Genomic DNA, 72,089 nt, shown 5'->3' with positions numbered 1-72,089 from the left:
TGGCAAATCTGTGGAATTAAGCACAAGGAAACCACTGCCTATCATCCTGAAAGTAATGGGTTAACTGAGAAGTTCAATGGGACTCTAATGCGCATGATTAGGGCTTACTTGGCAGAGAATCCAAACAATTGGGACCAGAAGCTGCAATCCCTTTTGTTTGCTTATCGATCAGTGCCACAAGCCAGTACCGGGTTCAGTCCATTTGAACTTTTATTTGGGAGAAGGGTGAAAGGGCCCCTTGATTTGATCAAGCAGGATTGGGAGCAGATCACCCAGGATGACCCACAAGATGTTGTAACATATATAGACTCTTTAAGGCATGACCTAAAGAGAAACCTAGAGCTAGCAGCAGAGACCCTGCAAGCTCAAAAGGTCAGAAAGAAAGCTTGGGATGACCAGGAAGGCAGGGAGAGGCACTTAAACCCAGGGGAGGAAGTGCTTTGGCCTAGGCCTTGCAGAGGGAACAAACTGCAGCTGGGTAGCCCAGAAGTAAAGTGCTTGGGTCACATGGTAGGGGGAGGAGTGATAAAACCCCTGGAGGCCAAAATAGAAGCAGTTCGTGATTGGCCCAGACCCAACACCAAGAAAAAAGTCAAATCATTTCTTGGGTTGGTGGGCTACTACAGAAAGTTCATCCCGAGGTTTAGCGAGATTGCGGCTCCGCTGACCGATCTGATGAGGAAGAAGGCTGATGACCGCATCCCGTGGACCAGCGACTGTGAGGAGGCGTTCCAGAGGTTGAAGCAGGCGCTAATCAACTATCCAGTGCTGCATGCTCCAGACTTCGACCGGGAGTTCATCATCTACACCGATGCGTCTAACAGCGGGGTAGGAGCAGTTCTGTGCCAGGAGGATGAGAATGGTGACCAGCATCCAGTGTCCTACCTGAGTAGGAAACTTCAAAAAGGTGAGAGACATTTGACAACCGTGGAGAAGGAGTGTTTGGCCATAGTCTACGCGATCCTGAAGGCCAAGCCTTACATCTGGGGAAGACATTTTGTTCTGTGCACTGACCATTCACCACTGCAATGGTTAAAGACAATGAAAACCCACAATAGCAAACTTATGAGGTGGGCTTTAAACCTACAGGACTATGACTTTGAAGTGAAGGTGGTCAGAGGGTCAGTGAACTGTGTTGCTGACGCCTTGTCAAGAAGACCTGAAGAATGAAGACGGCGAAAGAAACATGGACTATGTATATATGTTGGTGACCAAAAGTTAAATGTACCTATTTTTTGAACTTGGTTTGTATGAATAAAGGTAAATGGATGTAATGTATATGGTAAATGTTTAAATGCCTAATTGCTATGGTTAACTTAGAATGTAAGTATAAGTAAGTATGATATGGTATGTATAACTGTTGTTGTGTGTTTTATCCAGGTTGTTTTTTGGGAAAAAGCACCTTAGCTTTCCCCCTACAAAACAACTTATAAAGAGGGGAGGTGTTACATACAGCACTGATGTTACCTGTCTGTCATGGGTTTGGAGGGAAAGTTCCATCCTATGGGGAGTGGAAGGCGGGACATCAGGAGGAGGGGCTGTACTGTATATATATGTGATGCGTGTGTGTAGACGCTGAGGGGATGTGAAGAAGCAGCAGCTGGGAAGAAGAAGCTGGTGTGGGAGTCTGTGTGTCAGACAGGGTACTACTGTGTGTCAGAGTACCAACCTGATAGGTTCAGGTGTCTGTTGGTTAGCCAGAACTGATAGGTTCAGGGTCTGTGCTTCAAGTTAAGGGTTCTGTGTGAACCAAACTGTATGCATGTATGAATGAGACTAAGCCACGTTACTATATCTTATTCACCTGATCATTTTATTGTCCCTGTGTGTTGTATTTAAATAAACCTTATTCTTTTATTGGTTAAAAATCCATCCCTGGTCTGTGTGACTTCTTACAGGGAATGGTTGGTGGCAGCTTAGTTAACGTGTGGCAGGTCCCAGTAGGTCTGGGTTTGTCACAGTAGTGACCTTCCTTGGTGAGGTAGAAGGAGGCAGTTACATTCCATTCTTAAAACCACTTGGGCTCATGTTTTCGGCTGAAAGGCAAGCCTATTAAAAGTAAGGGCATTTTAAATGTCATTAGCTTGGATGAAGGGTGGTCACATGGATGAAACACACTTCAGTGATCCCCATAGTCACTGGGGCTTTGGGAACAATATCAAGAAATTTCACACAGGATGAGAAGCAGTTGCAGAGCTCAGAAATAGCACCATCAGAGCTACAAAAAACAACAATATTAGGAACAGCATACATACCGCACCGATATTTAACAGATACTTAGGTTTTTGGTTAAAATTTGTATCTATTATATAATATCAGTCAATGTTTTTATAATTTTGATTGACTGTGTCTGGTACAGTATTTGGGTGGGTTTGAACTTATTTATAAGTAATTTGGTGAGAAAGGCCAGATTACTCATAAACAGGTTTGAAGTTGCTAATGGGTTCAAATGTAGGTTGCAGAGAAAATGCAAAATTTCATAGAAATCCTTCCCCTAATAATAATACCATTCATGTCCCATCAAATCAATTCTGATATATAGTGACCTGTTCCAGGGTTTTCTAGATGGAGAATACTCAGAAGTGGTTTACCCTTCCCATCTTCTGGGAGTGTCGTGGGGCTGTGCAACCACACAAGCTGGCTCTCTTGCGATGCACAGTGAGGAATTTACACAATTAGACTTGTGTTGCCATATGTAAGTGTAACAGTATTCTAGCCACTGTGTTTAAATTCCCAAAACAGAGTGCTGGTGGTGATGCTCAAAGGCCTAATCAGTTTCAGCCATAATATTCAAAAATATTCTGATGCCATGTGAAATTGTCATTTATAGCAGGGCAGGTGCCTTACCTTTACCAGAGGATAGGTTAGAGCCTCTCAAACCCAAGAGGAGTGGAGAATTGCCAGATCCAGCCGGCCCAATCCTCAGATGAAGGTGGACCCTTGAAGTCCAGGAGTCTGAGCTCCAGTTAAAGGCAGGTGTAGGACCAAGTCTGAGGAGCTGCCCCCCCACGAACAGTACAGATTAAAGACATGAGCCCAGAGAGAGATTGTTGAGAGAGTTTCCTGGGGGGGAGTGGCTGCCTCAAGAAGGGTGGTGTGCATGTAAATGTGCATGTGAAATAAATCCTGGCACACTCCAGTAGATACAATTTTATTTGCAAGTTCCTAATGCTCATACAAAGCCTCTGTGTAGTTTTCTTCTTTATTCACCTACAAGGAGTTGCAAACAGCAAAAGAGGATGTAATTGTTCATCAGACGGTATGGAGATGAAACAACTACAGTATCTGGATGGAAAGCACTTGTTTGTGATGAATTCTGAGCAAAATTTTAAGAAAAGCAGGGCACAGAGATTTACAGGACAGAAATAAAATTATGTCAGATCAGCCTTGTGAAACAAACCCAATTTCCTGTTTTTGCTTTGATTGTTGAACAATTAACTGAAAAAATGTGAGAACTTCTATCTACTACTTAACAAATTAGAAATAAATAAGACACACAGTAGATTCAAAACTAGCTACAATGAGGAAAGGCAACTGGTTCTGCCCTGGTGCCAACAACCATTGAGCCAAGATATAGAGGTGTAATGAATTTTGGAAACCAAGTTGTTCGGGGGTTTCTGGTCATAATTATACTACTCCCTGTGCTCTAACAGACATTGTCTCTTTTAGTGCTGAAAGCCATTCTCAAGGATGGGGCCGATGGCTTCACTGGCCAGAATCCTGAAAGCTGCCTTGATAACCCGAAGCACCTAGGTCATGTTCTCTATGCTTAAGATTCTATTGTTTTCTATTAATTTCCACAATACAGTATACTGCCTACAAAGAGAGCAAGCACTGAGACTTCCCCTTAGCAGCTAAATGCCCCCTGAGTTGGTGAGACTAAGAAGTGCTTTTCCTGAAGATCTTAACACTTACACAAGTTTATGTAGGACAAGACAATCTTCAAAATAACTGTCCTCGTTCCATTCTGGGCATGAGACCAGGTTATTTTCAATTTAAGTATTTGGTAAGTTTCAGTTGTTCCTGAATATGGACTGGCAGCAGATGAAAGAGTAAATGGCGAATCACATGTTGCCTAAACAGTGATCCTGCCTTGTATTTCCAAATGTACAGGGTCAGTGCTAGGCCTATCATATTGCCTGCTTGGTAGAATTTCACAGGGATTTTAAGTATGCACCAGATTCTAACCTTTCTTTCATTCTTTCTTTAAATCTCTAGCCATTAGATATAAGGCAGAACATGTGGACATTGTTTTAGCTATTGTTTTGCAAGAATGAAAACTGTCCTTGTGGTTAGCCAATGAACAAAGCCATCTGGACTTTGCCAGGTCACAAATGTATAAACCAAAGATTGTGGGTTAATGTTAAAGTTGTGGGGGTGCTTGGTTCTTGCAGGCCTGTCGGCAAACAGTGCACATAAAGTAGTTAACTCTTGGCAGTGAATACTGGCTAGGGGATTATGTGAGCCACAATCCCCCCCCCCCCCAAAAGAAAAGAAAAGAAAAGAAAGAAAGAAAAGAAAAAAGAAAGGAAGAACTTTTCCAAGATCTTACTGAATTCCCTATTGGACCCAATGACTCTTGGACTCTAAAATTCTCTGATTCTATAAATCTGTGGTTCTATGGCCTTCAAGAAACATCAATTCTATTTTATCTTCCATAGGCGTCTGGAAGTTTAGCCAGGAGCTTAAGTAAGTGCTCCTGTGAGGACTGGAAGAATTGGCAAAATGTAGAGGGGGGGGAGTATAAATTATTAGACATTTTGTTGTTGACATTGATCTTATGGTTGTAGTGACAATAAAATTTCTAGCAAAGAGATTTCAAATGAATAAGTAAATGATAATGTCCTTTCCAAGTAACCAATTCTGATTGCATTGTAGATTTTTAAACAGCTAATTCTGTCAAAGAATTGATGCCTTTGAATTGTGCTGCTGGAGGAGGCTCTTGAGAATCCCCTGGACTGCAAGGAGAACAAACCATCAGTTCTAAAGGAAATCAACCCTGAGTGCTCACTGGAAGGACAGATCCTGAAGCTGAGGCTCCAGTACTTTGGCCATCTCATGAGAAGAAAAGAGTCCTTGGAAAAAACCTTGATGTTAGGAAGGTGTGACGGCAAGAGGAGAAGGGGACGACCGAGGATGGACAGTGTCTGCGAAGCAACCAACACGAATTTGACACAACTCCAGGAGGCAGTGGAAGATAGGAGGGCCTGGCGTGCTCTGGTCCATGGGGTCACGAAGAGTCGGACACGACTAAACGACTAAACACACACACACAATTCTGTCATATATTCTACAGAATTAAATAGATCCTACAACTCAGTAAATGTGTGTAGGAAATGGATCTATCTGAATTTATTAGCAGATTGGTAAAGTTACTTTCTTGGATTACAGTTTCAAGAATCCCCTAAACACTAACTACGTGGTTAGTGACTTATTCTGGCTGGGGAGTCTAGATGGTGCAGTCAAGCATGTAATTTTTCAGCTGGACTATTAATCTTTTCCCCCAGTACAATATAGTCCGTAGCAGTGAAACAAAATGGAAGCTAAGGGCAATGGGAAGGGGCACCACACTAGACTGGCACGTGCTTTGATGTGTGTGTCTGGCTGGGTAACTTGGTGAGATAGGTACAGTGGAGTCTCAACTTAGGGACGGCTCCATTTACGTACTTTTCAACCTAAGGACTTCTCCGGCCGCAAAGTTTCATTTCGACTTGCAGCCGGAGAATCGACCTACGGACCAGAAGGGGTAGGTGGGGAAAGCGCCAAATTCAAATGTGGTGCTTTCCCCACCTCCCCCTTCCAGTCCGTAGGCCGCAGGTCGTGCCTCCGGATGCCTTCCAGGGCTTCTCCACCGCCATGGGAGGCATCTCGGAGGTCCCCCACTGTCAATAGCGCTTCAGAGGCACTATCGGCGGCGGCAGGGGATCTCCAAGATGCATCCCATGGCGGCAGGGAAGGCCTCCGGAGGTTCCCCCCCACCGACGCAGGCTTTCCCAGGGAGCAGACCAGGGGGGAACATCCAGGAGGCCTCCAGCGGCAGAAATTGCGGCAGCGAGGGACCTCTGAGAGGCCTCCGACAGTGGCAGAGAAGCCCTCAGAGGCCTTGGCAATGGCGATGGCGGTGATGGATGACCTCTGGGAGGCTTCAGAAAGGTAAGTTTAATTTTTATTAAATTTTTTTGTGTGTGGGGGGGTGTTTCTTGGGCCGGGTATGGATTAAATGGTTTTCAATGCCTTTCTATGGGAAAGGCATTTTCAACCTGAGGACTTTTGACCTACAGACCCCATTCAAATACAGATTAATTCCATAGGTCGAGACCCCACTGTATCTGACTGCAGAGCCACAGGTTGGGAGTTCTTTAAAAATCATTCTCTATTGCATGCCAAATCATGTGACTGGTGTGTGATGGCTGAAATCCCATTGCACTGCTAAGCATGCAAAAGGTGTAGCATTTGGAGACAAATGGCTGTATGAAATCTATGGTGACATTACCTGCTGCACACCCAGTCACATGACTCAGTATGCAATTGAAAATGTCTGTGGCGATTTTGTAACAAGGCAATCCGCCTTCAAAAGTTACACCTTTTGAATAACAGTGCAACAAGATTTTAGCTATTTTTAATTAGTAAAAATTCACAGCTGCAATTCATGTTGTATTGAGTTATGCTGCCATATGTAAGTAACATGAATCTGGCCACTGGGAACCAATAAGAGCAACTTACATCCTCTGAATGTGCATACTGATGATCCAGAAATAGGATGACCAGGTGAAAAAGAGAACAGAGTTTGTAACGATCCTGTCTCCCTAAAGAAACAAAGATCGCGGTCAGGGAGTCCCTCTGAGCGCAAAACTACCACCTTTATATACTGAGTTAGTCATTTAGGCCTCAGAAGTGCGTAGTAAGCCCCATAAACAAGCCTGAACCTTAAAAGTAACCTTGATTGCTTCCAAAGCAATAAAACATAGACTATGTGTTTCCTTAGAATATACACCAGCCTTGTAAACTAGGACAGTAGGACCTCTATTTACAGTAACCACTATTAACCTTCTTTTGTCCACACTGGATTTAATTATAGCCTTGCTGTATCAAGAGACTAGTCCTCTGATGAAGAATTATATTTGTTTTATTAAGAAAATAAAGTAGATTCATTAGATTACAGTTGTTGCTTTAAATCTTAAGAATTAGGCATTTTCAGATAGTTACACTGATTAAATAAACTTACAATTTCTAATTAAAATAATAAACAGCAGGCTAGGTAATCATCTTGGAAGATGGGCTATTCCCTCTCCTTCTTCTTGAAAAGAAAAACAAACCTCTGTGTCTCACATTCCACAGCATTCACCGAACTCTCCTTTCACATACACAAACCCTCTCATTTTACATATCTTTAGGACCTCCTTCTTCATTACATTTTCAGGCTGTCAACCAATTAAGTCCAAGTGGGTGCAATTCAGAACACTCTGAGCACTGCCCAAAGGTCTCATGTTCCAGGTTCCAGGTGTCTTATCTTCTCCAAGTTAGTGGTTTTTGTTGCGTCTCTTCTCTCTGGACTGTTCAACCTTATGACTTAGACAAACAACTCTGCATAACAAGCTCCTGAAAAACATCTCTCTTAAAATCCATCTTACACAGAACCTAACAGACTCCATTTTAGTATGACTACAATTCCCAGTTTCCTTCCAATTCCTTACAAAGTTCTTACAACTTTAATGATTGCTTTAAAAGGAAATTTCAACAGGAGCAGTTCCTAATGCAAGCTACAACTGCTGAAATTTCTTCTTCAAAATAACTATTAAAGGTCTAAGAGGAACTCTTGTCCTCATCTGGTCCACCTGAAGAATGAAATTCAGTTAGGACTACTTTGGCTGGCCTAATTGACTCGTAACCTCAAATCCTGTACAAAAGAAATCACACTACAACGGCCTATATGATTTGACTTCCAGGAGTAATAATAAATACCTAACATGCATGTTGTCTCTCTTGTTTCACCTTCTATATAAAAAGAACTGTGAACTCTTCCATGTCTTCATTCCAGAAATGAATCTAATAGAATTCATCACAAAAAGGAACAGAGATGAGTAAAGACCCTCTAATTATCTAGACTTCAAATTACTCCATTGTATTCATTAAAAAATCAAGGTACTGGATATGTTAAGGTAGATTGTTATTTCGGGATATTATAAGATTTGTGGCAAATCTTATAACCTGAAACAATAATCCACCCTAACATATCCCACTGTCTTGACCTGTTAATGAACACAAGGGAATTGGAAATAAAAGAGGCAACTACTAACGGTGCCATTTTTTGTTTTTATTTTTTGGTCTGATGGAGCTTCCTTACCTTGAAAAACAAACATTTAGAAAGTGACTCCATAATTGCATTTCTATGGCATAAAAATTTTTAGAGACTAGCTGCACACCATTATAAAGACAAAGGAAAATTACAAATACATGTGCTGATATTAGCAAACACTCTTGTTTCAGTCATGGACAAATCTGGTTTTCCCTTTGCAAAATATTTTTTCACAGCCTCTGTCACACAGAAATACAGTCAGCTTGCATTTTCTCTGGAGGATAAATGGACAGAGGAGTAACCCAGTGACATCTGGAAAAAGCCATGTGATGACCAGCTAAACTGTCCATGGTGGTAATTAAGAAAGAAAGTGCATGAGAAGATTGCTTATCTTCTGCCTCCAAAATGATATGTCCCAATTGGCTTCTTAATGCCGCTCCTGCACCCACCCCGATCAAGAAATGGGAGGTCAGCATTCCAGCCAGCTGATTCCCAGGCAGTCTTTAGGAGAAACTGCTTACTCTAGAATGAAATACTGCAGAGAAGAAGAAACTAGTAATAATGATCTTATCAAGGGAGAACAGGTGCTGCGGTCACGATTATCAAGGTTGCTGGCATTTTTCAAATCTATAAGCAGGGATTTTTTTTTTTTTTGCACCAAGAGATTAGAAGACCAGTTCTGTGTATTTGCTACAGTTTCCCTGAAAATAAGCCCTAGTATGATTTTTCAGGATGCTCGTAATATAAGCCCTACCTCAAAAATAAGCCCTAGTTAAGTGAAAGCCCGCCCTCCACCACTGTGCAGCAATGAGAAGATGATATGACTGTATTTGAATAAACATAGATTGTTGTACATGAAAAAAAAACATCCCCTGAAAATAAGACTTTTTTTGGAGCAAAAATTAATATACTGTAAGACCCTGTCTTATTTTCAGGGAAAACACTGTATTATTCTTAAATGTACCCTTCAGAGTTCCCAATATCACTCTGTCAGGGACAAACTACAATATGTTTGATATTCTCAGGTTTTTAATGTGAGGGGTGGGAGACGATGGAAAGGTTGGCCCTGAAGGCTCGATCAAAGGAAGGGTTAAACAAAAATGATGTTTTGTGTATGGTGTGGCAAATGGAACTGTCTGCAAGATTCATTTTCAGGGAAGAAACAATAATGCTTTCAAATTTCTGATCTTAAAAAATGTACAGTGGTGCCTCGCATGATGACGATAATTTGTTCCCCTGAAATCGCTGTACAGTGAAATCGTCATTAGAAAACAGTTTCCCCATTGGAATGCATTAAAAACTGGTCAATGCATTCCAATGGGGAAAATACCTCATCGTCCTGCGAAGATCCTCCATAGGGCAGCCATTTTGCGAGCGCCGATAAGCTGTTTTTAATTGCAGTCTTCTGAAGCATGGGTCCGGAAAACAGCGGGAAGCCATATTGCGAAGCCGACAATCAACTGTAAAGATCGCCGTCTTGCGAATAAAGGGTCCGCAAAGCACGGACCAAATCGCCGTGAAGCGGAATTCCTCCACTGAAATGTCTGTTTTGCGAATCGCCATAGCGATCGCAAAAAGTCATTGTCCTGCAGTTTCGTCGTTTAGCAGGGTCGTCATCATGCAGGGCACCACTGTACTGGCTGCTTCAAAAAAGGTTGAGCCCATCATTAGTGACAGGTAGGGCATGGCAAGCCTGGAGAAGAGTCCATTGTGTGTAGGGGGTGGGAGCCTCTCCTTCAAGTAGTTTTGACATTTATTCACTTTTCAGACTCTGATACAGGTTACCTATCACAATACAGATTTATAATGGACACTGGTAGCTGAAGAGCAAGATAGAACATTTAAAAAGAATAGAGCAGGCCAGACACAAGAAATACTGATATCAGACAGAGCATTTGGTAAGCTTCAGAATTCCAGCCATTTTTGCAAAAACTGATCACACGGTAGATCTTTTTGCTAGCACGTTAAGCTACAGTGCCAGCCTTTTACACCTAACAGCGTTTTGTTTTCCTCTACACAAGGCAGTTGCTGTATTTAATAACTCTTACTTTATTCCAGTTAATGCCATCCTGTAACTAGTCCAAAAACTAGTTAAGATGTCAAATATATTTTGGTTGTTGTGGGTTTTTTGGGTTCTTTAGCCATGTTCTGAAGAACACGGCCAAAGAGCCCAAAAAACACACAACAACCATTAGATTCCAGCCATGAAAGCCTTTGCGAATACAAATATATTTTGCCTTGGATCATCTGTTTTTGGGGAGCCACTTGTACCCCCCCCCCCGTTTAGCTACTCAGTATAATAAACTCAGAGCCATTGCAGCAGCAACCATAAATGCTTTTTAAAACTATGTTGAGATTGGTTGTTGTAGGGTTTTTGGGCTGTGTGGCTGTGTTCTTGAGGTTTTTCTTCCTAACGTTTTGCTAGTCTCTGAGGCTGGTATCTTCAGAGGACAGGAGTCAGAGCTCTGTACTCTGGGGCAGTTTATGGGATAGTTGAATATTTATAGCTGTGGGATCAGTTTTTGTCCTTTTCAGATTGAGTGATTATGGTGATCAGTGTGTTTTTTGTTGTGGGTGTATTGTTGTGATAAGGGGGAGAGATGTTGAGATTTTTTTAAAATGCAGCTTCCTGTAAACTTTTTAGCAACAAGTGTGGCCCCAATCCCCAGTTGGTGGATGAACTTAAGCCTTCCCTCCTTTGCACATGGCTGTTTAAAAAGGGGGTAGGACCCCTCTCTGCAAAGGCAGAAGGGATATTTTGCTGAGCTGCTGTGAGGGAAGGTTTAAAACAGGGGTCTCAAACATGCAGCCCAGGGGCCATTTGCGGCCCGCCGGATGATAGTTTGTAGCCCCCGCCTTGCCTGCCCCCCCGAAGCACCCATGTGGCCTCTGTTGTCAAGAGTAAAAAAAAAAAGCCTCGCCTCGCTTGCAGGCTCTCTCCCAAGACAGCACCTCTTGCACCCTCCATCCAGAACTGCAGCCTGCCAGCCAGCTTGGGGGAGAGCCAGCAAGTGAGGCGTGCTTCCGGCCCTTTTTGCCGAGCTCCTGAGCCGCCGCCGAGCGATGCCTGAGAGCGGAGCTCACTCCCAGCCCATCCTCAAAGAGCACCTCCAACAGCAGCTGCCACCGCCACCTCTTCCAGGGAAGCGGCTCTGTGGCTCTTTCTCTCTCGGCACCCCTAGCACCAGCCTGGCCAGTGGTTGCCTGAGCGCCCGGTGGTGCTTCCTCTTCCTGCTTCCGCCGCCTCGGCTCTGGAGGCTGCTTGGGCTCACCTCGCAAAGTTTGCTCCTCTGTCGTGGTGGGGGTAGCTGCTGCTGCTGAGTGCACCTTTTTTGAGGGGGAGCTCAGAGGAAGGTTGGTGGACCTCTCTCTCTCTCTGTATGTGTGTCTTTATGTGCATGCCTGCGTGCACCTGTGTGTGAGGCTGCCCTATTCTGTTTAATTTCACGGGTACCAATGGGGGCTTTTCTCCTTTGCCAAAGCGATTCTGTGAGGGTTTTAATAAAAATTTATGCCGTGCCCTCCTCCCCCCGGCTAGGCGGTTGCCGGCACTCCCTCCCTTCTCCGCTTCTTTGTCCTGCTGGTGGTGGTGAAGGAGCCAGAGGGGTTTGTGGCTGGTGACGAGGGCTCGCACGCTCCTCCTCGGAGCCCCAGTCGGGCTAAGGAAACTCCTGGGCAGCTTCCTCGGGCTCTTGCTCCACTTGGCGAAAAATCTGATTGTCCCTAGCCTCACCCAGACTCTGCCTCCAGCAGCCCCCAGGTAAATTGAGTTTGAGACCCTTGGTTTAAAACCTCCACATTTGCATGAAGTCCTGATCTGAATCAGGCCACCAAACCCTTACTTTCAAATAAATAAAAACAAACGGAAGATAAAACAGCAAGCTGTATGGTATATAACAAGCTAGCAAGCTGTTTGACTTTTAAGAATCCATGGAACCAAGGTGAGGATAAAAGAACGGGACTGTGCAATTAAGAGACAAAGCTGGCCATATTCAGAAGGACAGGGATAATATGCCGCCTAGAGTGGTCTATTGACTAGATAGGTGGGATATAAAATAAATAAATAAACAAACAAACAAACAAACAAATAAATAAAAAAATGTGTGCCATCAATTTGATTCTGAGTTATGACCATTTCAAAGGTTCTTGGGGACAGAGTACTCAGAAGTGGCTTACCATTTCCTTCTTCTGGAAACATCCTGGGATTGGGCAGTTTCCTCATGGCCACACAGGTTGGCTCTTCTACTAGAGGGAGAAATCAAGTTCCCAACCCCTGGCTCTGCAGCTAGGTGTTCTGAGCCCTTGAGCTATCCAGCCAGCAAGGCCAGTGATACCATAATAGAAATAATATAAAATAATATATAATAATATAATATAATATTGTATTATATTATATTATTATATAATAATATAATAGAAATAATAGAAAATGATGGTTCTGAGACAGGATTAACATGGCCAGAGATTGTATGGATGCTTCTTTAAAACACTCCACCTAGTATCTGTATCAATTAATCAATTATATGCACATATCAATTAATCTGGGTGTTGTGGCCGTTGCCTATGACTCCACCAAGTCACCATCAGCACCTGACATTCAAGGATAGCTGCTGGGACCCCAGTCCTCTAGCACAGCCTTGCAGTACCTGTTTCCTTGGATCTTCACACAGAGCAACTGAGCGTGTAAATCTTTTAACTTTCCCCAGTAACTGAGGTACATTTGAGGAAGTGCACCAGGACATAGCTCTCAATCTCCCTTGGAGTGTCGTTTTCACCACCGCTGATGTCTAGCAAGCTTGGAGATAGCCTAGCAATTTCATTTGTGGTCATGTGCTGTCAAGACACTTCCGACTTATGGCAATGCTCTGAATTAGTAACTTCCAAAAGATCTTTCCATTAATCACTCTGTCATTAGCAACACCAAAGACCCTTCAGGGAGTCAATCTTTCTCATACTTTATCTTCCTCTTTTCTTACTGCATTCAATTTTTCCTAGCATTATTGTCTTTTCTAGTGTAAGCTGTAATTGCCAATTAAAAGATCTAGTCCACAGCATTCAGATGAATAACTTAGGTACACAGAAGACTTTTTCCCACAAGGGAAAGACTTCATGGCACACATGCCAGCTTCATAATAGCTCTGGTATCACTGAGCAAATTATTTAACTTATGTATCTGTCACTGAATATCAGACTGTGCTAAATGCCTGTCACAGAAGTAGCATACAACCATACCTTTTTGTGGAAAGAAAACCAATACACTTAGCTACTTCCATCCTATTTAGTCTTTTCAACACAAGCCTTGATTCACAGCTTCGATTTCTTTCTGGCTATTCTCGTGCTGCAAGACTAACATCTAAGTCTGACAACTGTATGGAATGTTATGTTAGGCAAAACCCACTCAGAAAGACAAGAATACTGGCCATGTGGGGATGAAAACCTCTGCACCTTTATAGATTACTACAACAATAAGAAATCCAGGTCAGAGAAGCAACAGCGCCACCACCAAGGGGGTAACAATCAGACCAAATAAGTGTTGGTTTCCACTTGGAGGAAAGCAAAGCATCGTTGCATGAAAATCTGTAAAGGTTTCATCTTTTTGAAGTCTGGTAACTGGCAGGGGAGGAGGGGGGCTACTGAAGCCTGGCTGTATTAAAAATAAGAAATACATCATACAGTGACAATTATTATCTTCTGTCAGTGAAACTGCTTTCAGTGACACTCATAAAAGTGTTCCTGAAACTGAATCCCTAAGGTAGTGAATAACCTGCAACTGAAAGTTAACTTTGCTTGCAGTCTTTAACTGAAAAACCCCTTGTGTAACAGAGAAAGCAGAGCTGACTCTTTGACCACTGAATGAGTTGTTTAATTAAAAAAAATCTGTTTCAATATTACTCCTTTATTAATGCATAGGAATGAGTAAACAACAAAAAAACGGAGAAGTGGGCCTTGAAGGTTTAAAAAGAAGAACTTATATACTGTATTCTAAATTTTAAAAATAAACCACAGATAAACATTTTAAATAATGAAGGCTATGAAGCAAAATGTTGGTATTCAACAGGCCTTTGACTTCTGTATTGTGTTCTTTCCCTTTTGAGTTTGGTTTGTTGGGGCTGCCACTGTGGTCAGCACCATCCCTGACAATGTTTGTTCCACACACATTATGAAGAGCTTCTCCTTGGGAAGCCAAAGTGCACCACCACCTCCTGCACAATGTTGATCTCCAGGCGACGGCATTAAAAAAAAAAAAAACACTTTTGAATGTATGGGAATTCATTGCATCTGTTCCAATTCTTGCTAGGCATGACATTGCAGAGAAACATGTCAATTTCTTTCTAAACTGAACTTGCTCTGTCTGAAATTCTGAGAGTTAAGGTGGAGAAACTACAACCACCCAAGTTTCCCAAAAGCACTAAACTGTGTGCAGTAATAAGGTCCCTCCTCAAATCATCCTTTCTCTACTGCCAAAAAGTTTTAAAAATACTTCATTGGCACAGATGGAGACTTTTTAAAAGCCTAACTACAGGATGTATATGAGAAAGATGGATATTTACATTGGGGAGCATACAGGAGCAATGGGATGAGGCTGCTCACTTCTGGCATGTGCCCCAAAAACATCCTCACTGTTTCTCCATGGGGATTGCTTGAAGACTGCACAACCTAGCAGGACACTCCTTTGTGTAAGTCCCACTGAAATGAAAGATGTGAAACGAAATGCCCTATACTGTTGTCCCACTTGAACTTGTTTCAGTGGAGCTTATGCAGGAAAACACTGTGCAGGATTCTGTGTTGTATGTGTTGAGTAAATTGAGACAAGTACATATAAACGTTTGGCAAATGAAGGAACACTCCAGTCCAGTTCATGCAGTACTTTAGCAGTATGGTAGCCAGTGGTTTGGAAGAGATGGTACAATATGCGTGAAGCATGACAGGGCTGTGTTTAACTAGGCTAGCTAATCATTTGAAACCAAGGCAAAATGCAGAAGATTCAGGGGTTAGTTCACTATATATACAGGACTATGTTGTAAATACTATGCTATGATATTTTGGAAAGTTCTAATATACTAATGGAAGTACTATAATACTTCAACTGTGAAAGAGTTTAGAATAGATCAAAACCCCTACATGTGACTGTACTGTGAACTGTGTGTATAATGAACTGATCCGTATAAGTCATGATATAGCCAAGTTGTAGCACAGTTGTAGCACTTACTTCACAGAAGAGGTCTCACATGATACCATTTACTGATGGTGCTTCAATAATGCAAGAACTGTGTCTCGTTATTTCACACACCAACAGCATTATTTTCTTGTTTTAAGTCAAAAGGCTGTACAGTACTTTTCAACATGTCTTACCCCTTTAAAGCAGAATTATATATATCCTACATATTGTAAAGTGTATGTACTATTTCTTAAATACAGACATGAAACTTGCTTCAAATATCCCTTAATCTGAAAGTTCGCTTTGTGTACAATTAGGCAAGACTGCCTCTTCCAAATAACCAATTCAGACGAATTGACAAGACAAACACACACTTCTACTGCTCTCATTCATTTACATTTTGGTTGTTTTTATAATTAATTGCACTGCACAATATAGCCCTGAAATAAGCTTTGCACATTATGAGCTGGAAATGATTTTCCACAATCTAGTCTTTGGTTTCTTCTTCAGCATTGCTGCATTTTTCCATATCAGAGACATCTTCATGCACTGAAAGTGAATCCATCCCAATATTCTTTCCTTTCCTCAGAGCCTTCAAACACTTGTCAAGCCTTTTCAAGAACATGTCTACGTCTTCCTTCTTCATTCCTATGGCTGAAGCAGCATTGAGGTATGCACAATGGTATTTATTTGCATGGGACATGAAGCTTTTGAAAGTGTAACCGCTCACTGTTTGGGCAGTCCCAAGGGAAACCACCCTGAAAACAAAGATAAATATACAAAAATATCTGAAAAAGTGGAGAACCTGAATTATGAACAACCTCATACCAAAACCCAGCAGGAACAAATGCAGAATGTCTCATATTTGATCCCTATTTGTCCAAGGCTGGAAAAACTCCTACATGAAATCCTAAAAAGCTGCTACCAGTCAGAATTGGCAATATGGGCTAGATGGACTAACAGAGTGACACAGGGTGAAAGCCAGTTCTGGTAACTGAAAGGAAATGTAACCCATGAGGCCTGTAATTCTCCAGGTACCTGCTTGAGGATATACCACACTACAGTGGACCCTCTACTTACAGACGCCTCAGCTTACAGACTTTTCAAGTTACAGACTTCTCTGGCCGCAAAATTTACAGTAGGTTCGGCTTGCAGCCGGAGAATCGACCTACAGACCAGAAAAAAAAAAGCAAAATGGAACAAAAACAGCCGGTTACGGGATTAATCGGTTTTCAACGCATTGTAGGTCAATGGAACCTCGACCTACAGACTTTTCGACCTGCAGCCACAGTTCCAATACAGACTAATTCCGTAAGTAGAGGGTCCACTGTAAAGTCAATGGGACTTACTTTTGAGTAAAAATGCATAGGGTCAGGAAGCACAGGATCTCTGCCCTAACAGATTCTGCCCCTTTTGCAGTCATTTAGTGGCAAGAAGGCATTGTCCACAAAGATTTTGATTCACTGTATTTCTGAATTTCAGGCAATAACAAAAGCACTTACCTTGCTCCAGAAACTTGTCTGGTGAAAAGCATTGATCCAAGCTGTGTAACAGCTGCATCACTTTGTTCATCTAGCTCTTTGAGGGAAATTGCTGAAAGTATATGCACTATGTTAACCTTGAACTTCTTATATAATTATTGCTGACTACAAAACATGTTCTACCATGGCAATTTTTAAGTTTGGGAAGCATTACCTAAATTAAAAACCAGAATATATGGTTGCAGAATATATATAAAATCAAAGGCAAACAAAGCAAACACTTTTTAACTTGTGATGTTCCATATCTTAATACAGTGTCAGTGCAGATATCATATGTAAGATTTAACAAAAGCAGTTGAACAAGTTAATTAAAACAGCAGCAAAATCTGAAACGCAGAACAATAAATAAAAATGGAAAACCAAAGAAGTGTCACAGATTGAATTAATTTGTAGAAGCTTATGATAACTAGATTTCAAAAGAAAAAAAAATTTACAGAGTTCTACAAGGCAATGAGACGTTCCAAGAGAAACATACCGTATTTTTCGCTCCATAAGATGCAGTCCCCCCCCAAAAAAAAGTGGGGAAGAAAGTATGTGCGTCTTATGGAGCAAATACTATAAAAAAGGGTTCAGGCACCATCACCCAGAAGCCTCCCACCGCCATGCTGGGAAGCCTCTGAACTGGCACGAGAGGCTGCTTGCTGTGGCAGCCACATTAGACCTCACCATTCTGCCATCCTTGCTGGAATACCAGCAGGGCCAACAGGCCTATGGCAGCAAATTTAAATGGCAGAGGGCAGTGAAAACGGGCAAGGAATAAAGGGGAAAGAGTGATTCTAAAAAGACTAGGGGAAACCACAAATGCAGTCCCCCACTACCACAAATTAGGCAGTTGATTTTCCAACATTTAGGGAAATCACAGGGATTAGCACACCTAAAGTGCAATGGATGAGCCTTACCCTGGGAAAACCACTTTTATTATCATGGTATCTCCCCTGCCAGGTATGAGTTGGAGTGGCCCCTGCCCCTCCTACCCCCTTCTGTGTCCTGCCCCCCCAATGCATGGTGACCCCCGGCTGCACCTCCTGCTCAGAACAGGGCTGCACAGCCCCAGTCCTGCCAGAGGCCAAGAGAGATCCTCAGTGTTTTGGGGTGCTCCACAGGATGTTCCTCCCACAATCCTCCAGTGCACAGCTATTAGCATACCTAATGTGTGGGGAAGGCAGGGAAAGTGGGAAATTCAAACTTTCAGTTAGTGAAGAGGCTGCTTGTCTGCTTCCTTGCTAGTCCAAGCAGTTAGACAGCTGAGAGAGAGACCTGGGACTGCCTGGTATTGTCATTTTAAAATGTAAAATTTAGTTTAAAAGCTGCTTGTTTGGGGTTAAAACATATTTGGGTGAAAAGATGCTCCGTTTGAGTTGAAACCTGCTTGTGTAGAAATGTGCATACTTGCTTTAAAAGCTGCCTGGGAAGCCTTTCAGACCAACGCCGATCAGCTGTTAGGTGGGGAGAGGGAAGGAGTGGAGAAGAGCACAAAATGGCTGCTGGCTTTTAGCTGTTTGGTGCTCTTTTTCGGCTGTTAGGCACTGTGAAGAGCCGGGCTCAGTCTACAGTACCTGGTAAGTGAATTTCTTTTAATTTTTTAAAAAGTTTCTGACCTTTTTCCCCCATAAGAATGCATTAATTAATTTTCAATGCACTTCCAAGGGAAAATTTGGATTCAACTTGCAAACTTTTCAACTAGTTCTGGGCATCTAATAGAGAATGTATTTCCAAAGGGTGTTGCAGCAAGGAAACTAACTGTGCTTTATGAGCCAGAACACAAACTTGGCTGCTGATCACAAATTAACCCTGCATACACGGGAAAGCAAAATTCAGTCTTACTTTTAGTTGTTTTCAAGTCCTTATGGTTGTGGTATCTCTTTGATGTTTCTTAATCAGAACAGGGCCAGGAAGTCTCAGAGACAGTGCATAGTTATTTGGTTAGTGTTTTTGGAACAGATTTCTTGCCTGTAACACATACTACATTTGCTGATACAGTAGTTTGAAAATTAAGAAAGTCAAAATTCTTCGTGACTTCTAACTGGATTACAGTACCTGCTTCCTGATTTCAGCTACTATAGTTTGTATTCAGTTTTTTTTTTTTTTTGGCTCACCAAGAACATTGTTCCTGGCTTTGTCTTGAATAACCTGTTGTGCCTTGCATGCTATAAATGTTCAATCATGTCAGAAAACCGAAATTTGGTCTTATGCTGAGTATGTGCTACTGCTGGTGAATGGGATCAGGTTAAGCTTTGTGTTGCTGCTCTTTTGCATAACCTAAAGTAAATAAGGAAAACTAGCTGTTAAATAGTTTAATTCCACTATTTAACCTCCACACAACTAAAAGGGACCTCTCAATGCAGTGCCAAATCAGACAAACCATTTCTACCTTAGCATAGGTTTGAGCTGTAGTTGGCAGAGTTGCACAACAATCTAATCTGTCATCGAGACATTTCTATAAGCATGGGGAGGAGGTGGGTGAAAGGAAATGTAAAATATAGGGAGTGTGGTATAGGTCTTATCACTGGCTGATAATGGTCTATATGTACTTGACTTGAATTTATGGTACACAAATTTATGGTACATAAACTAGAGTACACAAACCTTTAGGTCTCTCCATTTGTTAATGACAGTGGTAATGGTTCTTAATGCCACTGTTGACTGCTGTTCACTTTACATGGTTCAAATGTTATTCTGTTATAGTTTATTAAATATTTTATTACACTATTTGGTTCAGAATATTTTTCCTGTGTTCTTCCTCTAAAAATTAGGTGCGTCTTAAGGTTAGGTGCATCATATGGAGCAAAAAATACGGTAATCCAAAACCATAGACTAATAAGGAAAAAATGTTCCAAACAATCACCTGCTTCAGCTCAGAAGGTGACAGGCTTGTACAACAGGGCCTCATATCAATGGATATGTTTGCAAAGAAGGAGGCATTTCAGAAAATATTTTGACCCCAGCTATCTAGGGCTCTAAAGATTAAAAAACAAAGCCTTGCAGCCAGCAGGCATCAAACAAAATAGTATTGAAACAAGATTGTCCATGCAATTAATTCCCATAAGGAATTTCACCACTGCATTTTGTACCATTTTCAGCTCCCTGATATTCTTCAAAATCAGCCCTACACAGACAGCACAGCAGCTGTTAATAGGAACAGTGCACACCTTGACCTTTGCTCTCCCAACAAACTTTCCTTGTATTCACAGTAATATATAGTATTAAGTACAGTGGTGCCTTGCAAGACGAGCGCTCCATTTTACGACGAAATCGCATAACGACTAAGTTTTTGCGATCACAAAAGCGATCGCAAAACAATGTTTCCTATGGGGGAATTTCACTTTGCGATGAGCGGTTCCCTGCTTTGGGAACCGATTATCACAAAACGATTTTCCTACATCTGATCGGCGGTTTCAAAATGGCTGCCGGGTAAAAAAATGGCCGCCCGCTGTTTTCTGGGATGGATTGCTCGCTGCATGGGCAGCGAAAATGGCCGCGCTATGGAGGATCTTCGCTGGACGGTGAGTTTCAAACCCAAAGGAACATATTAATTGGGGTTTAATGCGTTTCTATGGGCTTTTTAATTTCGCTTTATGATGTTTTCGTTCTACAGCGATTTCGCTGGAACGAATTAACATCGTAATGCGAGGCACCACTGTATGAGGAAGCAGTGCATGCAGGGCCACAGCACCTTTCAATGTCAAAATAGCTCAAGAGTGTTGCATAGTAATGGACAGTGATTCAATCACTACCATGCGCAGGCACTGCTCCCACATAATTACAAGCATAAAGTGGTCCAGAAACAGCCACACATTTGACCTATTTATCATATCAGAGCAAATCTGCTGCCACAGAGCAAATACAAAACAAGCTCTTCTCTTCATTATTGTAATTTCTTCTACAGAAGAACAATCATCCCATGATATTGTCATTACCTAAGGAGATAGGATTGTGAGGTGTATCCAGAAGTCTTTCATTGTAGACTTCTGCTAATTTCTTCATTTCACTTGAAAGATACGAAAACATTTCCTAGAGAAAGAATGAGAGAAGGATCAACTGCTTTTGTCTTACATGTTTTTTTACAAAATGTTTCATTCTTTCAATAATGCTAGCAAACATTTTGTATATAATAATTCAATTGGCGAGCTAAAACAAAACCAATAGCAAGCAGATCAAGGTATAAACAAGGTATAAACCTATAAACAAGTGCTCCAAGTAAGAACTGTTGACCATCCTCACAAGCAATATTCTTTTACAGCAGACCTGGGCAAAGTGCAGCCCTCCAGATGTTCCTGAATTGCAAATCCCAACATTACTCACTGTGTGGGCTAGGCCCAAATCTCCTCATTATTGACTGTGTGGGCTAGGAATTATGGGAGTTGCAGTTCAGCAATATCTGGAGGGCCGCATTTTGCCCACCCCTGTTTTACAGGCAATATTAGAGAGAGTATAATTGAAGACAGCAAACTCAAAATAGGGAAAGTGAAGAAGGAATTCCTGATAAGTAGAAAGTTCAAAACCAGCTTTCCAAACAATGCAATGACACAAAGAACTAAAGAAAGAGGCCAGGGAAAGTTTCCTCACAAAAGATCAGCACTATGACATTTGAAGAGCAGCCAATTACCCAACTCTCTTAAGGCCCTTGATCCTTCCTCAGCTCTCCTTCTCTCACAAATATCCCCCTGGATTTGGCACAGGCTTCTGCCCCTGCACTGGTCAATTTCCTCAGCAAGGCTAATCCTAGATGCAGCAACTTGCCCAGCTGGGCTATTATGGTAGTTACTTCACAGTAGTAAAATCAACTAATTTAAAGCCAGGTTATTTACAAAAACTGACTACATGTCTGTGGGTTGGCTGAAATGACACGGTGAAACAAGGAGAAATGAAACTGTAAATGCTTGTGATTTATTAGATGACCTGCATTTTATTTATTTATTTATTTATTTATTTATTTATTTATTTATTTATTTATTTATTTATTTATTTATTTTATTTTATTTTATTTTATTTTATTTTATTTTATTTTATTTTATTTTATTTTATTTTATTTATATCCTGCCTATCTGGTCAACTAAGGAATTATGTTTTCCCCATTTCAGTAAGCTTCTAGATCTTACAAACAGCCAGCTAAGCAGTTTGCTTTACAATAAATTAACAATACTTTGTACTAGGCAATACTTTGGTGGGGGTCAAATCCATAGCTAACCTCTATTTCAAAAGCCAGCTATTGTCAGAGGAATTTATGATGACTCCAAATACAAGTCTTACTTAAAAGAAATGTAAGCAATTCCATTGATTTTTCTGCATTGCTAGTACTATATTTAACTCAAATGCAAAAGACCTGTATCATACAGAAAAGTATTGAACAATGTATGCACCAAAATGTCAGCTGAATTTGCAGTGGTAGAAGAGATTAAAAAGCCAATGAAACAATACATTACGTGAGAACAACAACATGTTCAGGGGAAAAAATTAACCCCTCAAATGTGTGGATTAGCCTTTCAAAACTGACTTTTAATCAGTTCTATAATAGTATGTTCCAATACTCAGAAAACCAACTCACAAATGACAATTTTCTGTTTCACAAAAGGGAACACATTATTTCATGTTAATGTCTGGCACTTGTGCTAAACTATTTATGCAAGTGGGTTATTTGCACAAGCACTTTGCTAGCTCTCAAAACTGAAGCTATTCAGACCTCATGCAGAACCTTTGTTTGGTGTTAATGAGATTTGAGCTCTCACTTTCCTTCGCCTCATTCTTGTTCCCTTTGAGTACCAAGAGTAGAAATATTTGGTCCCATTTTGTAGCAGATGGTGAGTTTGCCGCAAACTCAGGAGTGGAGATTTCTAGTCTTGACACATGGGGGCAGAAGAGAAGGACTGAGTTCATATTCAAAATGTCAATTACATATTGCTGTCACAATCTTGTGAGACTCTCAAATCTCAGAAGAACATAGGACACTGCGTTCCTAAGAGTGGTTCAGATCCAAAGGAGACAATGTAAGGACATTTACGCTGTCATCTCAAGCAGCAACTTTTTTTTTTTTTTGCAATTTTTGCAAAGACGGCTCAAGAGTACTTTTAGTCTTGTGGTATCAGAGAAGGCTGAATATTTCAGTAGCCATTTTTGGAGGAATCACTCTCTGGCTGTTGCATATTTCAGACAGTAAAAGAAGGTATGGAATGGTGGATGAATATTACTGTTAAGGTTAGGACTTCCTAGCTAACTCATATGCCTGCTAGTTTCCCACCACATCTACCGTATTTTTCCCAATATAGACATCCCAAAGCATAAGACCCCCACTTTTCTAACCCAAAATTAGAAAATTTGCTTGCTGCTTTTTCCCTCCTTTTGCTAAGCTCCGTGGGGCTTAGGGAGTGGTGGGGAAAGAAGTGATCAAAGCATGGCAGGATCACTTTGATCTCTTCCCCCCTCCACTTGTTTTTGTTCTTTCCTCCCCTTGCTTCTGTGTATAAGATGACCCTCAATTTTTAGGCTAAAAAGTTTAGACAAAAGTACCGTATTTGCCAGCGCACAAGGCGACCGGCTGTATAAGACGACCCCCCCAACAGGAGGAGGAGGAAGAGGGGAAACGGGGGGTGGCGGGCGAGCGAGCGTGCGGCTGGCTCAGCGGTGCGGGGCAGCCCAGCGGAGGCTCAGGCATGGTAGCGAGAGGGCGAGGAAGAGCAAGAGGCTGAGGAGGAGGAAAAGGGAAACTGGCAGGGGGCGGGCGAGCGAGCGCACTGGCTAGGCAGCGAAAGGGAGAGGAAGAAGGCAAGAGGCTGAGGAAGAGGAAAAGGGAAATGGGCGGGCGAGTGAGCTGGCTAGGCAGCGAGAGGGAGAGGAAGAAGGCAAGAGGCTGAGGAGGAGGAGGAGGAAAAGGGAAACGGGCAGGGGGCGGGCGAGCGAGCGCGCTGGCTAGGCAGTGAGAGGGAGAGGAAGGCAAGAGGCTGAGGAAGAGGAGGAGGCCTGGCAGTGGGCTCTGGCCACTCAGGCATGGCAGGCTGTGCTTCCCTCCCTCCATACAGACCGACTGCCTGCCTGCCCGCCCGCCTTCCTCCCCAGCCAGCGCAGCCCCGTGTCATTCAGTGCACCCGGCGTACAAGATGACCCCCCCACTTGGAAACATGTTTTTTGGGCCCAAAAGTCATCTTGTACACCAGCAAATATGGTATAGCCTTATACAGTACATGGAAAATATGGTATCTGTCTATCTGAAAATCAGACATGGGGAAATTGTTGGAAAACCTCTACTACTTTCTCTTGTCATGCAAGAGGCACAAAAGGTGTGACCCTCTGAATGTTATTGGATTCCAATGCCCATCAGCCATCATAGTGAGAGATGGGAACTGCAGTCCAACCACAACAGGAAGGCTGTGTCTTCAGGCATAGGGCGTAAAAAGGATGAAATATTTTCCTTTACACCATGCCAAGATGGGGAAACCTAGCCTGGGTTATCTGGTTCTGCTGCAGAGATTACCCTCTACTTCGCAAGATACTGGCTGGGGTTTTTATTGATATGAACTCAAATAACCTGCAATAAGATTTGATGTGAGGATAAGGTAAGAAAAGAGGGGAAATTATTCTGCTGCTTTTTTTAATAGCCTGACTTCTTTTTTGAGTAGGTGTAGTGGAACCAATATAGAAAAGAGCACTCAATGTCAAGCTATAAATAGCTCCTGCTGAGAACATAATAGCTTTGCCTCAGCCGTCATAGAGCAAAAGGCAATAAACCAATGCTATTAAATTTTACCATTCAGGAACATGCACATTGAAAGTACACTACCTAAAAAAGGAGTGGTTCTTATTTCTATAACAAATGCAATAACAGAAACATGTTTAGAATGTTTAAAGAATCATATTGTGTTGATAGAGCAGAACTACGGTTTCAGTGGAGAACTGTTTTTTTGACTGAAATGATGAAATAGTGAACATTTTATACACTACAGAATTCATTATGGTATTATATAAAATAAGATTGCTTTTTAAAGGAAGACTTAATTCACTGAAAATACCTATCAAACAATGCAATTCAAAGCAATGCCTAATATTCCCCAATATTTATTTACTGTCATGCAAATTTATATCAAAATTTGCAAAAAATGTACACTTAAAGTGTGTATCTTTTTTAGAACAAAGATGATGCAATGAAGTTGGTTCTGTCTTTAAATGATCACGAACCCTTTCCAGAGAGCATCATCACGATCTTCCCATTTTCCAATAACCACCATACACTACTAGGACCTTTTTCAAAAAACTATGGCATAGTTTCTGCTTCTCTGTACATCAGGATGGGCAACATGTGCCTCCCATACACCCCCAGGGTCTCACACCATCTCTACATCTTACAATTTTTTAAAACAAAATTCAGGGAGAAAAAATTCCCTGAACTCCCCTTATGCCCCTAGGGGGTGTGGGAAGATATCTTTGCAATTCTGAAACCCCTCCCACACACCTACCACTCCAGATTGTACATCTAAATAATTATGCGCCTGCTAGAGGGCAAAAGGGAGCTTTTTCAGTTTTAAAAATCGTAAGAAAATGGCCAACATTAAAGATTTTATTAAAGGGCTGGGGTTTTGGAAAGAAATTTAGGGGGATAATGGACCAATTAGATGTGGAGATACCTCTGTAGTAATAGTTAATGGTGGGATGACAGAACATATAGCTCTAGGCCGAGGCACTAGACAAGGTTGCCCTCTTTCTCCAGTTGATTTGTTTGATTATTGAAATGTTAGCAAATGTAATAAGGAATGATGATTTAGCTGAAGGTATGGGGGAAATAATAAAAAAGATTAATTTATTCGCTGATGATTCCTTATTGACAGCGAAAAATCTGTTAGAAAGTATAGATAGAATTAAAATTCATTTGGAAAAATTGGAAAAATAACTGAAATAATGTTGTTTAATCATAATAAATCAGAACAAGATTTGTTGAGAAACATGATTTTAAGATATGTAAATCAGTTAAATACTTAGGTATAGATTTAGTAAAAATATTCAAAAAATGAAGGAATATAATTATAATAAATTAAAGGAATTAATTAAAAAGAAATTACAGGAATATAGTAATTTTAAACTTTCTTGGTTGATTGTATTGATAAAAATGAAAATTTTACCAAAAATTAATTTTTTATTTAGAACGTTGCCAATACAGTTAACAGAGGAGGATTTGAAATTTTGGCAAGGAATGATTAACAAGTATTAACAAGTATTGTAATGAAGGGAAGAGACCGAGAATAAATAAAAAGTATTGGTATAGAACAACAAATAAGGTGGTATAGGTTTACCAAATATAAAAATTATTATTTGGTTAATCAGTTGAGGTTTATTGGAGAAATTATATACAACCAAGAAAGGTTAATTTGGTGGAAGATGGAATCATCAGAATTACAAGTGGATATCAAAAAATATATATTTGGTATAATTAAAAATATATAAAATAATTGAAATTGATAACCCAGTTTTGAAGACTATGTTAAACGTCTGGTACAAGTATAGAAAGAATTTAGGTCCGTTTAACTCTCCATTAGGAGTAGTGACTGAAACAGAAAATTTTCCTGCCAATATGAAAGTTTATGCACAATTATTTAAAGAAAAAAGTGAGTAGATTAAAAGACTGGTTGTATAAAATGAGATTGAAAGATCAAATGAAACAAATCCTTCAGAAACCAACTTGTAATTTAAAAGTTAGGAGAGTTGAAAAAGAATAATTTTTATGAAATATGGAGCAGATTTTTGGAATATGTGTTAACAAGAGGAAAAGGGAAAGCTCCAAATCAAGAATCGATGCAATTCTGGAGAAGAGGACAATAAAAGAAGAAGAGGAATATAGATGGAGGAAGAAGATTACAGCAAGAGGTCCCATCTACGGTGGTGGGGAGCACAGTTAAATTGTATTTTGGTTTGTCTATTTTATGTTTATTTTATAGGAAATTAATTTTTTAAAAAAATATAAAACATTTTAAGAAAAGAAAATGGAGGCTCTAGATTGGAATAACTGTCCTCCTCCAAGGGCCAGACATGGGTGTGGGCACCCCTAAGACTTTTGCAGGTTTGCCCACCTTGGCTGATGGTTCTTACTTAAATGATAAGGCAAGTCACAACTCCTTCTCCTCACAGTATTAAAAATGGGAAGAACAGGTCAAAGCCTCTTCTGCAAACTCTTTTAATGCCTTTGGAGAAGTCCTCTTCTTAGCTTTTCTGCATGAGTCACTAATCTTCCTGAGCGTTCTATCTTAGAAATCCACCAAAATGACTCATGCAGGAATGAAACAGGCAGTCTCTTTTGAAGGTGGGTAATGCTGCTGCATTATTGCAGCAAGAGTGACCAACAGCTCCAATCATATCTGAGACAATCCTAGCAGAATTACATCCCCCTCTCCTAGAAGGAGAGAAGACCAGACTAACCTAGCAGGTGACCTTTGTGGGTGTCTGTGTACAGGCAAAATATAGTGGTTGGCAGGAGCCTTTGGTTATTATTGATGTTATTGTTCCCTAGACAGTTCATTGCTTAGAAATTACTGATCTGGCCTTTGTTTCCTGATATTTCTATACCAGCCAGAAATGAAGAGGCAGCACCATATTAGCAGGGCATTTTCAGCAACTAATGTATGGACAACAGTTTTTTTTTTAACTTTACAAAAAGTAATTGAACAATGCACTGAGGCATCAGGCATGAATGAAAGCACAGTCTATTTTCAGCAATAGCAAGTTACTTTGCTTCTATTTAATTACATACAAGAATAGCTCTACGGTTGCAAAAGATCCAAATTTAAAAATTACTTACGCAAGACTTGAGACATGCAAGAACTGAAGTAATGTGAATTGGACTAAGGTTCCTTAGATTAGCAAACCAAGAGATCTCACACAACACATTAGGGAGGGAAAAAAATCAATAATATGGTATTTGTTGATGTACTAGCAAAAAGAAAAGTCAATTATTAGAGTCCCACAAAGCCATTTCAACTTAGACCATGAAAATTATGCACACAAAATGTTGCTATTATCATCATTTTAAAGCTTTTCTTCCTGCCTCTCCTGACTATACAGTGGTGTCCCGCATAGCAACGTTAATCCGTTCCAGGATTAATGTCGCTATCCAGAAACATCGCTATGTGGGGAGGAAAACTCCATAGGAACTTATTAAACTCCATTTAATGCGTTCCTATTGGGGAAAAACTCACCGCTATGCAGGGAATCCTCCATCCGGCCACCATTTTCGCTGCCCGGTAAGCGAGGAATCTGGGCCAAAACACAGCGGGCGGCCATTTTGCCAGCTTCCCTGCTCCAGCCCCTCCCCCTCCCCACCTTACAGCTGATCCGCGGTGCTCTTTGAAGCTTCCCCAGCAGCTAAATAAACAGTGAAAATGCACTGGGGAAGCCTCTGATAGCCGTGCTTTGCCGGGGTGGGTGGGGTTGGGTGGGGGGTGGCAGGGACAGGCCCGCCACCCCCTCGCTTCAGAGGTGCATTTTCATTGCTGTAAAAAGCCCCAGGAGGCTTCCAAAAGCGGCGCTTTGCCGGGGTGGGGGTGGGGGTGGGGGGGTGGTAGGGACAGGCCCACCACCCCCACCCCCTCACACCACTTTCAGAAGCTTCCTGGGGCTTTTTACAGCAGTGAAAATGCACCTCTGAAAACGGCGCTTTGCCGTGGGGGACGCAAGGGGTGGCGGCGGCGGGGTGGCGGGCCTCTCCCTGCCACCCCCCCACCTACTCCCCCCCACCCCACCCCGGCAAAGCGTGGCTTTCAGAGGCTTCCCCAGTGCATTTTCACTGCCTATTTAGCTGCTGCGGATCAGTTGTAAGGTGGGGAGGGGGAGGGGCTGGAGCAGGGAAGCTGGCTCCCAGCTCTTTTGTGGGATGATCGCTTCCCCCCCTCATCGCAAGCTGTGCAAAAATGGGGCATTTGTGATGGGGGGAAGCCATCATTGCAAAGCGATTTTTCCCTATAGGGAACATCGCAATGCGATGGCAAAAGCAATGGCAAAATCTTCATCGCTATGAGGATTCCTCGTTAAACGGGGCACCCGTTAAGCGAGGCACCACTGTATTTTGATCTGAAACATAAAGTAAGGTTCCTGTTGCCCTAGCTTCGTTAGTTCCATAAAGCTCTCTCTTTTACAAGACCCTTCGAAGACAACTGTGGCGTTCACCCTTATTATGTTAAATAAGTCATGCATTATTCATGTTTTGTGCTGGTGTGGTTGAGAGGTGGGACCACTAGAGATGTTGAAGGGCGGAGACAGAGAGAAGGAGATAGTTTACAGTCTGGATCTGAGTTTGGAGAGAGAGAGAGAGGGAGTTAGTTTGGGAATCTGAGGAGTGATTAGTCTGAGGAGTGAATAGTAACCTGTAATATAGAAGATAGTTATTGATGCTTGATGAACCTGAAGAAGATACTAATGAAATATTAAAGAAACATCTGTAATCAATAAACCTGTTTTATTCAAAAAACAGTGATGAATGGACCTTCGTCTTTCCTAAGAAAAGTACATTGATAAAGAAATCAACTGGTGGCAGCGTGTGAAAAGGTATTTTTGTTTTGGTTTGCCTTCGTGTGCTCTCTGTGTTTTGGGGAGAGAAACGGGGGCCATGAGGGGCAAATGTCACAACAACATTCTTTTCTACTCCTTGCAATACTCTGCCCATCAGCCTAGTCTTCACTTGCCATCAGTGTCAATTAGCACTTGAATCATCAGATTCAAGGGGTAAAGTTCTTCTGGACCGTACATCTCTAGGAGCAAGGATGTGTGCGTGCAAGTGTCAGGAGGCGTTTGTACTTTTCTAGGATTCTGCTGAGAGCAAGAACATACAAAGTTAGTCTGGGAGCAGAAAGAGTCTACTCTAGCATTCTCCAAATTCACTAACTTTCTATGCTCAGGGGTTCTTTTATTATGCATTCCAAGAACTACTCAGTCAGCTAATTTCCCCGCTCCAATAATCTGAAGTGATATAGGGAAAGGAATCAAAGAAAAAAAAACTGATTCTGATGATTTAAGTGAAAAAGGCATAACAGGCATGTAAATAGGTCATATACAAGTAATTTGCAACAAACTATAATGGGATTAAAAAGACAGACACAAAGGGTGCAGACTTAACACTGAATTTCTGACCTTAGTTCTTGCAGTTCCTGGAGTTCAAGGGCTTTGAAGTATGATTAATGAGTTGTTGACAAAATGATCCCTCTGGAGCTTCAAGTCCAAAGCAATATTAACAGTTATCGCCTCTGCTCCAGTTCAAGATAGGATGTTGCACTGAGACTGCACTTGTGGCCATGTTTGACGATTTTTAGCAAACAATCAATAGGGGAAATTGCACACTACTGATCTTATTGAGTCTGGTGGCAGCCTCATTCATCATGGATGGCAAAGGCATCTCAACTGTAGGGATGTGGTGACTGCCTGCAGGAACATTCCAGAATTATTTTACTCATTTCTGGGACAGGAATCGCCAAGGATGCTGTTGGATAACAGCTTGAAATGCCTTCAGGACCTTCCTTGCTGGGTTCTATTTCCCAGCTCCATTCTGATCAAAGAGTAGGAAAGGGCCTATAAGGCCATTGAGTCTGATCCCCTATTCAATGCAGAAATCCAAATCAAAGTGTATCTGACAGATGGATGCCCAACTTTCTCTTGGATGCCTCCAGAACTGGAGTGCTCACCACTTCCTGAGGTAACTGGTTTCATTGTCATACTGCCTAACAGTTACAAAGTTTCCTGATATTCAGCTTAAATCTGGTTTCCTGTAATATGAACTAATTATCATATGACCTCCACTCCACGATTATTGAGACCAGATCTTGCACCATCTTTCAAATATTTGAAAAGTGCTATCAAATCACCCCCAGTCTTCTCCTCTCAAGGCTAAACATGCCAAGTTATTTCAGCCTTTCTTTATAGGGCTTGGTTTCCAGTCCCTGATCATCCTTGCCACCCTCCTCTGAACTTGCTCCAGTTTGTAGGCATCCTTACTGATATATGGTATCCAGAACTGGACACAATATCAAGCTGAGGCCAAATCAAACAAAGGGGAATTAATATTTTATGGTATTTGAAGACTTCACTAAAATTTAAAAATAGTATTTGCCCTTTTTTGCAGCTACATCACATTCAACTTGTGATCTACAACAATTCCAAGATCCTTCTCACTCATGATATTACTGAGTCAAGTATCCCCCACCTTGTAGCTGTGTGTTTGGTTTTTCCTCCTAGATATAGAAGAGAGGTTACTTACCTGTAACTCTGGTTCTTTGAGTGGTCATCTGTGACTTCACACAAATGGGTTTCATTGCACCTGTGCAGTGACTCTCAGAAACTTCTAGACCTTGTCCATTAGGACCTTCCTCCCATCGCGCTTGCCTCGTCCATAGCACAAAGTGCCTCATTTCCATAGAACAGTAGGCCGCTGCCCCAGCATGCAATAGGCATATGTGACAGACAGAAGGGAGGTTGGGCGGGCAGTGGTAATTCACAAATGACCACTTGAAGAGCCGGAGTTACAGGTAAGTAACCTCTCTTTCTTCTTCATGGTCTCTGTGAATGAACACAGGAAGTGGGATGTCACGATAAAGCAAGAGCATCCGCCTTGACCCAGACATCTAGTAGATAATGGGTGGCAAAAGTGGAGGGCAAAGCCCAAGTGGCTGCTTTGCATTCATCAGCAAAATCCACTCCTCGAAGGAATGCTGTGGATGTCACTATGGCTCTTGTACAGTGTGCCCGAACTGGGCATGGTAAGGGTTCGTGGGCCAGGTCATATGCCAGATGAACTGGTGCGACCATTGGGGAGTAGGTGGCTTGGATGGATGACAAATATTTTGTAGTCCGCATAGAAATCGTTTGAGTGTGGCGTGTCTGAAGAAGGATGCAGAATCAACATTCAGAGGTTGATGAGCGACTATTGCTGCAATATAAACCTTCAGAGTGCAATGTGAGAGACCACGCTCGAAAAGGTGAAGAAGGAAGTCCAGAACAGTACCCAGTGTTAGAAAGAGGTATAGGAGACTCGGGTTGCAGGTGACCATGAAGGCATCACCCATTGACTGTGGACTTAATCTTGCTCTGGAGCAGTAGTGGGGGCATTTTGCATTGGTAGGGGAGGGAAATACATTCATCTGTGGGGTGCCCCAACACAGGAGGTAAAACATATCGTCGTCCAGAAACCACTCATGACTGCATGTATGGAGTCCGCTGAGGTAATCTGCAAGGCCATTGTCTTCCGTGGAAATATGGACTGCAATCAGATAAATGTGGTGGTCATAGCACCATTCCCACAGTTGTACTATCAGATAGAGGAGAGAGAGGGAGGGTGTTCCTCTTTGCTTATTAATATAAAGCAGGACTGTAGTGTTGTCGGTAGCTACCTGAACTCCACATCCTGTGAGGAGGCTTTCAAATGCACAGAAAGCTTTGATGACTACAAGAAGCTCTAAATGACTGATGTGAAGCCCCGCCTCCAAGGGAGACCACAGGCCGTGTATGGTTACATTTTTGCAGTGGGCCCCCCAGCCCATAGGGCTAGCATCCATGGTGACCTGGACAGCCAGCCATATAGGCAGAATGGTCTGCCTATATGGAGATTGTAAGTGTTGCTCCGCCAAGTAAGCTGGGATGCTAGTTCTTTTGTAATTGTGGGAAGTTTGGATGGATGGTGAACCATGGGGTTGAACAGGGTAAGATACCATGCCTGGAGTGATCGCATCTTGAGGCAACCGTGTTGAATAGCTGCAGCGGTAGAAGCCATTAGGCCTAAGAGATGTTGGGCGAGGTGTGCTGTGACGGTTGCATTAGTAGGAAAAATCGTAGGAGAGAGCTAAGATTTGTTTGTCTCTGCTTTGACAGGAAAGTTCTGCCTTGAATCGAGTCGACTACTGCTCCTATGTACATGGCCTGTTGGGAGGGCTCGAGCATCGATTTGGACAGATTGGTTTGAAGGCCCAAATTTGATAGAAGGGACAGTCAGATTGACATCATGACATGTTTTGGCATGAGATGGGGAATACTAGAAACCAGTCGTCCACCCTAGAAACAGGAAGTCAGTGATGTCTCAGAGACAGACAGACGCTTGAGAGTGTTTGGCGTTGTGAAAGACTGTAGATTTCTTTTTCTTCTGGTACCAAGGTTGATTTCGGTGTCAACACGCTAGAGTGGGTTGAAGTGGGCTTTGACACTGATGCTGAAGGCTTCAGTTTAGATGTCTGTTTAGCCTTCTTAGTGGAGTGAATCAGAGAGTTTGAAAGATAGGTGAGGCCTCTGTAGTTTGGGCCTGGTTTGATTCCATGGTCAAGCACAAAGGCGGTTGAAGAGATTTTTCCCAGAGGAAAGATCTTAGCCACTGGAAGTGAAGTTTAAGCGCTGGCTTTTCAAATTTTTACAGGCCTGACATGAAGTAGTTTGGTGTGCCTCACCCGAGTAGAAGAGGCACTGGGAAATGCCCATCAGATATAATTATATTATTTGGGCAAGACTCACATTGCTGAAGGGGCCTGAAGAGACCATAAAAGAGCAGAGGGCCCAGGTGGAAAAGGGCGGGGAAAAGATAAGGTTACTTACCTGTAACCATAGTTCTTCGAGTGGTCCTCTGTGAATTCACACATATAAGTGTTGTTTGCACCTGCGCTGACATTCTCAGAAGATTCTAGAGCTGAAAGTAACAATTTAGCAGCAAAAAAGCAACTGAGGCACTCTGTGCCATGGGCAGGGCAAGCGTGACGGGAGGGAGGTCCTAATGGACACATGTCAAAGCTCTAGAACAGGGGTGTCCAACCTTTCACCTTCCCTGGGCCACATTAGAAGATGAAAATTTGGTTTGGGCCGCACATAAATTTTTTGGGGGCCACATGGGGGGCAGCCCTAGCCGTCCTCTGCAGCCCCGCTCCAAGCGCGCTTACCAGCAGCTGCGATCTCAGATAGCAGAGGCTGCCAGCTTTGACTCCAGTGGCTTTAAGGGGCCGGGAGGGGGTCCACCTATTGACGGGGACAGCACAATGCAGTCACACAGCCCCCCTCTCCCCTCCCCTCCCGCTCCTTCCTTCCCTCTCTCCCCCTCTACTGTTGTGACATGCCCCGGCCACATTCCAGCCGCAAGCACCAGCAGTGTAACTTGAAACTTTGGAATTTCTTTAAAAATAAAAAATTGCACTGGGCCGCATGACAAGCCGCCCTGTGCCGCATGCGGCCCATGGCCCGCAGGTTGGACAAGCCTGCTCTAGAAGTTTCCGAGAGCTTCTGTGCAGGAGCAATGAAGCCAACTTGTGTGCATTCACAGAGACCACGAAGAAAAAACCTGGCACTTATCCCTATTTGATACCATTCTACTGTTTTCGGTCCTTTGCTTGCATCTATCAAAATCTTTTTGAATTTTGTTTCTGTCTTCCAAGGTATTAGCTATTCCACCCAATTTTGTGTCATCTGCAGGTTTGATAAATACTCCCTGCACTCCCTCATCCAAGTCATTAACATAAATGTTGAAGAGTATTGGGCCCAGGACTAAGCCTGTGGTACACCACTTTTTATTTCCTCCCAGTTTGAGAAAGATCTGTTGTTAACCACTCCAAGCACGATTCTGAAACCAACCGTGTCTCTACCTGACAGTTGCTCTATCAAGCGCCAAGCTAACCTGATTCGCTTGCTGAAGTCAAGATACATTACTTCATGAGGGTGAACTTAATCTAGACAAGACGGAGTTGTTCCTGGTCAGTCAAAAGGCAAAGTAAGGAACAGAGATGGATGGAGTTATACTCCCTTTGTTAACACAGATGTGCAGCTTGGAGTTGTTCCTTGGTTCTTCTCTGAGTCCAGGTGCCCAGGTTTAACTAGTGGCTAGGAGTGACTTTGCATAGTCAAAACTAGTAGGGCAGCTTCACCTGTTCCTGGAGAGCTCTGATCATGGTGATACATGCCTTAGGTACAGTATATCACAGAAGTAAGTACACTCCCTCACATTTCATAAATATTTTAGTACACCTTTTCATGTGTCAACACTGAAGAAATGACACTTTTCTACAATGTAAAGCAGTGAGTATACAGTTTCTGTAACAGTGTAAATGTGCTGTCTTCTCAAAATAACGCAACACACAGCCATTAATGTCTAAACCGCTGGCAACAAAAGTGAGTACACCCCTGACAATGTCCAAATTGGGCCCAAATAGACGTTTTCCCACCTTGGTGTCATGAGACCTGTTAGTATCACAAGTCTCAGGTGTGAAGAGGAAGCAGGTGTTATCACGATCACTCTCTCAGATTGGTCACTGCAAGTTCCACATGGCACCTCATGGTGATAAACTATCTGAGGATCTGAAAAAACAAATTGTTGTTCTACATAAAGATGGCCTAGGCTGTAAGATTGCCAAAACCCTGAAACTGAGTTGCAGCATGGTGGCCAAGACCATACAGCGGTTTAACAGGACAGGTTCCACTCAGAACAGGCCTCGCCATGGTCGACCAAAGAAGCTGAGTGCCCGTGCTCAGCGTCATATCCAGAGGCTGACTTTGGGAAATCGATGTATGAGTGCTGCCAGCATTGCTGCAGAGGTTGAAGGGGTGCGGGGTCAACCTGTCAGTGCTCAGACCATATGCTGTACACTACATCAAATTGGTCTCCAGGGCTGTCATCCCAGAAGGAAGCCTCTTCTAAAGATGATGCACAAGAAAACCCGTATACTTTTTGCTGCAGACAAGCACACTAAGGACATGCATTTCTGGAACCATGTCCTGTGGTCAGATGAGACCAAGATAAATTTATTTGGTTCAGATGGTGTCAAGCGTGCGTGGTGGCAATTAGGTGAGGAGTACAAAGACAAGTGTGTTGTGCCTACAGTCAAGCATGGTGGTGGGAGTGTCATGGTCTGGGGCTGTATGAATGCTGCCGGCACTGGAGAGCTACAGTTGATTGAGGGAACCATGAATGCCAACATGTACTGTGACATACTGAAGCAGAGCATGATCCACTCCCTTTGGAGACTGGGCCACAGGGCAGTATTCCAACATGATAACAACCCCAAACACACCTCCAAAATGACCACTGCCTTCCTAAAGAAACTGAGGGTGATGGACTGGCCAAGCATGTCTCCAGACCTAAACCCTATTGAGCATCTGTAGGGCATCCTGAAATGGAAGGTGGAGGTGCGCAAGGTCTCTAACATCCACCAGCTCTGTGATGTTGTCATGGAGGAGTGGAAGAAGACTTCAGTGGCAACCTGTGAACTCTATGCCCAAGAGGGTTAAGGCAGTGCTGGAAAATAATGGTGGCAACACAAAAGATTGACACTTTGTGCCCAATTTGGACATTGTCACTTAGAGTTGTACTCACTTTTGTGCCAGAGGTTTAGACATTAATGGCTGTGTTGCGTTATTTTGAGGGGACAGCACATTTACACTGTTATACAAGCTGTATACTTGCTGCTTTACATTGTAGCCAAGTGTCATTTCTTCAGTGTTGACACATGAAAAGGTGTACTAAAATATTTATGAAATGTGAGGGAGTGTACTTACTTCTGTGATATACTGTACCTAAGGCATGTATCACCATGATCAGAGCTCTCCAGGAACAGGTGAAGCTGCCCTAAATGTGAGGGGGTGTACTCACTTCTGTGGTATACTGTACATAATGGTTGGATTACTATAATACAGTGTACATCGTGCTGCCTTTGCAAAGTGTTCAGAACGTTCAGGATTACTATAACACAGCTGTAGCGTTCTCCATTTATTAGATCTATGGTTCTTCCTGTTTTATGTAATAGTTAATGAATATTCATGTTGCTGAGAGGCGGAGCCAAGAGAGATGCTATAAGAGGCGGAGTCAGAAGTCAGTTTAAGTCAGATTGAGTCAGTTAGAGAAATGTAAGAGTCTGGCAGGAGAGAAAAGCCAGACAGAGTAATAGTGTGTGTAGTTTGGGAAATTTAGGTGTGATTAACTACTGAAGATATTTATGAATCTCTGTAATCAATAAACCAGATTTTTATTTAAAAGAACTTGAAGTGTGGACCTGAATCTATCTGAAGTAATGGTGGTTTAGAGATCACCTGGTGGCAGCAAGTGAAAAGAGTGAGGTTGGTTTACCTTCGTGTGCTCTGAGGCTTGAAGGTCAAGCAAGGGGCACGAGGGTGGACGCCACAACAGTGTACATGGGGCTGCCTTTGCAAAGTGTTCAGAACATTCAGGGTGTCCAAAAAGCTGCAACCAGATTACTGACTGGGGCTGGTTACAGGGATTACTTAACACCCACACCCCCAAACCCCCATTACAGCAGCTCCACTGGCTGCCAATCCATTTCCAGTCACAATTCAAAGTGCTGGTTGTAACCTATAAAATCCTAAATGGCTGGGGTCCAACCTATCTCAAGGATTATGTCTCCTTTTATGAGCCTGCTTGGTTAGTAAGATCATCAGGGAAGCCACTTCTTCTGGTCTCACTACCTTCATAAGTGCATTTGGTGGAGAAATGGGAGACGGCCTTCTCTATCTATGCTCTCAGACTCTGGAATTCCCTCCCATGGGAAGCCAGGCTGGCCCCATCTTTGCTGTCCTTTCACAAGCAGATGAAGACCTTTCTCACCAGGCTGGCTTTCCCTTAGTGACTGGCTGTCTGAAAAGGGTTTTTAAATGGATTATTGTGCCTTGTTGCTTTTAAGTGTTTTTAGTATTGATTTATTTACCATTTTTTTTAGATTTTAAATATTGTCACTTTAATGATGTAAATTTAATAAGCATCACCTGCATCTCCTGTTTTTAAGGAGAAAGGTGGTGTAAATGTATTTTAAATAAAATAAATAACAGAGCCATGCTAGTTGGGGATTTCTGGAATTACATTGCACTGCACCAAGTTGCTGCAGAGGTAAAATTAGAGAATCCTAGGCTCAAAGGTCCAAAACCACAGTGAGAAGGGATGCTGAAGAAGTCAGAAATGCCTTGGGAAAACAGAGGTTGACTGGTAGTCCAATACATCAAAGAAGAAGGGCTTCAGCCTGAGCTAAAGCACTTTAGGCTGGACACAAACCTTCTGCTGCTGAATATAGCAGTGAAAGCTACACAAGTGTTTGCTACAATTTAAGATTGTAATCTGCCACCAGTTAATATTGAAATATTACCTTTCTTTCTTTTAGCAGCTGTTGGTACCCCTTTGTGCCCAAGGTCAGCAGTGTAATGAGAACATCTAATGAAGGAGAAGCCGATGCTCTTCCTGGGAGGGAAAAAATAAGATATCAATCAGTTCTCTTCTTACAGAGCAGAATAAGCTATTTCATTTCTTTCAGAGCTATTTCCTGAAGAAAAACAAATTTAAAAGCTAGGTACCTGGGTACATTTTGCTGATCTCTTGTATGAAGGAGCCATTGAAGCCAGCAATGACAGCACCACCTACTGGAACCATAAAATTTTTGTCCAAGCTTTGCACAAAAGCATCTATTCTGCCTCTTCTTGCTCCCTAACAAGAGAGAATCAAGATGAGAACCAAGGTGATCCTGCCTCCATTTATATAATAAGCATAGCATTGGTTCTTAAGAACCCAACAGAGCTCATGTGAGCCAAATTTGGTGATCATGGGTACATGTCAACAAGAAAGTTCAAGCCTGCAAATCCCACCAAGATGTCCTGGAGAAGGAACAACTTCTTTCATACTTCCCATTCATTTCAAAGGACCATGCAATTAAGAGAACTATCAATAAATTGTAGCAGTTTTGTTTATTTACATTCAATTTTTTAACTGTTGCCTCTTGCTCTTTTCAAAAAACAATGACAAATGGCAGAGACATTAGCTATGCGATTTCGGTCTAGTAAAAAGTTTCTGTAAGGCCACAGATACTTTTCATACATTTTACTAGTGGTGTAAGTATTTTGCAAATTGATTTGGATATTTCAATTTGTGAAGAATATGAACATATGGCATTCTACAATCACTTCTGGCAGGCACTGTGTGGTTGGACTGAAGCATTTTATCTTTTTATTATTCAGATAAAATAAGGAATAAAACCAGACAATTCACAAATTTCCAACCCCTCCCTCTGGGTAAATCTACCACTTAAGTAACACTATCCCCCCTTATTCTAAGGAAATAAACTGCCTTTGTGCAACAAAGCCCAGATGGTCAGTAAACACATTTGTTGTTACTCTGTTGCTTATTAACTGTGTGCAAAATGGTCTGTTCTGTGGATTGTTCCTGCTTTCCTATTGTTTTCAACAATCCAATTCCCAGTTTGCATAACAGAAAGCTGGAGATTGCTGGGACAATCACAGAATGTTCCACCCACAGAGTCTTTACTCTCTACATCTGCCAGCAGGTTTCTGGTGACTGTATTTCTGCTCTGAGGCTCTAGCAACATCTATGTTTGTTTACTTAGAAATACATCCCACTAAATTCAATGGGACTCACACCCTACTGTGTTTCAGGGTTGCAGCCTAAAACAAAATTAAGGAAAGGCAACTTCTTAAACATGTTCAGTTTATTTTTTATACAGTATTTGTAGTACAGTACTCCTCATCAAGGGAATTTACAGAGCAGATTACATTTTTCAAACAAAATAACGAAAAAGAATGAATGAAAAAGTAAATCTAAAAGAACTGCTAACAGCAGCAGCCGCATTAAAAAAATAACCCAAACTGAGATTCTTATGGCCCAAATCCAATCACCAATTAGAGAAGATCTACTAACTAATCAGTGGAACTTACGTACATACTGACTTACCCAACTGATTCAATAGGCCTGCTCTGGTTGGGATAAACAACTGTATTTAGAGAGTATTGAAACATTAGTAGAAAAGACTTAACCATGTTTCGTTAACCATTGCTGAGCTCTAAAATCTATTCTGGAAGTTAATACTGATTGGAGGAATTTAGTACATTACATTTTCCTTATGTTTACTATTCATGTTAATGGTAGAAACCATGGGATTGAAACTAGCATATAATATTTTAGTTGACACTGTTGCCTGTCAAGTGGCACATTTAGCGATTGGTGGCTTGAGACAAGCTCTTTTGAAAGAGTTAGACTGGTGAAAGCTCCTCTTAAAACTATGGCTGAAATCCAGTAGCATAAATGTAGCATATGATTGATGAAAACCGTCACCTACAGCAACTTTTTAGAAATCAAACATTTCCAGTTGCTCCCTTACCTAAGGTTAAATGTAAGACTCCCTCCAATCCCACAGCCTCCAATGGCTTCTCTATGACTAAAGGGATAACAAGGGAGCCTTGTACTGTGTGTGTGGTGGGGGAGGTGATTGGAATTTGTTTAATTTCCAAAAAAACACACAACCAAACCCGTTGTGGCTAATGATGCCATTAGCTTTACTCAGCATAACTTCACATTATATGATTTCAGCCATTGTGTCCAACAACTTTATCACTGATCTGTTGCATCTTTTCCTATCTTTCATCCCCACCTATTTTGGCAACGTACATACCATTCACTAACCCTTCAAATACAGTGCACTGTATGTGTAAAAAAAAAAGCATAAAACCTGAAAATGTTTTGGCAAAATGCCTCTAAAAAGTCCTCAACTTTTGTTTTGTTAGTCTTGTATGTTTTGTTAGCTTTTTGTGTTATTGTTTTGTAGGTATTTGTCTTTTTTTGTTCTTTTTTGTATTTGTCTCTGTAGGCATGTTATAAAAAATAATAAAATGTTAAAAAAAGAGTCAACTGTTTTTTTAAAAATAAGTGTAACAACTGCTAGAGCACATTTGCATTCTGCATTTCTCCTTATACCATAATTAAAGCTTGCTCTACTTTTGAAACAGAACAATGTGCTGTCATCACAAAAGCAAAGTAACTTGTTATAGGCAGCTGTGTTACTTTGACATGACCTTCTACACTTGGGTCCAGGCCAAAATCATCAACCCTGTGTTTTAAGGAATGAGGCAGATAGTATTGGCTGGTTGCCTTATACCCATAACTGCAGGCCACTGAGAATGCAGGTGGGTGTTCCACAGGCAAACTGCCACCCAAGAAAAGGTCCTCTCTACTGTTTTTCTCAGCTTCAGTTGGTAGGAAACTGAGAGAAAGTTTTCTTTAGGTATTCTCAGGGAATGGACAGGTTCATATTAGCTAATGTCAGGATAAAATATGTGGCTTGGCTTCAGGGCAAAACCAGCTTTTGTATCCAAAAACATACAGGAATCCTGCATGGGCTGGATCTCACATCACTCCTGATCTGTGAACTGGATGCCTTACAGGAGACTGCAAGCCCATCCGGAGGTCGGCGGGATCCCCGACGAGTGGATGGAGTGGGGGGATCGGAGCCGACCAGAGCCAGGAGAGTGTAACGTTGTCCTGGGAGCCTGGGGAAACTGCGGGATCGCCAGGACGCCGGAGCTCCTGCGAGCCGGTGCCATGTTGGCGGCCCTTTCCTCTGTTTTCGGCTACCCCGCTTGTTGCTGTTCCTTATCTAACAAAGGTGTTCCCCAAATTGACTTTCCAAAGTTGGGAACGGCAGGGACTAAGCCTTTACCATCTTGGCTTTTGACGCTTTTGCCCAGGCTCGGAACTAATATCAACGTGGGCTCAGAACTAACAACCAAGATCTGTGAGCCTCTCCCCATGAGCAAGAACTATAAATTAGCCCCACCATTGAGTCCAACGACAAGGCTACAGGGTAGAAAAGTGCAATCTTCGAGCACATGTGGGGGATAACTGTGTTATTCTGTCATTAGTATTTTTCCCCCCATTTTATTGTATTATTTTTGATTATTTTATTTCATTTTACTTTAATTATTACTAAGTTTGATTGTTGTTATATGTGTGCTTTTTCTTTTTTAATGGTGTATTTAGTTAGTCTTTGTATTGTAAAAATTTTGATTTGTTAAATTGTATTAAGTTATTAGTTTTTCTCTTTCCTTTTCTTCTATTTTTCCTTTCGTCATGGAATGGAGGGCCTGCCTTCCCAGCGAGGGGCCACAAAACATCTCTGTGATTACGGGTAGAGGGCGATATGGCTTTGGCTCCGTCCCTACTCGTGTTAGAAGAACTATGAACAGATGTTTAAAGGCTGTTCCTTGTTCTGAGACGGAGACCAACCCCCAGTACCGAGGTAGCCAGACCAGCCAGCCCTCTACTCTACGCCTGGTGTTGTTGAATGCCAGGTCTGTATCTAATAAAACCCAGCTAATTTACGATCTTATTCTGGAGGAAGATGCAGACCTGGCTTGCATAACCGAAACATGGATTGGCGGAGAGGGGGGTCCCCCCCTAGCCCTCATTTGCCCGCCCGGTTATGCTGTCCAACACCAGGGTAGACTAGAGGGACGGGGGGGGGAGTAGCTATCGTTTACAAGTCTACCCTAGAGGTAGTTAGGCGCTCCTCGGTGGTAAAGCCGGGTCTTGAGGCCCTCCACGTGTGGATTGGGGCTAGGGACGGAATTGGGATCTTGCTGGGTTACCGTGCTCCCCGCGACCCAGCCATTTCCCTTCCGGAGCTGGTGGACTTTGTCTCCGCGGCATTGCTGGGTTCCCCGAGACTATTGGTCCTGGGGGACTTCAACATGCATGCGGGGGCAGAGGCTTCCGGACCAGCTCTTGAGTTCCTGGAGACCATGGCCTTCTTGAACATGTCCCAGCATGTCAACGGCCCTACACACGTGGGCGGCCACACACTAGACATGGTTTTTTCCACCAACGGGAGTGAGAGTGGTCCGATGGTGACTGACCTCGAGTCGGTTCCCTTGTCATGGTCGGATCACCACCTAATAAAATGTGTCACCAAGATGGCTCTCCCCCCTCGCAGGGAGCAGGGACCTATTGTCATGGTCCGCCCTCGAAGGCTACTGGATCCGATTGGATTCCAGGATGCCATGAGAGGAGTTACGGCTGACCTGGCTGGTGCTCCTGTCGAGGCACTGGTTGACGGCTGGTTCACCGCCGCGGCTAGTGCCGTAGACACGATCGCGCCTAAACGCCCTCTCCGCCGCAGAGATCGCCCGGCGCCCTGGTTTAACCAGGATCTCCGGGCGTCGAAGCGGGTCAGGAGACGGCTAGAGCGCAAATGGAGAAAGGACCCGACGGGTTTCAATCGTATAGCTGTTAAGGTCGCTACTAACCTTTACCAGGCTAAGGTAAAGGCTGCCAGTCGAACTTACCTCGCTAACCGGATAAGCGAGGCGTCTAACCAGCAGGCGGAATTATTCCGTATAGTACGCGACCTATCCGGAATTGGCCCGGGTGATAGGCCTCCCCCTAGTTTTACACCGGACCAATTTGCAGCATTTTTAAAATCTAAAGTGGAGGCCATCCGCCGGGACCTCGCTCCTTTTTTGAATACAGCGAGTCGAGTTGAGATGTCCAGCGCTCCGTCTTGTCCGGTGATTTTTGATACCTTTCAGCCTGTTTCGTCCGATACTGTCGCCAGGACGCTTGATCGCTGTCGTGCCACCACCTCCTCCTTGGATCCTTGCCCGGCCTGGCTAATCAAAGCAGCCAGGCCTTCAACAACGGAATGGGCTACTGTAATAATTAATCGGTCTTTCCTTGAGGGCAGATTTCCCTCTGCCCTCAAGGAAACACTCATTAGGCCCATTAGAAAGAAACCTAGTTTGGCGGCGGACGAAATTGGCAATTATAGGCCCGTCGCCAATGTTTCTTTCTTAAGCAAGGTAGTCGAGAGGGTGGTGGCTGATCAGCTTCAGGCGTTCCTGGATGAAACAGATGCCCTGGATCCATTCCAGTCGGGCTTCAGGCCGCGCCACGGAACAGAAACGGCATTGGTCGCCCTGTGTGATGACCTATTGAGGGAGGCCGACAGGGGCAAAATGTCTCTGCTGGTCCTCCTCGATATCTCAGCGGCCTTTGATACCATTGACCACGGTATCCTCCTGGGGAGGCTCACCGAGTTGGGAATAGGTGGCCAGGCTTTCGCCTGGCTCCGTTCCTTCTTGGAGGACCGCCCCCAGAGAGTACAGCTTGGGGAGAATGTCTCGGCCCCGTGGAGCCTCAATTGTGGGGTCCCACAGGGGTCGATCATCTCCCCAATGCTGTTTAACATCTATATGAGGCCGCTGGGGCGGGTCATCAGGGGGTGTGGAGCGATGTGCCATCAATATGCGGATGACACGCAGCTCTACATCTCCTTTTTTCCAACTGCAGGAGATGCCGTTCTGTCCCTTCAGCGTTGCCTGGGGACCGTATTGGAATGGATGCAGGAGAACGGGCTGAGGCTGAACCCGGACAAGACGGAGGTACTGAGGGTGGGCGCTCCCACAGTTGGGGACTTGGGAAACTCCCTCACTTTTGGGGGTGTGACTCTGCCCACCAGGGATGGGGTCCGCAGCTTGGGGATCCATCTGGACCCGGCGCTCACTATGGAATCTCAGGTGGCGTCTGTGGTCCGTACCGCTTTTTTCCATCTTAGGCGGATAGCCCAGCTGCGACCCTACCTTGATGTGGGGGCGCTTACTACCTTGGTGCATGCGCTCATAATCTCAAGATTAGACCACTGTAATGCGCTCTACGTGGGGCTACCTTTGAGGTTGCTGCGGAAACTACAGGTGGTGCAGAATGCTGCGGCCAGATTACTTAGTGGAGTGAGAAGATTCCAACATATCTCGCCCACTCTGGCCGCACTGCATTGGCTGCCCATCCGATTCCGCATCGACTTCAAAGTGTTGATGCTTACCTATAAAGCCCTAAACGGTTTAGGACCTCGATACTTGGTGGAACGCCTTCTCCCACCAAGATCTACCCGTGTCACTCGTGCGAGCCAGGAGGTGAGGCTGAGGAGCCTAACGCCGAGAGAGGCCCGGAAGGAGAAGACCAGAAATCGGGCCTTCTCGGCGGTGGCTCCTCGTCTCTGGAACAACTTACCTCCTGAGATTCGCGTGGCTCCCTCGCTGGACATTTTTAAGAAACAACTAAAAACATTGATGTATAGGCAGGCTTTCCCAACAGAAAACTCCTGACGATTTTTCTTTTCTTATATTTTTCTTTGATTTCTATCTTAGTTTAGGTGCAATGTTTTAAAATTATATTGTTTCTTTTATTGTAAGCCGCCTAGAGTGGGCTAATATGTCCAGATAGGCGGGATAGAAATAAAATAAATAAATAAAATAAATAAATAAATCTGACAAAAATTCAAAGATTGAATTCCCTCTCCCACATACTATCAGCACCTCTGCCTTTTTGGATTTCACTTCAGAACCTATGCCTCTGCTCTATACCAGCAAATGTGTAGGTCAACAGACTAGATCTCTATTTCCCACAACCAAAGTGAAAAAATTCAAAATAAAAAGTAATGTCTTTGAATGTTTAATCATACATTATATAAAACTGAGAGTATATGTGACCCAGGGGACTAATATATCATTTGCATCATTAAGTTTTCCCCTGAGAAGTCAATCATTAGAAATGATTTACTATTTCTATTACAGGAAGTCACACTGAACATTTTGTTTTGACTGTGATATCCTCAGCTGGAACAGTAGAGCCTTCTACACAAAACAAACATTAATTATGCAATAGCTATTCCAACCAGACTTATGAATACATCTGATAGTAAGGAGTGGTGGGGCAGACCAATGTGGCTTCTTCTTTGGTTGTTATTTAGTCGTTAAGTCATGTCCGACTCTTTGTGACCCCATGGCTCAGAGAACACCAGGCCCTCCTGTCTCCCATTGACTCCAGGAGTTTGGTCAAATTCATGTTGGTAGCTTTGATGACACTGTCCAACCATCTCGTCCTCTGTCATCCCCTTCTCGTCTTGCCTTCACTCTTTCCCAACATTAGGGTCTTTTCCAGGGAGATTTCTCCTCATGAGATGGCCAAAGTATTGGAGCCTCAGCTTCAGGCTCTGTCCTTCCAGTGAGCACTCAGGATTGATTTCCTTTAGAATGGATACGTTTGATCTCCTTGCAGTCCAGGGGACTCTCAAGAGTCTTCTCCAGCATCACAATTCAAAAGCATCAATTCTCCGGTGGTCAGCTTTCTTTATGGTCCAGCTCTCACTTCCATACATTACTACGGGAAAAACCATAGCTTTGACTATTCGGCCTTTTGTCGGCAAGATGATGTCTCTGCTTTTTAAGATGCTGTTGAGGTTTGTCATCACTTTCCTCCCAAGAAGCAGGCATCTTTTAATTTCATGGCTGCTGTCACAATCTGCAGTGATCATGGAGCCCAAGAAAGTGAAATCTGTTACTGCCTCCATCTCTTCCCCTTCTATTTGCCAGGAGGTGATGGGACCAGTGGCCATGATCTTAGTTTTTTTGATGTTGAGCTTCAGACAGTTTTTTGCACTCTCCTCTTTCACTCTCATTACAAGGTTCCTTAATTCCTCCTCACTGCCATCAGTGTGCTATCATCTGCATATCGGAGGTTGTTGATATTTCTTCCAGCTATTACAGCTTGGGATTCCTCCAGTCCAGCCTTTTCCATGATGTATTCTGCATATAAGTTAAATACAACCTTGTCGTACTCCTTTCCCCATTTTGGACCAATCAGCTGTTCCATATCCAGTTCTAACTGTTGCTTCTTGTCCCACATATCTTTAAGAACTTGCCATAGTTTGCTGTGGTCCGCACAGTCAAATTTCAGTCTCTTCAGCATCAGTGGTTGGTGCCTGCTTTACTTGCTGCCAAACCACAATCTTTATGCTACTTTTCATCAACCTGCTGTCCTCCAGATGTGTTAGGATGGCTGGACATAAAGGGAATCTAGTCCAACACATCTTGAAGGCACTAGGTTGGTGAAGGCTTCTATACACATACATCATTCCCAGCATTAAGGAACAGAGGGGCAGAATGGGAAGACATGCAGGGTATGTGCTGCATCCAGCATGAATTTTTAATACCCTGACCGACCTAACTACAAAATTGTATTGAAGAATTCTCTGGTATCTCAACTCATTTTTGGGGTATTCCATCCTTCTGGAATTTCATGTGCATGACACCAAGACCTCATTTTCACTCATTTTCATCCGGTTGGCAAATCCAGAGCAGTCTTGAAGACATACGTTCCAGCCATCAAATTCCAACCAACTGTACTTTGCTGATGTTAATCATGATTTGATTACAGGTGCACTGATGAGCCAGAATTTCATCACTCTGCCTGAAGGAAATTTGCAAGCAGTGGTTAATGCCACTACCCATTTTAATTCTAACAACAGTTGATGCTAGCAAGTTGTGTACATGTGAACAAAACAGAAAAAAAAGAGAGAAAATCATGATCCTCAGTCACTTTTAACTACCATGACTTCTCCCTTTTTGGTAGAACACACTCTGTCCAAGGTAACAACTAAGGTACCAGTTGCACACTTCAAGTAAGCTAGACATCTGAGGCTTCTGAAAGCTGAATATACAGTAGAGAACTGCAGAAGTAGTACCTTAATATTTGTGTTCATCTTTTTTCTCCTTTCTCAGCTGATCATTCCTTTTTTTGCTATTTTAAATAGAATTAGCACTAAACCAAGAATGTAACACTGAGTGTAGCAGAAAAAAAAATACAGCCAGCAGCTGTACGATTCCATCAAAATGTATCTGCCTTTCTCCAAAGAAGCCTTATTGATCTCAACAATCAAATTCAGCTTACATGAGACCACTTTGTTCTTGATGTGTGATCAGACAAGAAAATGCACACTTTCTTGTTTTGAAACCCCCAGAAACATAACAAGTGTGCTCAGATGTTCACAAAGCCTGCTATAGGGCCCGAGTTCATCTACACAGGCAAATACAGTATCTGAGGTGAATATATCTTACCTGTTGAATGAGGTGCATACATTTGGAAGACTGAACTCCATATGCATTATTAACAATATGGGGGATGTCATGTTTTGCACATATTTCAGCTAATTCTTCTATTCTGCAAATATAAAATTGATATTTGGGTAAACACACACAAGGACAGATAAATAATAGGCGGGACTAGATAGGTAAAACTAAAATAAATAAAAAGAGAAAGAACAGAAAGTGAAGTAGATTGGCTATTAAATATATCCATGTTATTGCCCTAGTATTCAGGACTGGACAAAAACTAAATCTGGAATCCAAACAATTTCTTAAACTGCAACAAGAGGTTTATGAAGATCCAAAGACATGTCTAGCATTGGCCAGATGACTAATATGATAAATCACCAAGGGGGTGGGGGTAAGATCTGGAGGGATCCAAAGCAAAGGCTTTTCCAGTGCTCTGTTGCCACCCTCACCACACTGCTCATCCTGAAATTAATTATGTAGCAGGAGCTACAGTAAAGAGATTAATTTGATGATGTTTCTTCTCTACTCAGCATCAGATTGAGAGACTCCCCTTTGTAACACTGTCCCTCAAGTATGTACCAAGTCACAGGAGGGAGGGATGGTGCTACTTCCCATCACCAAGAGGAGAAGCACCAAGCGAAGTGGCTGAAGCAACCACCTGCATTTTCATTCTTATCACAGACTGCTGGGAAGAAAAAAGAGGAAGGGTTGCAGCCCCACCCAATTCTTCTCTTTGTACTGCTTTCATCTACAGTACACCCCCTCACATTTCATAAATGTTTTAAGATATCTTTTCTTCTAGCAACAAAAATGAGCACACCCCTAAGTGACAATGTCCAAATTGGCCCAAGTAGCCGTTTTCCCACCCTGGTGTCATCAGACCTCTTAGTGTCACAAGTCTCAGGTGTGAAGGGGGAGCAGGTGTTATCGCTCTCACTCTCAGACTGGTCACTGCAAGTTCCACATGGCACCTCATGGTAACAAACATCTACCTGAGGCTCTGAAAAAATGAATAAAGATGGCCTAAGCCAGTAATGGCGAACCTATGGTATACGTGCCACAGCTGGCATGCGGAGCCCTTTCTGCCAGCACGCGAGCCGTAAATTGCCAGATCGCTACTCCCCCCCGCGCATCCAAACCTGAGAAGGCAGCTGCAGCCATGGTGATGGTGTTTCAGCAAGCAGATCCGGAGCAGCTGGCGCTGGTGGTGGATCCAGAGTGGGGCCTCAAGGCACCTCCGTGCCGGGATTCCCCCCTCAGCTGCCACTTCCGGTTCCGCTGCCCCGTGTCCCCCCCCCAGTTTGGGCACGTGGGCCCAAAAAGGTTTGCCACCACTGGCCCAGGCTATAAGACTGCCAAACCCCTGAAACTGATCTGCAGCACAGTGGCCAGGACCATACAGCAGTTTAACAGGACAGGTTCCACTCAGAACGGGCCTCGCCATGGTCGACCAAAGAAGTTGAGTGCCTGTGCTCAGCGTCATATCCAGAGGTTGGTTTTGGGAAATAGATGTATGAGTCCTGCCAGCATTTGGATATTGTCACTTACGGGTATACTCACTTTTGTTGCCAGAAGTTTAGACATTAATGGCTGTGTGTTGCATTATTTTGAGGGGACAGCACATTTACAGTTATACAAGCTGTATTCTCACTGCTTTACATTGTAGTCAAGTGTCATTTCTTCAGTGTTGTCACAAGAAAAGATATACTAAAATATTTATGAAGTGTGAGGGGGTGTACTTACTTCTGTGATATACTGTAAAAACAACACAGGCCAATACAACACACAAATTAAAATTTCTACATAAAAAAAAAGAATTTTAATCTATTCTGACCCAGGATATGAATAATAGCACTTTTGAGCTGTATGTTTAACTGAAAGTTGCAAGTAAAAACACTTCCCTCTATATAGTTTAAATGAGTTGGTGATCTCAATATGTATTGTAGTAAATAATCCTAACACAGAACAGCAAGATCTCTCAAGTTTGCTACAGACCTTTACTGCTGAAGAAAGGAGAGTGAAAGTTATGAACTGTAATGGAAGGTGGCACATCATTCATCCATTTAGAATGGCTGGAATGCTATTGGTGTTCATGAAGAGATCATGAAACTTGCTGTAGCTAAATAAGGCTACTAGAAGAGATGCCAGGGTTGTGACTAGGTAAGCAAACAGGGCACACCATGGAACCTTGTCAATAAGATTCAGTTAGTTAGGGCTAATTATGCAAATCTTACATGAACATCAATATGATTTTGGCCAATTATCTAGGATTTCCATCCTGAAAAGTGGACTATAAGAAGGTACTGTAGTGCAGCTGACACACTCAGGATATGGAAGAAAAAGTCATCATGAAATAGTGGATAATATGTTGGATTTGTAAGAGGGAGACCAAGGATTAGATGCAGTTATTAATCCCAATCAGAGTGAATGGGACCTCTTAAGTCAACACGAAGTCCTACTGATTCAATGGGGGTATCCTAGCTGGGACTAACAACTGGATATAGTTCTAAGAGTCAAAGCTTCATAAATGTTCCTGGAAAGAAGGGGGGAAGCAACTGCCCTATTTCATCCTCAAACAGAAATTCTAACTTGAAGAAACAGTTTGAATATTCTTTATATCCAAAGAAATATTACAGGAAGAAATTATGATATAATATGGAAAGAAATGCCATTGCATCTTATACAGTTAGTCATCCTTCAGTCTCAAGAGACTATGGTAACGTGCTCTGTACGGAGGTCTTGGAACAGTGTCTAGTGTGGCTGAGAAGGCCAATTTGAGAGTGACAATCCTTTCCACACTGAAGATAAATACAATCTGTCCCCTGTCTAGCTACCTGATTTTGCTGGTTTCGGGACTGCCTCTTTGCCTCAGCCTGCTGGACAAGGGTCTCTTCAAAATGGGAGAGGCCATGCTGCACCGCCTGCCTCCAGGCTGAATGTTCAGATGTCTAGGTTTCCCATCTGTTGAGTCCATTCCTAAGACCTTCAGATCCTGCTTGCAGATATCCTTGTATCGCAGCTGTGGTCTCCCTCTGGGTTGCTTTCCCTGCACTAATTCTCCATACAGGAGATCTTTTGGAATCTGACCGTCAGCCATTATCACGACATGCCCAAGCCAATGTAGACGTCGCTGTTTCAGTAATGTATACATGCTAAAAATTCCAGCTTATTCTAGGACTACTCTATTTGGAACTTTGTCCTGCCAGGTGATATCAAAAATGCGTCAGAGGCAGCACATATGGAACATGTTCAGCTTCCTCTCCTGCCATGCACAAAGGGTCCAGGACTCACTGCAGTACAGGAATGTGCTTAGGACACAGGCTCTATAGACCTGGATCTTGGTATATGCCGTCAGCTTCTTACTGAGCCATACTCTCTTTGTAAGTCTAGAGAACATGGCAGCTGCTTTGCCAATGCATTTATCCAGATCGATATCTAGGGAGAGAGTGTCAGAGATGGTTGAGCCAAGGTACACAAAGTCATGAACAACCTCCAACTCTTGTTTGGAGATGGAAATAGAGGGAGGTGAGTCCACACCCTGGCCCATGACTTGTGTTTTCTTCAGGCTGATTGTTAATCCAGAGTCTTGGCAGGTCTTGCTAAAGTGATTCATGAGTTGTTGGAGGTCTTCAGCAGAGTGGGCAACAATGGCTGCATCATCGGTGAAGAGGAAGTCCTGCATGCATTTCAGCTGGACTTTGGTCTTTGCTCTCAATCTAGAGAGATTAAAGAGCTTTCCATCTGATCTAGTCCGGAGATAGAAACCTTCAGTTGCAGTTCCAAAGGAGTGCTTCAGCATGACAGAGCCCTGTTTCACTCTGTTTTGGATATCAAAGGGATGTGACGCTGAGCCATCAAAAACTACAGTGCCCTTCATTTCCTCATGAAAGGACCTGATGATGTTAAGGAGTCAAGGTGGAAAATTTACTAACTTGAATCACAGCTATGAAAATAAAACTGACCTGATCTAAAGCCATCTGATATAGAGATGAGACAAAATGTTTTAGGAGAGTGAAACATATAAAAAGGTATTTCATAAGGTTGTAGCAATGGCGGTAATCTTTTTGAAAAGATAAATGTGTGACCTTCAGGGGCTGACAGCAACCTTTTAACAACAGCATCAACAAAGGTCCTTCAAATATCATTGCATATTTTAAATTCACAGCACCAGGAATAATAGAGAACACAACAATATTCTAGAGGGGAAAAGGAGCAACAGAGCAATGAAAGGAAAATTGAAATGGCTTGAGATCAGGTCACTTTTATTTTCATGGCTTTGACTCAAGTTAGTAAATTTTCCGGCTCAGTTTAGACGATGTTCATAGCACAAAGACAGAATTATTAGTCCCGATTTATACCTTTCTACCATATACTTGAAGAAATGTATGTCAAATGAATAAATCAACATTTAAAAACTCTATTCAGACTACACAGACTAATTCGAAGTCTTATTCTGAAGTTTAAATTTTATGCAAATGTATTTCTAAATGTGAACACTTCTGAGAACATTGCAACTTCCAGGCAGTTGTGTAACCTGAGTCAGAACAAATTACAGAGATCACAGGGTGGAAGGTGGGGATCAGAAGGGGATGGGATATGGCATGAAAGACTGTGACAGGTGGACAAGGAGCTGGAGTTTAAAATCAGGTGTATTGACCTAACTGAGCAGAACTTTCCTGAAAGGCAAAGTCACTGCCAGATACATCTCTGTTGTTATTTGAGCAGGTTAATCCATCATGTCCATAATGTTCTGTTGTCAAGGAAGACCTCCCATTCTAGCTCACATGCCATTTGTTTATATATGTAAATATTATGCAACCCAACATGTTTGTGTGTGTGTGTGTGTGTGTGTGTGTAAATTAACTGAATGATTACATGTTTTTTACTAGAGTTTGTATATATAAGAATGAATAAGCTGTATGCATAAGAAAATGTGCAACCCATCAGACTGTGTCTAGTATGAGTCAATAGGTGTTTAGAGGATTGACTGTCAGATATTTTAAAAACTGTCAGTTAGGATGAGGTTTATCTGTTGATAAGTTAGTTTTTCCCTTAGATTGTCTGTCGTTAGGTTGTCCACTGTTAGTATGTTTGTTATTAATCTGTAACAGTTAGTAAGGAAGGTGTTAGAAAAATGATAAATGCCTGTTATGAAACTGATATGTCTGCCAAGCACAAATCAAAACCAATTCTATACCAAGTCAAATATTCATTTATTGTTAGCTGAGTCTTCAACATATTTTAAAGTAAACATTCTTAAAGTTTACTATGACTGAATGATTCTTCTATCTGCTGAAAATATTATATTATCTGTTTGTTTGTTTCAAATTCATGTTTAATCTGTTGTGTGAAAATTCACAAAAGATCTACAGCATAGAAAGAAAATTCTAGGGCATGTTTTAGGATTCACTGATGAACACACTGTTGCTATATTTCTAGACTGGGCCTACTGTCTCATTGTAGACCCATATAATTGAAGAGAGACCTACTCAGGACTCCCATGGACCGATACATCGCAGCAGAAATGGGTAGTAGCAGTCAGGCTATATTCAGTGCAGCTTCTCCACTGTTATTTACCTTCTTACTACAACATCCCTAAGCTCCCAAGAAACTCCAGGATTCTCTTGGAATTGCTGACATATCAAACCAATAATTTATAGGCCAGAAGCAGAATACTTTGGAAAAGGGACACCATATTTGAAATATCTTTGGGGAATACCAACTGATGAGATACCAACTGCATTTTCATTCGAAAAGAGAAAGGTAACATAGAAATGAAAACGAAAGAAAGAAAAATTAGGGCACGATAAAAGTCTAAAGATGAAGTCAGTGGTAAACTAAGAAAGAAATGGAGACTATAATAAGGAAGTAAAGGATGTTTACTACTCCTATAATGTGAGAATTCAAAATGATATAAACATGCTAATAGGCATAATTAAACTTATAACAACAACGCCTATGCTTCTTATTTCATGACTGGAGAGATATTCAAATATTTGCAAACATTAAATGCATTCATTTCCAACATATGTCAGATGTTATTTCACCATTACTTGAAAGACAATACAAACTGGAAGAGAAAGAGCCTCATTATTCTGTAATCAAAATTTACTGGTTTCTCTTTGTCTCCTATTCACAAGCTCAAACGGACAAAACTGTAACACAATCTGATCTTGTATACAGGAGAAGGAGGGGTTATGTCCTCTTATCTTTAATATTCTATTTAGTGGTGTTTGTTATTGTGGCTATACAAATTTTGTTGACAGATTCAAAGTTCACAAAATGGGCTTTCATGCATCTTTATAGAATGCCAAAGAAGTTTAAGTATTTTTATTCTGATCATATACTGCAGAAGTGCCAAGCAACTGTTGCTATAAGCTCCATACTAACACATCATTTAAAAAAGCAGCAGAAACAAAACATATTAAAGAAGTCACTTATCATCAAATAGTTCTAGCAGCTGAAAATGAAGGATCAAGTTTATGTATAGCCCCTCAAGAATTGCTGTTTGTGAATGACACCTTCCTCCAGGCTACAATCCTGGTACAATCATTAATCTAAACTTAGTGAGATAGCATTCCTCTGCCCACCTTCTTTGTTTTGGGGCTATATTCCCCTTATGTTATTCATTCTATATTCTTCCTACTTAAAAAGCACTCCTCTTATCTTTTTGAATTCTTGAAGAAGACCAGATAAAAGCATCCAAATATTACACTGAGTGGGACTCAACAAGGTTCTTTTATGGACTGAATTACTTCTATTGGCCAAACCACGAGAGGGGGGCAATTTCTCCATCCATCCTGCAGCCTTCCATATGCCCAGGGAAACTGTGGGGTCCTCCTGGGGATTTTGGGCAGCATCAAGAGCTTCAAGAGAGAGGAGCATTGAAAGAAGTCCAGCAATGCTAGCAGATATCTTCTACTACAGTGTTTGGCTTAGGCTACTTGCTGAACAGGTCAGCATGTAAAATCTCCATGCATATGTAAAGGTAACATACCAGGGAGAAGGCTGGCCTAAAACTCCTCTTCTGAAATGCTAGTTTTCTGTATGTAGGAAGGTTTGTCTCCCTAAGGGAGAACAATTCCATCCCTGCACTCTGAAGTGGTAAAACTGTACCAATCGATTCTTTCTTTCTTTCTTTCTTTCTTTCTTTCTTTCTTTCTTTCAGCACATAGCACAATTTAAAATTATGGATGTATATGAAATATGGGTAAAATTAAAGCAACTTAAAATGTTAAGATAATTAGACTATTTTTGACAAGAAGCAAGCTACATCAATAGCATTATCTCGACCATTTGCCAGATCTCTTTTGTACACATGGTGGGGCATAAAATCCATGCACACAATTGCTACACTGATTACAAAAAAATTGTCGTATGCACAAGCAGTTTTATTTTACTTGACTATTCTTTGATCTTCCTACTTCACTTTGAAGTCTATTAAGTGACTTCCAGATGGTCCAGCTAGAGTTTTGTTCTAGTTGGAGACACTCTTCAGCATTCATCCATTTGGCAAGGTGTGTTGTTTTTGCTCTCCATAAGTTTAAGCCCAGCCTCTTCAGACCTTAAGAGGTACGCAGAAAACTTTTCCTTTATTTTAGCCATTGTCTGTGGTAGCATGGCTCGTATTGACCAGAGTGGTCGTATTGACCAGATAGGCGGGATACAAATAAAATAAACAAATAAATAAAAAATAAATACCAGTTCCCAATCTTGGGTCCCCGGATGTTCTTGAATTAAAACTCCCTTCACCACTAGCTGTGCTGGCCAGGATTTCTGGGACCCAAGCTTTAGAACCACTAGTTGGTGTCCATGAAATGGATAGGTTTGGTACTGTATTACTTTATTTCATTCATTATTTGCTAGCACCTCTTGATGTACTTCTAAAGAGGCAATGCTGTCCAAATAATAGACTTTTTCAATGGGGTAAGTTTTCCGGCAACCAGTAATAATCCTGCATGATTCACTAACAGCTACATTCACTTGCTTGGCACGTTGTCATTTATGCCATAGCATAGTCTGCTGTGAAGTAGCACAGAGACAAAGCTGCTGTTCTTATTGTTTGGGGATGAGTACCGCAGTTTGATCCATCTAGTCTCCTAACTGTTTTATTGCTGACAGCAACTTTCTGTTTGGTGTTTAGATATTTTTTTGTAGGTAGGGTCCGAGCCAAATATTTTGGTGTAGGGCAATTTTTCAAAATCTTGCCTTCCAAGCTAACTCAGTCTCCTCCCTGCTTCTCTGTTCTTTAAGTGGAAAGCACAGACCTGTGTTTTTAACTGGTCTAGTTTTAGCTAATTGTATTTATAATATAAAGAAAGATTTTCTAATGCAGAGATTGGCTGGTACTCAATGGTCTCCAAAATTTCCCCCTAGACTGTCAAGGCAAGATCATCAGTATAGATGTAACTCCTAAAGTATGGGAATACTGGCTGATCATTTGTGTAAATGTTAGAAAGTAATGGTACCAGGACGCTAACATGTGAGAGACCATTCCTTTGTTTTATCCAGTGATTATGCCTCCCTTGAAATTCAACAAAGAGCCTTCAGTTTTGAATTACAAGAACCATTTGTGTTAGTCCATGATCTTTAGTAGGGAGGTAAAGCTTTCCGAGCAGCAGTATCATATGCCACTCTAAGGTCAATAAACACTGCTCCAGTTATTTTATGTTTCGAAACCATCTTTTATGTGCTGGATTAGATTTAAGATTTGAGCCATATAGCTCTTGCCAAGTTTAAAACCTGTCTTTTCTGGAATTAGAATAACTTCCATTTTAGGGGCTAGGTGGTTTAATATCATTCATGTAAACACTTTGTACCAGAGGCATAGTAGGGATATTGTCCTGTAGCTTTTGGGGTTTGATGGTTCTTTGCCTGGTTTCAGTATGACAATTATTTTCATCTTCCACCAAGTTTTTGGAATTTGTTTGCTTATTCTGCTGGCTGTATATCTCTTATTTGGGTTCCAGCAAGAAAAAGATCAGCTTTGAAACTTGACTAGAGATGGAGGTATTTGTATACGAACACCCCCGCACAGGTGGACATAGCGAGGGGCCAGCCCCATGGGCCCGGATGGTCCATTCACTGATCCGCCACTGCCGCGGGCACCGCGGAGCCTTCCAGTGGCTCCAAAGAGTGCGTTTGGTGAGCCACTCTTCGGCCTAGCAGAGAGGCTTGTCGTCCCGCCTCCTGCCAGGAATGGCGAGCCAAATGCGCTCTTCGGAGTCATTGGAAGGCTCTGCGGCACCCGCAGCAGAGGTGGATCAGTGAGTGGACCGTCCAGCCCCATGGGGCTGGACCCTCATTATATCCACCCATTTCTAAACTTGACTATAAATATGCTAATTATTTGGATCCTCATCATATGCCTGCATCAAATATCAGGCAAATTATACCAAATAAATGTATTATTAACCTTCCTTCCTACTGAGCTATGGTCCATAAGTAGTTCATGTTTCTGCTAACACTTCCTAGTTTTCATTCTTGTCTAAAGTTTCTTCCACATACCTACTCTACTTCTCACTGCTGGGGACCACTGCTTCCTCCAATACTTCTTCCCCAACTCCCTCTTCAGTACTTTCTTTAGCTTGTTCCCGTCTTCTCCTCATTAAGCTTTTGCTTGCCTAAATTCTGTGACTGCTCCATCCCATTCTAACTTATAAACAGCTCAATCAGTGAAAAACAGAGGTTATTTTATCTGTCATAGTCCTTACAGAAGCCCAGCCAATCATGGCCAGTATCTTCCCTTATCACCTTCAAACTCACAATACTGATTATAGCTATCAAATATTTACATGTGGATTTATTTACCTGTCAGGTACCCTGGGAGCAAAACACGATGTGGTGGAATGAATACAAAGAATATTATCGGCCCCAAGATCCTGGATTTTAGCTTCCACTGCCTTGAGGTCTGTACGTAGTTCATCACCTTCTAATACATTTTCTATCACCACAGGCTCAAAACCTAGTCCAGCCAACAAAAACAATATATGAGTGGGCATCAATAAGCTTTCTTCATTTGAATGTTTAAACTATCCCTTTCTTTGTTTGCCTCATTTGTTCACAACTTTCCAAATTCAGCATTATTTTTTTTAAACATCAATAGACATGGGCACTTCATAGTTGTATCTTGGGGATACAAACGTGACCCACAGGAGACCAAATTCCTCCCCCAAAACTGGCTGGGCCACTCACTGGGCTCTGTGAGGCCCTGAGATCTTTCATTGTTTGCAGCGCCCAAACCCTGCAGCAGCCTGGCCAGCCCTTCCCCACTTCCCCACGCAGCTGACCATTCATTGCCTGAATGGGAAGACACCACGTCCTGCCTCTGCACTGAAGTGGTATCCCCGAGATATGAAGATTAAGTGCCCATTTCTAGATATCAGTAATCTAGTAAATAGATAATGCATTAAGAAACCAGAAGGTCACCCTGCTGCCATTCATTGTCCTCCAGATCTCTGGTGAGAAAACCTTATGGAAGCCTAAACGAAAGTGGAGCAAAAGATACAAAGTGTGTCTGAATGATCCCTCTACTGCAAATTTTATTTATTCATTTTATGTATTTATTTAACTTATATGCCGCCCACACTACCCGAAGGTCTCTGGGCGGCTTACAGCATTTAAAATACAATAAAAAGGCAAAATAAAAGGGCAAAAGAATTTTGTGTAGCTGAATTTTATGTAGACAAGACACATTTGATACTATTGTACTGATTAATTTTAAAAGTGTTTTCAAAACTTTTCCCTGGTGGAAAAAAAAACAGTCAAGCTTCTAGTAAAAACGAGAGTATTACCTTTTTAAAAAACTGGCCTTGCTCTACATGCCTTCAAGTGCACAAATAAATGAATACATATATCAAAGGGCTCCTGTAAGTTGACTGTTCTATGCATGCAAGCTTCTCTGGTGTTTTTTTTTAACTAAACAAACAGGCAATCCCCCAGTTCCTGTAAAATGGTTACTTTCATACAAAATAATACTAGAAGTCTTTGAATCAGTCTTATTGGCTACAATCTGGCACACAGCTATTTTATACACTAAAGTTCTTTCAGCAATTATAAACACATGGCATCTTAACAAGCCAGAATACTGAAGAAGTTCAGCATATCATAGAATCCTAGAATTGTGGAAGCGGAAGGGCCATCAAGTCCAAATTCCATCCAAAGCTGGAAATCCACAGCTAACTTTGCATATCAAGGCCTACTGACACTTGCTTTGTTGAGCTAGGACTTCCTGCAGCAGCTCCAAAGCCTTATGGCACTTCTCATTTTTCTCCCAACAATATACAGTACTGGTTGTTGTGGGTTTTTCGGGCTCTTTGGCCATGTTCTGAAGGTTGTTCTTCCTAACGTTTTGCCAGTCTCTGTGGCCGGCATCTTCAGAGGACAGCACTCTGTGCTCTGGTGCCGTTGGCTTGGGAGGGCAGTATTTACGGCTATGAGATAGGCTTTTGTCTTTTTCTGTATATGGGTGAAAAAGACAAAAGCCTATCTCACAGCCATAAATACTCTACTCCCAAGGCAACTACACCAGAGCACAGAGCGCTGTCCCCCGAAGATGCCGGCCACAGAGACCGGCGAAACGCCAGGAAGAACAACCTTCAGAACACGGCCAAAGAGCCCGAAAAACCCACAACAACCATTAGATCCCAGCCGTGAAAGTCTTTGCGAATACAATATACAGTACTGTAAACCAATCATGCCTATTGTCCAACTGCTTCTGCTTGGCTACTTCTGAAGGCAAAAAACACAGGCCTTTTGCCCGTGCTTCCTTAAGGTGTCATGAGAACCAAAATTGGTTTATCTGTTCCCTGGCAATACAGCTAGCCTTGTCTTTATGTGCTCTTCTGGCAGCACAAAACGTGCAGCTCCCTCTCTTCCCTTTGGTGCTATAGAAAACCCCCATCAAGCCCACCAGGCAAAAAGGTGCCCCACACTGGTGGCAGCAGGACACACACACACTCCACATGCACACGCAACAGTGTGATATGGCCCACGAGTGCAACAACCCCTGGATGTGTACAAGCGTGACACACCCCTCCGAGCACAACATGCCCTGCGTAAGCGCAACACCCCCCCTGTGAGCTCGACATGCCCCCCCCAAATGGTCTGCTGTTGGGAAAAGGTTGGGGACCGCTGGTCTATAGGATATCCTCTTGTGTTCTTTACTATTCACAAAGAGATTTACAAGGAGGGGAAAATCCAAAAAGCCAACTCCTTTTTTTCACCAGCTAACCACTTCTCACTCAAACACAAAGCAACTGTCAGGGTTGTTTTTCAAAATGTTCTCCTCCTCAGTGTCAGCTAACTGGATCTTGACTGACAGGTTCAAAAGTTCCGACTGCCCCAGACCTGAAGTTATTATCTGTTTTTAAAAAATTGTGTCAGAAACCTGGTCTCAGGAATCCCTAGAGAATATTTACTGAAAGCGCTGAAGGCTAGGACAAACAAACCTGCTCCGTGCTTTTGTAAGGCAGAAATGCTCTGTATATTCCTTACAAAATTATACAGTATACTACATCTGGAGGACTGTCACTCCATTACTTTCTTTAAAACAAATTTGTTTTTTCTTGATTCTAAAGAACACCTGTCTTTTGACTCTCTTAAGTTGCCCTGCATCCCTCGAAATATCTCCCTCCACCACCCATAAAGCTATAATGTATCATAGCATAATTGAGTGGGAAGGGGCCTACAAGGCCATTAAGTCCTTGCTCAATGCAGAAAGCCAAATCAAAGATTTGATAGTTGGTTAACTAATTTTCTCTTGAATGCCACCAACACTGAAGCACTCACCACCTCCCAAGTTAACCGATTCCACTGACATACTGCTCTAACTATTGTTTTCTTGATATACGTATAGCCTAAATCTGGCTTCCTTTAACTTGAGCCCAATATTACATGTCTTGCCTTCTGGGATGATTGAGAATAGATTCTGCCCCTTCTCTGCATGACAATCTTTCAAATATTTAAAAAGTATTTTTGAGTGCCAATATTTCAGCTTTTACAGGCTGGATCTTTCCAAATAAAGAAAAGCGGGTGAGGCCAATAGTTCTTTCAAGATAAGCAAAAATTAATTTTTCAATTTATGTCAGCTATTTTTTGTTTTTCAATGTATGTGACCTATTCTAAATCTGGGGTTGTTTGGGGTTGCCTATTTCTGAGTTGGGGGGTAGGAACAACACATGGTGAGGCCTATACGAAAGCATCTAGATTGTGTCTATGAAAAGGACCAATTAATGGAGAGAAGGCAAACATAATTTTAAGTGTGCTGAAAATGCTCGAACACACAATTTCTGTTCTGAAAACAAATGCTTCCGAATGCAGTGAATGTGAGTTATTCCACGATACTTCAATTCATCTTTACACTTATATGACACAAACCTCTATATTTTTTCACAAACTTATATTATACCCATCCTTTATGAGTTACTACATTTATTTTTCCCAGCAGTTATTAGAGATATTAAAGGCTAAATCTAGTTATTAGTCCCTTTTGTTGTTGCTGTTTAGTCGTGTCTGACTCTTCGTGACCCCAAGGATCAGAGCACGCCAGGCCCTCCTGTCTTCCACTGCCTCCCGGAGTTGGGTCAAATTCATGTTGGTTGCTTCGATGACACTGTCCCACCATTTCGTCCTCTGTCACCCCCTTCTCTTGCCTTCACACTTTCCCAACATCAGGGTCTACATTAGTCCCTTAAAAAGCCCTATTCCATTTATGGAAATTCTACAAATGCTGCTTAGAAAAGTTCCACTGATTGAATGGGTCTGTTCTAGCTGAGAATTATAACTGGATATATCCATGAGATCCTCTGTCAATAGTGTTTCTCAGCAAGCTCCCTCTTAGTCACAGACCAAGCAGCTGGGATGCTACAAAATGTTCACAAATGTTGTAATTTCTGAAGTGGAAAGATCAGCAATTACATAATGAAAATCCATATGTTTTCTATAGAAGAAGTGTAGGGCTTACAAATCATCAGAAAAATCCTCAATGAGAGCCTGGCAATAAGAAAGCATATATTGCAGAGTTGATTAGAAAATCAGTAAATGGAAATAATAAGATGAAGAAACAGAATTATGCATATGATGTGGTGATTTAGAATGGTTGATTTCAGGCTTCTAGCAAGCTACAGTATATTTAATGCAGGTCTTTCAAAACATCTGAACTATCAAGCCAAGCATCCCAATGGACTTGTATTACTAAATGTGCCATCTCAGTAATTTAACTTGTGTAGACTTGATTTACTGTATGTTCTGAAGAGGTGAGAACCACTACTGTCTGCTTGCATAATGCCACACCTACAAAGTATAAGCTTGAAAGCAGCAATGTATGTTAAGTAAGTTGCCAGTATCCCCATTTATACAGTTCATTACCTGCAGTAATCATTGACTTGAAACAGGATTTTTGGTCTATACGGGGCCAGATAATGTACTTTGCCTTTGGTCTCTTGTGCCGCAGTGTCAAGAAACACAATGTTAGGCTCATGCCAGTTGCCATGGGGACCACAAAGCAGCTAGCTGCTGTCTTGACACCTGAAAAAGTAAAATGCAAATCACATATGAACACCAAATGAGTTTCAATTATTATGTTCATGTAAAGGAACACATGTTTGGCTTTCCTCCTTACCAGCAAGTTTTATAACATCCAAGACAATTGAATTAGTAAGCTTGTTCAAGAGACTAGAGCCTGCTGCTTTTGGCTGGACAGCAGAAATATCACCTGACCGTCCAATCCCATGGATCAATCTGGAAACAGAAAAGCATGTTGGATGGGGAAGAAAGGCATAATTCAACAATGGCAAACATTACAAGGTATATCCAGCTAACCCCTTAAACTGACATAACAGCTTCCTTGAATGGAAAGAGGAGGTGATCCTTCATCATTGGCAATGCCCCACAAACCCTCAAAATCTGTTTTGAAAAATTGAGAGACGTGAGGTAGAGAACAGGGAAACATCTTGCTACATAAAAGGAAGACCACTTGAGCAAGATCAGTGTCCTCCCTAACTAGCAACATCACAACAGGTATCCTGAAGTCATACAAAGTCACACACTGTGACTAAATGAAATCCAGTATCATGAATTATCCGGTGATCAGACTCAGTGTATTCAGTTACCTGTGAAATCGGTTACCGTATTCACCACTGTAAAAATGATACAGATGTAGAAAGAACATGATTCACTGGTCAAAATGCTATTAAGAAAAACTGCATGCATGAGTCTTTCCTGCCAACCCAGACCTCTATTGTACAACCAGTCACGTGACCGTCTTTACAATCAGTGAGAGACCAGGTACAACAAAGGAAGCCTGCTGGAGTGGGGGAATGTTTACATGATTCCCCATCCTATGTTTCTTCAGTAGATTTTGGCCATTGAACCAAATGCAGCCAACAAGGAGACTTGACAGCTTTCCTATTTTTGCCGCCCTCATAGCACTACAAGCACGGAAAGGCTTTTCAACATCCAGAAGGTCATAATATACGGGTGGTGAGCTGTATTTGGCTTAGTGGGTCTCATGTTTTGCAGCTTCATCCTACAGAAGCTTGAGCCTATCATTATGTGCAAGCAGCAGAATACATAATTATTCTTATGGATAGAGATCGGCACCAACTACTGGTTTGGTGCAGTTCATTTCCTGGACAAACAGCTGATTCATGATTTGGTGCCCCACCCCCTCCAGTGGGTGGCCACTCAGTGACAGAGCCTGTAGGAGACAGGGTGGGGAGCTGCTGAGTGTTTGAGTGCTGTAGGGGGAGGGACGCTAAACTGCAGATCCGTTGTTTGGCCAGGAAACGAACTGCACCCAACAGCCAAACCAGCGGTTCATGCCCATTTCTACTTATGACCCTGAGAACTGATGCAGGGAGATCTCTAAGTACTGATTCTAACAGCACAGCAGCAGGCAACCATTAGGGCGGCCACTTCAGTGCAAAGGAGATCCTATGACGGTTTAAGAACTAGCATTTTCCCTTTGATGACATGACAACTAAAACAATAAACACATACTCTTTGGATATTTGTGAAGATTCTCAGTCATCCAGGTGAGATTATCTGGAGGTTGAGTCATGGCAACTGGACTTCTTTCTTGTTAGGTTGAAACGTTTCACTACTGAAGAAGCTGCTTGGATGAGCAGCAAAACGTTTCAACCTAACAAGAAAGAGGTTCAGTTGCCATGACTCAACTTCCAGATACTGCCTGGATTAGCAAAATAAGCAGTGTTTTAAAATGCAAAGTACTTCTCAACAGAAGAGAACCATGGCATGGAGCAGTAAACAAGATAATTGGGATAGGAAGAGAGGGAGAGGCACAAAGCCACCACAGGTTATCATTAAGGCTTGCAGAATTCCCCTCACCAAAATTCCAGCACCACAACAGTCTAACAAATACTGTGAGTTACAAACAGTTCTCTTAATATTAGAGGCCAATATGAAAGACCTGCCTAGACTTCACCTCTTCCTCTCCCACAGCGTGGTTTGAATAGCTGCTGCTGTGCTGAGACACAGACCAAGGAACCTTAATATTCCCCATATGTTGCAAGTCTCTCACACAATTTCTTCCCTTTTCTAAAGTGAAATAAGACTGTTGCCCTCTGTACATGCCAGGACAACTGGAGGCAGAAGATGAAACTTATTTAATTTCATGAGTGGTTTCAGCAGATGACAGAAACAAGGGAGGTATTTTACACCGACTCTGCTTTCTGCAAAGGCCACTTGAAGGTGGATCAGTTCTTCTCCTCCCTCTGTCATATGCTGAGGACTTGGAGAATGATTGTGTATATATCAATCAATCAAAAAAAGTTCAATAGTTTAAAGAACTAGAATGTACACTTTACTGAGATGACAACAGGAATAAAAATTGCATACTGTTTGGAACAACACCATAAGCATATATTTTAAAATACATTGTTTATGGAATTATAAAACAGCCAAATCAGCTCTAAATTATAAAGTAGACCAATTAAGTAGCAGATGACCTAGTACTTCAGACTATTAAAGTCTGTTGCCCATAAGCTCTGCTTCATTTGAATAAAATCAATTTTAATGGGCTTTTGCTCATGTTAGCAGCAATTAATCTGTCATAAGGGTCATTTAAAAATGCAACTCCCATAATTCAATATCTCTGCATGTAACTGATGTTCAGTACATTTTTCCTTTAATACATAGAAGGCAGAGGCAGAATTCTGATTAGTGTTCCACTGTAAAATTAATTAAGTTGAAGTGCAAAAGAAGAATACATCACTTGTTTCTTCGCTCAAAAATTCAATTTCACTAAGCTAGCACTTGTTAACATACCAATAAGGAATATTTTTCAGATTTTTACCGTACCAAAAAGTGCTTCATGCCAGCCAATTTTTGCACCTTCAGTTGTTGATGAACTCCCCGTTCCTGACTACTGGCTAGAACTGCTGCAAGGCAAAGTGCAAGAACTGGAGGGGCACAAGTGCTCCACTCAGCAACAAGGCAATGAAAATCTAAACAGCCTTAAAAAGCAGTATTTACCTGTAATGCCGGCGGGCTACTAGCCCTGATGCAATTCTTCCTTCCCTTTCACCTACACCACAGTTGCCCAGAAAATTATTGCTATCCATAATTGCTAGTTCATGAAGAAAAAGTTCAATGGTGCTTTCATCCCATGCATCTTCAGGACATTTGCCCTTCAAAAAATAAATAAAAACAAAATAAAAACAAAACAAAACAAAGCACAAGTAAATACAATGCCGGTGAAGCATACATAATCAAACATTGTTCTTTTTTCCTTCTTTTTTCCTTACAGAAGGGCTGAGGAACATGTGTTTCTTTAGATGTTTTCAGACTTTAACTCCTAGTAATTAGGGATGATAAGAGTTGGTCTAACTACACCTCAAGGACCACAAGTTTCTCAAACCTAGGTGGCTGAACTATTGTAATCAGTATAATCAGACTTACATCAGTTTCATCATTTTTGAGGCTAACACACTTAAAGTTTGTCACTGCTTTCAGTGGGATTTAGTTATATCTCATGATGACAGCTGAATCATGAGTTGGTCTTCACAATTCTATGGCTATGATGATGAAGAAAAAACAATCCAAGAACTGAATGCTACAGGCATTTGGTTTGAAGGAGGTTCTGAGTTTTCCTATTCTCAAGAGCAGAAACAAAGCACTATAGCACTTTTACTTTCTTCACGTGTGACTTGTGCTATTGCAGTCTCACTAACACTCTGCAGAAAAGAAACATTACACTCCTAGATTACAGGGAAGAGCTGGTCACTATTCCTCCTGAGCAATATTTCCTGCTGGAGCAAAACTGTGTGCCTAGAAAGCTTCCCCCCTTAAACAGTAGGACCTCCATATCCATGGGGGGGGGGGATGGATTCCAAGTCATGTTCCGATGGATTCTGAAAACCACATATAATAGTGAATGCTATATGTAGCATGGTAAAAGAGAAAAACAAAACAAAAAAAGTATTTTCACCATGTATTACCAGAACTGTCCAGTACAAGGAGCCAGAGACCAAGCAATGCATTCTTTAATAATAAAAATGCATAGTATGGTCTCTGATTCTCTCTAATGGCCAGTTCTAGTAAATACATTGTGAAAATATGTACAGTAGGACTCCCATATCCATGGCGGATTGGTTCAAAGCCCACTCCCCACAGATGCTGAAAAAACATGGATTATAGCAAACATCTCCCTCTCCAAGCCAGACACCTGCCCCAACTATCCAGAAGGTATAGAGACAAAACCCCTCTTCTGATCCACGCAAACCTGACTCAAAGGGAGAGTGGAGCGAAGAGGCCTCCACCTTGGGAGGGCCCCTCACCTGCATGCTGAGCTGTTAGCCAGCATGCTCTCAGGCCTCAACGCAAAGCAAGTTCAGTGGAGGCACCCCCGTCCTGCCTAGATTGCCCTGCCCTGACACTTTTTTCCCCCTCTGGGTAAACCAACATGCAGGAGGAGCTGCTCCAAAGGCTCCCAGTAGAAAGCTTGCAAGAGAGAGGCCTTTAAGCAGCCAGAGACCATGCTATGTATTTGTCGCGTTTACCTATTTGGCCCTTGATTGTTTCACCAAACACAGAGCTCATGCCAGTATCCCAACATGTCCTTTACCTCGCTGCCACCAGCTGACCTCTGTCAAAACCATTTACTTAGAAAGATCGAGGTCCAAGCTGAGTATAAAGTTGAACAACACAGGTTTACTGATTACAGTTCGCTTAAACAGGTTCTTCACAGACTTGAATGTATTCATTTGATTATTATTAACTTGTTTCACTCTTTACTCTCTTAGCTCTCTATAAGTTCCACTGGAAGACAGAAGGGCCTGGCATGCTCTGGTCCATGGGGCCACTAGGAGTCGGATACGACTCAACGACTAAACAAAACAAAATAAGTTCCACACTCTCAACTCCTCACTCTGCTACCCTCTCTAAATACTACAGACTAACTTCTACTTCAGAATCTCATCTCTGACTCTCTCTTTCTCTCTTCCCTATCTGCTCCCTATCTGACTCCTCCAGCCCTCTCATAGGTTCATGTAAATTAGCTCATGAATATGAGTGACATGGATGATCGCCACCGTATTCTTCATAGCACAGTCTCCAGTTCTGGTAAAACATTTGTTTGTGGGTGGGTGGGTGCGTGGGGGGGTCGCATTTTTTTCTTTTAATATTTAATTTAATATTTGCAGGCCATGGATAAATGAATCAGTGGATACTGATCCCACATATAAGGGAAGCCTACTGTTTTTCTATTTTTTTTAAAAAAATATTTTTTAAATATTTTCAGACCACAGATAAGTGAAACCACGGATACCAATCCCATAGATATGGGGTCCTACTGTATATCTACTGTAGAGTCTCTATATCAAGATGCAGATGTCCAACGTACACACAATTTCTACCAGCTCTGAATACAAGTGAGAGGTGACTTATGCAACATTCATTGAAGAGGGCAGGCCAATTTCCCTACATTGTATAAAGCACAACCCCCAGATTCTCAACTCTCATTTGAAAAAAAAAAAGTTACCTGCTCTTGTGGAAGCCAACATACGAGCCAAAATGTGTGGCCACTATTCTATCTGTTTTGTAAGCACCTAACATTTCCTCACAGTATTTTTCTTTTCACTAAATTACATCACAGCAATAATAGACATGTCTGGAGTATTCCTACACTATACCGTTGCAGCAGTCTGACACCAGTTTAACCCTCAGGCCTCCATCTTGTGGAATCTTGGGGCTTGGATTTTGGAAGAACTTTGAATTTTCTGCTAGAGAGATCTTGTGCATTTCCCTAACCTACAGCAGAGAATCCACAGAACTTCCCCAAACTGCAAACTCCAAGAGTCCACAGGATGGAGGTATAGCAGTTAAAGTGGTATCAAACTGATTTCACTATGTAGTGGAGACACTGAATAAATAATGTTCTACTTCACTTTAAAGCTATGTAAATAGTCTTCCTAAATGGAAAATGATTGTCATTCTACAAAAAAGCAGAAACACATATTTTAGTGTAGCTTGGATATGGCAGTAGAGGCTCCCTCTTACTCAGCCCTCTAAAAAGACTGCAATGAAGACATCTCGGGAAAATTGTAAGGAAAAAAAACAAAACAAACAAAGAACAAAATATATTCTCAAAGGCTTTCATGGCCAGAATCTGGGCTGTTTGGCCGTGTTCTTAAGGTTTTTCTTCCTAACGTTTCGCCAGTCTCTGTGGCTGGCTTCTTCAGAGGACAGGAGTCAGAGCACAGAGAGAGTTCTGACCCCTGTCCTCTGAAGTTGCCGGCCACAGAGACTGGAGAAATGTTAGGAAGAAAAACCTTAAGAACATGACCAAAAACCATGGAAAACCCACAACATGCAAAGAACAAAATATTGTGGCATGTTAAAGAGTGACAGATTTATTTCACTGCCAGCCCCAAAATAAACAGACAGTGGTTAGTTTGATTCATTCACTGTGTGAGCTTTCATGGATCAAAATCCACTACTTGATCAACAAAAGTAAACACACTAAAATAGATACATTTGTCTTTAATGTGTCACAGTATATTCTCTCTCTCTCTCTCCACATCTTTCCCTACCTTTTTTCCCTTAATTTCACCAACATTTTGAGACAAACTAACACGGCTACTACTTTGAAAATAATAATAAAACCGGCAACTTCCAATACTTCCAATTCAAGTCTAAATGTTGTTTTTCCTTCCAGAATGTATAAACATTTTTTTAAAAATGGCCCTGTTAATTAATGAGATGGGGAGGAAACCATCTTACATTACTGGGGCTTTTTTTCAGAAATAAAGGATGATGTTACAGAAACATTTGACCAGTTCAAAATTCAAGTAAAGACTGTTTTGTTTCCTAATATATTAAATTACCCAGTGTGGTAATAGATAGTATAATGGACTAGAACAGTGGTTCCCAGCCTTAGGTAACCCCAGGTGTTCTTCAACTGCAATTCCCAGAAGCCTTCACCAGAAGTTGGGTTGACTGAGGTTTCTGGCAGTTGCAGTACATGAACACCTGGAATACCCAAGGTTGGGAACCACTGAACTAGAACTCAGGAGACCTGGGTCTGACTTCCTGGCTTTGCCATGGAAAGTCACCGGGGATGAGTAGGTTTAGAGGTGGAATTGGCAAAAACACTCCTTAAATAATTCAGTTACCTTGAAAGCTCTATTAGGATCTCTGTAACTCCATTATGACTTGACAGTAGTAAGTGGCTCAGAACAATACAAAAAGTAAAACGAGCAGACCAGAATTCTCTAGAACTCCCTCCCCCATTTATCAAGTCTTCCTTCTGCTATCATCACCAGAGTGCTCAAAACTGTTTCCAAGACAGAGGGAATCATTCTGTAATACAGGGAAATTTTTCTTTGGTTTCAAGACTGCTCTGCTGAGCTTACATACTTGTTTTCTCCTCCCCCTTTTAAAAAAAATTCTAAAAAACTTTTGTTGGGAGTTTATGATGCACACTCATCTGCATTAGAATCACAGAAACATGAAGTTGTACAATGTAGAGTTAGTAGCCCAAGAGCCCATCTTGTGCAGTCCTGTGTCAATAATGTATGGGATCCAAGAGCTGATTAGACACAGGTCTAATTAGGACACAGGTCCTGTCCAGTTCTCAAGATTTTACAGTGGTACCTCGACTTACAAACTCAATCCGTATTGGAACAACGTTCGTACGTTGAAAAGTTCGTAAGTCGAAGTACCATTTCCCACTGAAATGCATGGGAACAGAATTAATCCATTCCAGCATTTCAAAAGGCAGAAAAGCAGGGGGAAAGGGCTGGAAATTCCAATTTCCCACCCTTTCTACCTGCTTTTTTGGCTTCGGAGGTCTCAAACGGCTTCCTCTGACATCAGGGGAAAGCCCTTTGAGAGCTCCGAAGCTGCCGATTGCAGCAACAGGGCCCCCCAGGGAGGTCTCCCAGGGCTTGCTCTCCACCATGGGAGACCTCCCTGGGGGTCCCTGCCGCCGCGATGGGCACCTTTGGAGCTCCCAAAGGGCTTCCTCCGATGTCGGGGAGAAAGCCCTTTGAGAGCTCCAAAGGCAAAAAGGCAGGGAGAAAGGACAGGAAATTCAAAGTTCCTGCCCTTCCTCCCTTCCTTTGGAACTTTCAAAGGGCTTCCTCTGATGTCGGGGAAAAGCCCTTTGAAACCACCAAAGGCACCGATCATGGCGGCGGGGACCCCCAGGGAGGTCTCCCATGGTGGCGGGCAAGCCCTGGGAGACCTCCTTGGGGGTCCCTGCTGCAGCAATTGGCGGCTTCGGAGCTCTCAAAGGGCTTTCCCCCAACATTGGAGGAAGCCCTTTGAGAGCTCCGAAGGCAAAAAGGCAGGGAGGAAGGGTGGGAAGTTCAAATTTCCAACCCTTTCCCCCTGCCTTTTTGCAGGGAGCCATTTACGAACTGCTCCGCTGGCAAAAAAAAATGGCATTGACTTGCATTCATAGGTCAAGCTCTGTTCGCAAGTCGATGCCAATTTTTGCCAACGGAGCTGTTCGTAAATCGAAAAGTCCGTATGTAGGGCCATTTGTAAGTTGAGGGTTGACTGTATTCTGAACGGTGTAGCAGACATCTAAATGTCTGTTAACGCACAACATATGTGTCCACACCCCAAAAGGAAAATCACAGGAATGTTGTAGTAATGTGGTATGTGCATAAATTACAAACATTGTGCAATCTTGTCCACCCCACCCTCATAGAAAAATTTCCATAGACACTCATGACCACTTTTGCGTGCATTTTCTCCCCATTTTATACCAGCAGCCCAGATATGTGTAGTTTTATTCTGTAATTCCAGGCAGAGAAATGTATACAACATTCATTGCTCAACTTAATACGTCACACAGTTCAGATCCTGTCTACAATTTATAGAGGGACCCTGCAGCCCTCCCATCATTCAAGACCTTTTTGCCATCCTGTGACTGGTGGGAGTTACATTAGTGCAATTAAAAACCCATTTCAGTCTGCGGTTTCACCAACCCCAGCAAACCCTGCATCCATGCACCCCTCCCTTGTCCTCTTCTTCCACAGGGATGGACGCCAACTAGGAAACCCTGCCAGGCCACCGGCTAGTCTCTTTCAGGCGGAGCTACCCTGCAGGACTGTTGTGAGAACAAAAGAGGGTCGTGACGAACAGCGCACATCGCCCTGACCCCACGGAAAGAAAAACAGCATAAAAACCCAAGCCATGCACAAAGCAAACAGAACATGGAAAGCGACGGGGGCGTCTCCCTCTACCCCCTCGCACAGCCTTTCCTTGCACAGACAACCATTCTCCACCCTGAACGCGAGGGAACCACCAGGGGGCGTGGCCTCGATCCCGATGGGGGCGTGGCCTCCAGACCCAACTCAGTGCCTCCCACCTGCCCCTCAGCACCCACGAAAGCAGCACTCCCGCCGGCATTACCTGCTCCAGAAGAGCGCGCAGCCGGAGCTCGTGCGCCCGGCGGCCCTGCGAGCCCTGCCTCACGTAGGCCGAGTTCACCAGCCTTTCGCTGCTCTGAAAGTTCTCCGCATTCATGGCGGAGATCAAGGAAGACCAACCAGGCAGTGAGCGAACTTCTGTGCGCATGCGTACTTACCTAGAGTAACTGCGCCGCTCCGCCCTCCATCGGCTTGTGAGGGCTGTCGGAGAGGTACGTGCGATGTTGAGCGCCCTCTTTAGGCTGGGAGGGCGAAAAGGAGTTGACTCTTAGTCTACGGAACGATGACGTCCTCGTAGAATTCTTATTACAGCATATTTAGTATGCTTGATACTTCAAGCCTGTGTATTTTTCATGGAGGAAAACTATTTTTGAATTCCCAAAGTACCAGTGGTGTCATATCAATAGTAAGAACAAATCACAACCTTGGGAGCAAAAATGTCCCAGAAGTCTCCCTAAAGCTGGGTATAAATAAAACGATAGATGGAGAGGAGACTAATCTTGACAAAAAATACAGTTCGAGCCCTTGTACAGTACTTACAT

At 42.4% G+C, this 72,089-nt stretch overlaps 1 protein-coding gene and 1 non-coding gene across 2 annotated transcripts; both read right to left on the bottom strand.

Annotated features, from left to right (window-relative positions):
* Window positions 1–15,843: 15,843 nt before the first annotated feature.
* Window positions 15,844–71,701, bottom strand: SEPSECS (Sep (O-phosphoserine) tRNA:Sec (selenocysteine) tRNA synthase). Its single transcript, XM_020780421.3, has 11 exons — window positions 71,531–71,701; window positions 65,141–65,295; window positions 62,268–62,386; window positions 62,015–62,173; window positions 57,458–57,611; window positions 47,651–47,753; window positions 38,273–38,402; window positions 38,068–38,159; window positions 20,914–21,007; window positions 16,958–17,048; window positions 15,844–16,213 (listed from the first exon to the last, which is right to left on the bottom strand). The coding sequence occupies exons 1-11, from the start codon at window positions 71,693–71,695 to the stop codon at window positions 15,943–15,945; spliced, it is 1,533 nt and encodes a 510-aa protein (XP_020636080.2). The 5' UTR covers window positions 71,696–71,701; the 3' UTR covers window positions 15,844–15,942.
* On the bottom strand, window positions 17,783–17,946 carry LOC140707946 (U1 spliceosomal RNA). The gene has a single exon (XR_012088075.2). It is a non-coding gene; the product is annotated as a U1 spliceosomal RNA (small nuclear RNA).
* Window positions 71,702–72,089: the final 388 nt, after the last annotated feature.

Source organism: Pogona vitticeps, chromosome 5 (genome assembly GCF_051106095.1).
Source record: "Pogona vitticeps strain Pit_001003342236 chromosome 5, PviZW2.1, whole genome shotgun sequence".
In the NCBI taxonomy this organism is placed as follows: Eukaryota; Metazoa; Chordata; class Lepidosauria; order Squamata; family Agamidae; genus Pogona; species Pogona vitticeps.
The sequence above is the reverse complement of the archived record's forward strand: the minus strand, read 5'-3'. Positions and strand labels throughout refer to the sequence as shown.

Coding starts and splice junctions, on each gene's coding strand:
- SEPSECS (XM_020780421.3), bottom strand. CDS start 71,695: ATGCGCACAGAAGTTCGCTCACTGCCTGGTTGGTCTTCCTTGATCTCC. Junction 62,174..62,267: donor GGATGTTATAAAACTTGCTG/GTAAGGAGGAAA, acceptor TTACTTTTTCAG/GTGTCAAGACAGCAGCTAGC. Junction 57,612..62,014: donor CAAGTCAATGATTACTGCAG/GTAATGAACTGT, acceptor TGGCTGGACTAG/GTTTTGAGCCTGTGGTGATA.